This window comes from Siniperca chuatsi, linkage group LG20, assembly GCF_020085105.1.
Source record: "Siniperca chuatsi isolate FFG_IHB_CAS linkage group LG20, ASM2008510v1, whole genome shotgun sequence".
In the NCBI taxonomy this organism is placed as follows: Eukaryota; Metazoa; Chordata; class Actinopteri; order Centrarchiformes; family Sinipercidae; genus Siniperca; species Siniperca chuatsi.
The window spans coordinates 11,009,977-11,069,887 of NC_058061.1; the positions used below are offsets into that span (position 1 = coordinate 11,009,977).

The window sequence follows — 59,911 nt, forward strand, 5'->3', positions numbered from 1 at the left end:
CAATTACAGCAAGGACGATGAAATAACATCGTAAATTTGAGAGCAGTAAATTTCCAGCCTCATAAAGTGTGTTTTCCATATTCTATCAAAAATACAAATGGTACAAAGGCTGCCTTGAAAAGTATTATAACAGAGGTCTGCAGGAGTGATAATATACTATAGGACCTTGACTGACGCTGATGAATTGATGTTATTACTGATCTCATCAAACACTGCAAGTCACATTAGTTTTGGTGTTGATGGTCAAGGTCAAGATTCCTTTCTGATTCTTTCTAATAATTTAACATAATTATAATTGCATGTGAGCATTTCCCCTATGTCACTAGCAATTCACATTGAGATGATGTGGAAACACAGAATCAATATTAAATCTTGCTGACCCGCAATTATCATTGATCATAGGGTCGATCAGTCAATCAACACACCAGGTATTAAAATGAAGACCATTTTGGTTCTGCAAAGTAGCTGTGGAGCTGCAGATGGTGACCAGAAAAGGGTTTAAAAACCCAAACTCATTCTTTTCTGTCTGTAAAAGCAACCTCTTTCAACCCCAACCTGACCCACACCAGCATCACCCAACCCAGAGACGTGCAGCTTCAGCCATGGCCTCTCTCCTCTCAGCCGTCTCTAGAAGACGGTTGAGATCCAGCTTCTCCTCTAAAAGTCCATCTAAAAAGAGGAGCAGACCTGGCGATGCTCTGGTGTCCTCTCTCCACACATCTCCCCTGTTCAAGAAAGCCTCAGTGCTTCTGCCGGGCTGATTGGCCGGCTCAGTGCAAGGACCAGATAGCATCTTTCTATTTGCCCAGCGGCAGGGCTGCCTCTCTATCAGCACTACCTCTGGAGGGGGTTTATCTGGCCTGCTGATAACAATGTTTTCCCCTGCCTCCCTCCCCTCCCTCACGGTTTGTTACACTAGTAAATGGGAGTCAAGGCTGGGGGCTGAGCAGCCGCTGCAGTCAGCTGGTCCTACGCTACTCCTTGTAAACAAGATTGGCTCCGTTTGCTTTTACGACTCCTCAGTGGTGTGTGTGAGTGAGAGACTGACAGAACAGCTGGGAAGAGAAACTGGAAAATGAGCAAAAAATGTAACCTTTTCACAATCAACACTTCTTCTATCACCAAACAAATTAGTCAGGATATACACGTTTATGAGCACACTTCTAATGCATTTTAAATGATTTTTTACACTCCTGTGCAGTGTAGTCTAAGTCCTGTTTTTACTGCACTGCTGCCAGTACATCTGTCGTTGGAGAGTCGCCAACCTGACAAATCTGTGCCGAAACAATATGCACTGGAGTCCATGGAAGCAGCACTAAATAGCATCTTTGTCAGATGAAACCTTGGCCAGTGCAGGAGGTAGTACTTAGCAAAGTGCACCCAAGTATAAGTTGTAGATCACTCTCCGAGCTTGGCTGGGGCAAAACCTTCAACATGCTTTTTCATTCATGCCGTGGTGGGAAAAGCCTTGTGTTCTCTGCATGGCTGAAACATCTGTAAGCTGTTGCAGAGACAGAGCCCAGAGGAAAACATTTACCTAACAGAATACTAATTCTTTCAGGCCCTAGTGTCAGCACTTCGTAAATAAGCTTGCACATATGGTATTGTTTTCTTAAGGTGGGTCTGGGAGAACCATTCTGGCTGTGGTAATCTGCCACATCCACTCATGAGGTTTTGTTGAATGTCCCTAGGTTCTTGCTTTTCTCGCTTTCCTTCTCCATTTCTACATGTATACGTACAGTATGTCTGTTCTTCATGGATTTATCTTGCTAAGACATGTATAGGTATTGACCTTTGATTTAAAGCAAATAGTAAAGCTGTAAACAAACTGAAAACATCGCCTCTATGAATCCATGAAATCTTTCTATCCTGCTGCGCCGATCTAGTGATAAAAGTCTCTGAATCAGCACGTCCAGAATAAATATGTTGGGCTCTTATAAAAAAGCTTTTAGTATAAAAATCGGTGCAAATTTTTCAAACAGTTGGGGTGCTTCACAGACTACTGTATAAGAATGGCAACCAACTAATGGCCTACCATCTCCATCACCCTTGTTGCACAGTTAAAACTCTGCTTTTATGTCCCTGCAATGAGTATGTGCAGTCCTCTTTGGGATGACTGTCCTAGATTTAAAGACTTGTCAGACACCACTAGCCCTTTATTTTTCCATAAGCTTGTGGTTTTTTTTTTTTTATCTTTTGCATTTTTCACTGGGGAATTCCTGCTGCAGGAATGGTGTTGCAATGGATTATACGAAAAATGTCCACAACAGGGAGTTGAAATGGAAGGCTCCTTCATCTTTGCCTTGCAGCATTTTTTGTTGATGCCTGTGTGTTGCAGCACTGGAGTGAAAAAGTAGTAGTATTAAAATACACAAGAATTATAGAATTGCAGATTTAATTTTAGGTACTGTAATGTGAGCAATCTCTTTATTACAGGCACAAGCAAGAATTTGATGGCAGTTAATGACCTCTCTGTTAATGTCATTATAATTGGAATTAGTTGAACATCTGTAGGCATCTGCAGCTAATCAGTGCTCCTTGGTAGCCAACAAGGTCACGGTTTGTCTGAGATAGGAAATGGAGATATTCAACGCTGACAAGTCATTCTGTGATTGTGTCAGCCGCTAAGATACATAATTCAGTGCTTTTAAACTGGACCCGTCTGTTGAAGCGAGCGGTGCTTGTGTTGTTTCTTTAGTACATCTGTCTCCTCGTCACTCCTGGAGGCTGATATCTCTCTCAGCACTGTGGCACGATGGAGGAAAGAGCACTTCTGTGGCACAGGTAAACCCGCCAAGAGATAGAAGGCCTCCTCATGAATAAATGATTGTGACACGCAGCAATAATTTGCATCCGTGTAAAAGTGACGCATCAGCGCTTTTGTCTGCCGAGAAGTCTAGAGGTGTGTTTTGATTTTATTATTGAATGGAAAATGGCTTTCATTAACAGTGGCAAACCAAAAGGTGTTGACAGCGATGCACCAACTTGTCAAGCCGATCACAGCCTGCTTTTCAAGCCGATCACAGCCTCTGCCTTTTTTTTGTCTAATTAGGCATATGCTGCAAGCATCATAACAAACGCTGAAACAGGTTTGTCCTTGCCTAATCCGGGGAACTAATTTTAAGGTTATTATGCAAATCGATACTGTTTACAAACATGAAAGCTGGCGCCCTATTTTTGATCTGCCACATCGGTTTTCGATAGCTTAAAGCCCGGCTCGGCAGGTGTCATGTCAATAACAACCAGCAATCGATTGGTGCCAGTCTGAGGGGGATTGGGACTGCTGGGCCTTGCTGTGTTGAGGGGATTTTCATCAGCTAAAGACTGAGGCACAGCTACAGTCACAGCACTCCCTTAAATCTTTTGTACCTGGACACAGCCATAGATGACACTGTGGCTAATGTCATGCTAAAACAGGACAGATGTTTGTGGATTTTTCTTCGCATTTCAATATGATGGCTGAGGTCTAAACAGTAAGATACATTTTTTTAAAGATCACACATCTCTGACTCCGTAATCAATACAATCTGAAAACCTGTCCGTATTGCTCATGTATACATTAAGATAATCAAGTTTTAAAGATTTAAAGATCATTTGAGCTGGTACAGTGTCTGTGCACAAAATAAAAATACACATGCTCCTATCTTCAGTTTCACAAACTGTGCCATTGGAGTTAATCACAGATGTATATATGACAGACTTACTGAAGCACTCCATCCTGAACACATGATAATGGCCCTATTGTGTAACTTTTTGAAAATAATGCTACATTTCTAAGTGATATCACTTTGAACTGCATACTTCTCTTAAAGCTATGTGCAGGTAGCTACTTGTCCTATATGTGTGCTGGTACATGCTGCTATATTTTGACAAGCTACTGCTGCACATTGGCTCACCTACAGTAGCGTTTGAGAAAAATACAGTACAAAGCCAGGATCAGGTTTCTCATGACTGCCTCTATGGTGGCATCTACTGGCTCCACCAAGATCAGCTAAGGTTTGCTTATATTTTCTCTGCTGCTACCTTTTTGAATAGCCAAGCAAGAAATGTTTTAAAAAAACCCCCAGTCAAATAAGATTATTTGGGCTGTTACAAACACACTGAATTTCAATGGATTTAATAGTAGATATAGCAATCTATATAAAAATCCTATTTGTTTTAACAATTAAATAATGTTTCTGTGGGTTTTGCATGATTTTCATTATTTTTTAGATCTTAATTTAACACAGAGGAAGAGAAGCAGGCAGACTGTGATCTCTGTTTTACACTGGACATGCCCCAACAAATAGACAAAAGACAGCTGTAAATGATCCAAATAGAATACTGCACTTATAAAATTACTGTCCATATGGTAATTGACCCTGCTTTTTGCCGCTGGCAGTTCGCCACTACTGTTTGCTCCTTTCAAAAACATTAGGCTTGGACTTTCATATTATAGCAGCCACATCCAACACTATAATGTAGGTTAGGCCAGAGATGTGACTTGAGTTGGCAACTTACACTCAAGCACTCAATTTACATAAATTTAGTGCAACTTGAACTGCATTTACAACTCATCTTTTATGGAATCCAGGTTTGACTTTGATTCATTGTCAGTGGCTTATGAACAATAAGCATCATACGCGACTGCTGTGGCATTTTGAAAATTTCCACAGGAGCAAAGTTCTTTTGATTTTTTATAAAAGATTTTTGCCTTTATTTGATAGGAACAGTTGAAGAGAGACAGGGAATGTGGGAGAAAGAGAGAGAGAATGACATGCAGCAAAGGGCCACAGGCTGGATTCGAACCCATGCTGCCAGTCACAGTTGTGGGACACGAATGAATCAACAACAACCATGATCGACACACGCAGCAAGATGTGTTGGCTGAACCACTAGATCTGTATCATACGTAGCAGCCTTTGGATTCAGGGACTTCAAAGCCCTAAAGGCTCAAGAAAACTGTGTTGTGTACACTTACTGACTCTAATATGTTTGCTGCCTTGAAGTTGGCCTCCAGTTAATGAACATCCCAAGGCATTCGCCCGCCAGATGAGATATATCATCTCTCCAGCGTATTCTGGGTCTACCCAGGGGTCTCCTACCAGTCGGATGTGCCCAGAAAACCTCCACAGGATGGCGCCCAGGAGGCATCATGATCAGATGCCCAAAGCACCTCAACTGGCTCCTTTAGACACGAAGGAGCAGCGCCTCTACTCCGAGCTGCCTCCGGATGTCTCAGCTCCTTACCCTATCTCTAATGGTGTGGTAAGGAGTTGTTGTGACTTATGGGTCATAAATGTTAGCCTTGGCCTTATATTCTGCTACAGTTTTGCTTCTCTACCAAGGCAATTGATATTCAGTTGATCAAACTGAAACTAGAGAACAATATTAGGATTTTTGCCTTTTCTGCATAACTATACATTCGGCTTCAGTCTTCAGTCAATCAACCAAAACTCCGCTGTTCTAAATTGTAAGCTTCCAAACTGAGAAAAGAGCACAGTTTCAGATCAGCTTTTTTGCCTCCATTTTCTCTACAACTACTCGATAAAGTTCAAATCTTTGGTTTTCTCTAGTGATTTCAGTCCAGCCGTTCATTTATCAAGTAATTTATTCATACATTTATTTGAAGCATCGCTCAATAGCATCTGACCCCGGTGCCCCATCATCCGACTCTCCCTTCTGAGACAGAGCACAAGCGGTCCCTCAAGAGTGAGGAAATGCGGGTCAGAGGCAGAGTTTACTTGGGGAAGGAGGGAGGGGCATTTTTTTACAACACGATAGTGTTAAGCGGGTAATCATAATGCTAGCTGCTGGGGTCATGTATGCTTATGAATGTTGAGGAGGATTGTTTTAAAGGCCTTCACCCCTGATTTCAAACACTGACCTTTTGTAGAGACTGCAACATGCACTATGATTAGAATTACTATATGTGCAGCTTTTGTCAAATTTCACACCAGGAACATGCCAACACCCTAAAACTATCCTTACATACAGTATATGTTCTGATTAAATAAAGTGTATATAGTATATACAGTATAATAGTATATACTGTCTATATATATATATATATATATATATATATATATATATATATATATTGTATATATGGGATTTGAAACAAAACAACAGGATGAGCCAAATTAAATTGACTACTTGTGGCAATAATCTGAAATATTTGCCCTATAACCATTAGACCCAGATATTCCCTTTCAACATGGGTGTTTAGAAGAAGTCACTAAATCATCCTTCATTTGACATGGAGAATCAATGCTGCAGTGAGGTTACCAATTAAGCTCCATGTGTCTTTTAAGTCTGCTCCACAGATCAAAATCTTATGTTCCTATGTTGCACTTTAAATTAAAATACAAAAAGGTTTATAGATCTATTTATAATGTTCAGCATCAGCTAGCTTTCTTTTTTCCTGCACAATAACCCAACCCTCAAATGCTATGAAACTGGGGCTTGGAAGTTAGAATACACAAGACTTTGTCACCAATGAAAACTTTCAGTTAACTCGACGAAGCACACATCCAAGGAGTTCAGCTTTTATCAGAAAGCAGGATAATTGTTGAAACAGGTGTAACTGTCGAAGTGTCAGCGTGCCTCTCTCTGTGTTCTGGTCCCCGAACCAACCTCCGCCTATGACTCCATCTCATTGTCTTTCAGACAACCTTGGTGTGATTTCTTGACAAAAGCACACTCGCTCTCAAGGTGCACTCGAGCGCGATATAAAAAGGGACAAAGACAGAGGCTGAGAGAAGATAGGAGAAGAAATGGATTTCTTCTCTAATTATGCAAGAAAAAGAGACTTTGTGAAGATAAAGTTGGGTGACACAAGGGCATATTGAGGGACACACTCACTTTAGGAAGATTTTTCAAAGTGGGAGGCACAAATGGATGTTTGTGCTATGAGCTATGGCTGCTAATTGGCGCAAACTTAATGAATGCAGGGTGCTGTGTGGAGACAGATGCTTTGTGCAATGTGGCAGATTTCAGTGGCTGCGCGTCTCTCTCCATCGCTGGAACATCAAGAAGAGGAGAACATTTGGCAGGTCACAAAATTATGCGAGGAAAGGGGGAAGCCCAAGAAAAAAAATTGTAAACAGTTGTTTGTTTATTTTTTCGTTAATTTATGGGTGACTGTGTGTATGTGTACGTTTGTGTGTGTGTTGACTGTGAGAGTTAGCAGTTCTCAAGCGCTTGTCTATTTGTTTGAGCCATCGCTTTTGTTTTGGCTTTCTTGCCTCGCCAGCTCTGTGGCTCTCAATTAGCGTGCAAGCCTCAGGGACCTAATTAACCAGTTCAATTAATAAATAATTTTCTTAAAAATCCCATACAAGCCATTCTGACATTTGTCAGCCACTCAGGAGCTGTTTTGTGTGTGTCTGCGTGTGTGTGAGAAAAAGAGAGAGAAAAAGGGAGAGAATGATTAGCTTGTTTGCAAGCTCTGCTTATCCCCCAGGTGGCTGATGCAGGGGACAGTGCTGTGTGTGTGTTTGCATGTGTGTGTGTGGCTGGATGGAGAGGGGCTTACTCACAGCGCTGGACCCCACAGCAGAGGAGGGCCCCCGTGACCTTTTATCGAGTGTCCAATCAATAATGTGCGAGCGTCCATCTCTTTGAGTTGCAGCCCGAGCCCGGGCTTCTGAAGGCCTCTGGCCAGCAGCAAAGCAGGATGGGAACAGGCTCCACAGTGGGGCAAAAGAGTCCTTGGGGGGCCAGGAGTGGAACAGAACCAACCGCCTCATGTTATTTACTCATAATGATGTCTTCCTTTAGTTGAAAAGGGAGGGGTGCAGGGGATGGAGAGGGGAGCTGTGTCCCCCTCCTTCACTAGCCACAGCAGATTCAGCCTCTCTCTTCCTTTGTCTGACGGTGAAAGCATCCTCTTTGGTCTGTCACCAGGCTCTATGATTAAGGAGTAGAAACAGACCCTGGCTTTTTTCACATTAGAATCTCATTTAGTGTTTCTTATCATAGCTATCTATCTGGTCACATGTTGGGATGGAGTTGTATTTCATTGTTTCGTGAACTGTAATGTATATTCCCTTGTGGGCACAATGGGACAGATGTGCTTGTTTAATTTGTAGCATTATCTCCAAACATTGACATTACAGGATCTGGTTGTCACCGCCAAAGAGCCAGCGCTGATGGATCTGACTGTGTACCAGTGTTCATTAAACACACTCCAAACAGCCTTCAAACCGACTCTATTAGTGGCTGCCTCTAGAACAAGAGGAGCCTGAATGCAATTTTTGACCATGAAATGCTCTTCAAGCAGATGAACGAGACTTGAAAGATGAACAGGACTTGAAGTTTTCTTTTTTTTCTTGAAAATGCCAGTGAGGAGTCAATCACTGGATATCAAAGCAGCAGGGACACACAAGAAAATCCAATGATAATACATGGGCTGCCCACACTCACTGAAGACTGTTAAGATGGCCACTGCAGGTATCAGCACAGACACAAAGAGCAGACACCGGCCTTTCAGCGAGCAGCTAGCTGTCGCTCTGTATTAGCTGCAGGCATACGACGACACTTGGCATTGAATTGAGATCCTGTTTGCTGTGTAGCTGTGCAGAGTGAGTCCAGGAACTTTGCTGACCCACACTGCCTACAGCAGTCAACATATGGCTCCCTGGTCTGGCTTCATTGTATACGTATGCTGCAATTTATGTCTGCAGTTTTCTACTGAGAATAACCACACAAAATGAAGCTGGTTGACAAAGGAAGAAATATATTCTGGCAGCAAGATAAGAAAAAAAGCAAGTTAAATATACCAGCAGACAAATAACTATTTAAGTCTGCATGTTCATATTAGGCATCATCTGTGGTAGTCATTCCTCATCACAACTGGGCTAGAGAGATTTCAGCCCATCGATCGGTAAAGTAAGTGTGTGAAAGAGAGTATGAGTCAAAAGGGGATCTGAAGGTGGGCTGACAGATGGAAGACACATGGAGGACCTAAAGATGGAGAGATCACTTTTGTTCCCTGTCAGGTTTGACCAAGGACTTCTCTGCTCAGAGGTGACTGTTGCACTCTCTGGTGCCCTCTAACACCCCCCTGAGATCACTCCACTCAACTCCACTGCCTCTGCTTTGATGCAAAAGGGGGGTTATTGTGTAAATATTTTGCTTGCGCATTTGAGCATCTTAATCTTCCATAAGGTGATCTTTGGAGTGGAGCAACACGGGGTGCTGATGTTCAGAGGAGCTCCCGGTTGTAGAAAGAAAGAGGAAGCGAAAGAGACAGAGAAGGGAGGGAGAGGAAAAAGAAGAAGGTCTGTGTACTTGCTAGAGTGCTGGGAGCTAGAGTTCACTACGGGGGCGTAAGTGTGTCAAGAAGAGCGCTTTTCCCCCATCCGCAAGCCCCGGGCCCTCTCCACAACATTAAAAAGCATAAACAGTCAATACTGAATGTAACTCAGAGAAAGAGCAAGAGAGAGAGCGTGGAAAAAAAAAAAGAAACAAGTACGAGAACGCAAGGGTTTTTCAAGCGTTACACAACATAGTGAGATCAGAGAAATGGAGGCTGGGCTGTAGTGTATAGTTGCAAAGCTTTCTGATGGAAGAAGGGAGCCTCTCCAAGTGAATCATTCATTGCGGGCGGCAGGGGTGTAAATATGAAGGGAAGGGTTGAACGAGAGCGGGATCAAGGAAATGCACACCTGGTGCAAGACAGGGGTCAGATTGGCCCTACACAAAAGGAAACGAAAGGGAAAAAGAGAATGAGTTGTTTGGCATACCTCCGTTTAGACAGCAGCAGTGCTTCTATTGGCGCCCTAGTGCAAAGCAGGACAGAATGGAGTAGGTAGAAGGTGCATATGGTGGTAGGCTGTCTGTGCCGATACACATGCTGAAAACACATGCTTTCCATGCCGATGAGAGGAAGGCTCGTCTATTTTGAAAAAAAGAAAAGAAAAAGAGTTTCAAACGTTCAACATTTTTGACTTCCAGTTTGAGATGTGAGGGCTTGTTTATCTGTGGCACATTGTTCTTGCTCATAATCGCTCAAGAGTCTCAATCAGTCATTCCCTCTCTCCGTCTCTTACAAGTTTTTCAAACGATATCTCCCAAACACTCGACACCTGGCTGGCTGACTTCAGAGCTGAAATCAGTGGTGAAGTCTGTGTGTCTCAGTCTTTTTTAATCATCCATTCAGTCACTCCTCACATGTTCAAGATATGCATTCGGGGAGATCTTCCTCTATAGACAGATCATAAAGAAGCAGAGCTTACTGGAGAGCAGGTGTGGGACGGCTGGTACAGTATGGTATTGGTTTTGAGGACATGTATCACAAGACCTCTGTAAAATGATGTACTATAAGATTATTTGTTTGGAATGTCTACAGGATCCTTGAAATGACAACAAAGAGAAATGTACAGAAAACATAATTGCAAAGAAAAATATAAACAAGCATATGGCGCTACCTTTATTTTCAAGGTTCTCCAATGTATTCATAAGTCATGAACCAGAGTTTTCCTCAATAAACAATTCCATCTTAAACCAAAGACATAAAGACCACATACTGTTTTTCTCCTTGAGAGAATGTTTTCCTGGTTTATGGCCAAACAAAAGTTACTTCAGTGCAAAGTACTGTTTGAGCCACTTCCCTGCCAGAGCAAGACTCCATATTTTAAACATTTGGAGGAGGGAACAATATCTATGAAAAGTGTGAAATTTGATTTCTGCCCCACGGAATAAGCCGTTTCCTTCTGTTGTCAAACAGAATGACTAAACATGCTCATTCACATGCTCCCATGGTAGGACGTTATTAATTTATCACTTTATCATTGCTCTTGCACACACACACACACACACATACACACCCGCACACACGTTTACTTCTCGATGATTGACAATGTGATAAATTTTATTTGAATATGGCTGACATGAATTATGTAACCAGAGAGACTGGTGGCTTTGTTGCTTCCCTCTAGCTCTTCGCTTTTCCTCCAAGATAACATACAGTTGATAATTTACAGTAGAACACATTCTGAATCTATAAAGAAAGATATAGCGACAATGCCCCAAAGGGAAAAAACAGAGTGCAGCCAGCTGAGCTGAATCTGAGAACTGCAGAGAAGTGGAGAGGAGAAGGTTCACATTGTGGCAACGCTGCAGTAAGGTTAGGTGGTTGACACTTTTGCCACTGGAAAGTGATTTTTCTTGAGTTCAGCTCTGATGGTAGCGATGAGGTCTCAGCAGACTGGGTTAGTCCAAAAAAAGAGAAAAATAAACACAAATGAAAGCAGAAAAAATGAGCACAGCACTCGTGGTATCTGATGTTGATAGCTGTGGCGAAAGACTGCCTTTGAAAGGCTTGAGGAAAGTGACAATACTGTGTTTTTTCCTTGTTGCTGCTCCTCCAGACGGCCAACATAAAAAAAACAACTTGTCTGATTGGTCTGAAAAGACTGTCAAATGTCAAGCAGTTATCAAAAAGCAGACATGTTTTCTTTTAAAAAGATACCGGCAGAAGGAAAAGCCTAACCTTTCAGGGAGTGAGTTAAAGTCACTCATCCCATCATGTGCGGTACTCCACACAAGCAAAACCCTTGCTCTTTACAAGACTTACACTTTCCCCTCTGATTCAAATCTATAGTTGTTGACACAAGTTGTTTGCGGCTGAAATAGATGGATCTGTAAAAATACCTAATTCCAGGGAATGATTTATTTGGCGGGTAGCAACACAGAGAGGACAAAGTCTAACATTCACACATTACCTAAAAAAAAAAGACGTTTTCCTGTATATGTACAGCAAACTGCAGGAACTCAAAATTAAGTAATTTCATTGTAAGAAACCATCGCAGAACCACGCATAAACAAGCCTTTCCCTCAATTTGTGGTCACTTTTAGATCTAAAATTGCTTCACTCAAATCTCAATGTGGCTCGTGCAGATTTCATGACATAATCATCGGCCCGGACTGACAGGAACAGCGTGCTCAACACTGGGTGTACAGTTGTATTTTGCTGTTCCAGTTCCTGTGGCTGATGTTGTTCAACTCCCTTCACACCAAATGGTACTTGTACAAAAAGGGAGATGGGACGACAATGTCCTTGATTTTCAAAGCGGTGAGACTTGTTAATGCCCTCATTCTCATGTACACCACTGAATCAATCATTACTGCTCTATTGCACTGTTCAAACAAACTTCTGCACAACTTTCACATGAACCTACATTTCTATTCTCATTATTTTTGTCTCTTTGTGCTTTGTGCTCGCTGCGCAGGGAGGTCAGAGATCAGGCGGGAGCTGGCAAGGATTCAGTGTCTTGCTCAAAGACACTGTAGCAGACTGGGTGCTTGCTACTGTGGGCCTCGAGCCCAGCTATGCTGCCCTGCAACCCCAACACTGACAACTGATATGAATCTCAAAGACACTGAATATTTTTATCTTGCACTTTTGTTCTTGGATTGTCTAAAGAGGCAGAGAGTAATCAATGACTTTTATCTCCAAATAGGAAATTACAACATTTCTGGCAATGCTTAATGTGACCTGTAACTGAGGGAATATAATAGCTACATAAAGTATTCACAATAGAGTGAATAAGCTAATTACTAAAGATGTCAAATAGAAGCATCAAGTGAAATATCTAGGAAATATATCACAATAAACAATAATACTGCTTTGTTTCTTGTTGTGTGTTTTTTGGCTTCAGAACAAAATGTGTTGCTGGCGATGGAGATAGAGGAGAGGTAGAGGATAGAGTTTTGTGTTGTCACACACTCCGCCATCTATGAATCACACCAGGGGGGCTGGAAAGACAGTTTTGACAGCCAGATATCTCTGAACCTGGCACTGTTGAGTCTTCAGGATGGATCGAAAACACGTTATCAATTTCTCACGGATGCATTATTTTAATTTTCAGGCACAAAATTCCTTCCAAATCCACCTTCAATGCTAAAAATTTGAGTCATCTTTATGAGGTAGATGGATTTTTCTATCCTGCGGCCAGATTCAAAGTGGTCACCAGTTTTTATTTAAAACACAGCAGCTGACAAGGCCACAAACATCACATCTCCATTTTCAAACGAAGGTGAGGCCAGGACAAACTTTCTCTGCATTGAAGGGAGGTGATAATGAACATTAATATGTACAGCTGGCTCTTTATACAACTCTTGCTGTGCTGCCTTTGGTGTCCTGTTGCGAGGGTGTCTAAGCTGTGCACCATCAATGGCAGGGAACAAAGCCAGAGAAAATATCAAGTCTTTTTCCACAACTGCCTGCCTGCCTTGCTCTGCCTTAAGATTAATCTAATTTGGTCTTTATTGAGAAATAGGAAAGAGCAGTTTTGTTTTATTTATGTATGTTTTTTTCTCCTCTGCTCCTTTCCTTTGTTGCTTCTCCTCGGCTGCCTCTGACAAAAGACAGCCAGCCTGCCAAGCCCGGTGTTGCTCTGGGACGGACCTGTCAATCACTCCTGACGGCACCCTGACAACATGTACGTTAAAATTTCAAACGGGACTCAAAGGCGGCGCATGACAGCAGCGCCTTTGAAAGTGGCTGTAGCGCTCGGCGACAGCCAGAGGAGTACGGGTGGAAAACAAACTAGAAAACAACAGTGCGGAGGGAAAAGAGAAAGAGAGAGTCAGAGACAAAGAGGGGAAGAAAAAAACAACAACAAAAAAAACAAAAGTTAAAAGCAAAACAGTGAAGAATGTGGGTCTTGATGATGGGAATTGGCATTAGATTCTCCCTTGGTGTATTATTGTTTTTTAATTTGGTTGAAACCCCCTTGAGTGGAGCTTTCGGGCTTCTAGGGACTCTGCTGAGGGGCCGTTCTTGCCGCAGTCCAGGGACAGCAGCGCCTTTCTCCTGCTCCTCTGAGGCCTCACTCAGATCAAGTCAAGCTTTTTATGCATCTCATCCTTCAACACAAAACAACTGTGCACGAATGTTAATACCATTCTTGATTATATCTTGCATACCTTCGCTTCATGGTTGTGCAATTAATTCCTAGTAGAAATGGAAACCAGTGCTTGCCACCGAATTTTTCTGTAGAATTCATAAATCTAAGATCTGTAGCTGCCAATACAGACAAGAAAATGGACAACTCAATTTCTGCTGTCCTGCAAGCGTCAGGACGAAATCTTTTTAAAACACTGCGTATCCGTAAACCTTTGCCTACAAGCAAATGCATGGCATATGGCGTACAATGTGCACACACAGGCTTGAGGATGTACTTTCAAATGATCACCCAGCACAACACACAGACACAGACCACCACCTCTTCAACATGGCTAAATGAACAGTGTAAATGGGGTACAACAAAAAGGCCTGGGCTGTGCCAGACCCTATGGGAGAACTGCCATCTCTGCAGTCCTGCAGTTTGTGGACTGATCCTTCAGTCAGCATCCACATCTGCAGTTCAAAAACACACACTGGCTTGAAACTGCTACAAAGCTAACTGTTCATTGTCTGTCGGAGACTTTGTTTGACCATGCTGTGTGTGTGTGTGTGTACATGAATGTGTGTCTAGTCTAAGTTTGTTTGAAACTAGCTGTCTAAAATCAACTCTAAGGCTGTAGTGTGTGTGTGTGTGCGCGCTCAGCGAATGTGTGTGTCGCTTCTACAAACAAGTGGACAAGCAGCATGTGTGCTGGGACACAGGTCATGTCAGCCTGTTAGTGACTGTTTTTTGTTGTTGTGTTTTTTCACTTCTCCCTCGATAAAACTATGTCTGAGCACTGATAGGCTTCAGTACAGACAAGAGCCATGGCACTGACACACACACACAGAGCTGCACCACATGAATTCGTGCCATTGTCTAACTCATGTGTACATACATGTGTGTTCAAGCTTACTTACAAATGTATACATACAAGCAAACAAACACAAATACCAGCTAGACCAACAGCCAGAGATATGGCTGTGGTTTAAAGAACTTAAAACAGCCATCCTGCAGTCAGCCAATGCTTTGGCTTCTAGTGCCCTCTAGTGCTTGGAACTACCTGGCAAATTAACTGGGATATCTAGTGTAACTGGTCAACTGTGAAGACAAACTGAGTGCTATTGAAATGCAATAGAACTATTAAAAAGAACAACAATATATTTTATATTTATATAAAATAAAACTGTTTTTGACAAAAGTTAAAAAATAACTTTTGTCAAAAACAGTTTTATTTAAACATAAAGGTGGTGCTTTCCTTACAAATCCTGAAGTGACATTGGATAACGATAAGGCAAAGAATAAAAAGGCATGCACTCATTTGAGAAAACAATAAATAAATCTCATAAAACATTTGAGGCACTTTAAAAAATTAAAAACATAAAATAGCCATGTCTACTCTATAATTGCAAATTCTGCTATGTGCAGTTCTGCAGTTCAAAAGAGCCAAAAGTCTAATTCCACTGATCTTAATTTTAATACATAACATAATTGTGTTATTTTTCATGGCTTAACTATATATATTTAAATATATTTTATCCAACATATTTTGAATTTGTATAAAAACTAAATTTGTCAACATCAAGGATATTACTAAAAGAATGATCCCATATGTAAAAATTCGACAGTGAACTTACTTTAAAATGTAAAAAGTTACTGTTTTAAACAAGATGTTCTTTTCACAAAGCTGGCTGCACAAGGAAAATCATATTTCAAATATTACAAGCCTGTCTTATCTGTTGAGTCCCATCAAATTGCTTTTAATGAGATCAATCAAACTAATTTACATAAACACATAGCTTTTATTTTATATTCAGCCCCTTTAAAAGGGCTTCTGTTGCAGGACTAAGTCTAGATTATCGCAACATTTTCTAAATCATGTTTCTTTATTCTTAAGAACTTAACAGCTGCATCACAAAAACACAATTAAAATACATCTTCACTTAATTTGTATGGTTTAGTTAGGCTGACAGTAATCTCTCTTTATCTGATAAAAACTGAATCTCTTGTGGATTTGAATAACTTAAATGTTTCTGGTAGCCAAGTTGTAAAAGGTGATATAAAAATACATGGAAAATAAAACTGGTTAATAATTACAATAGTTTATTTTAACTGGGTCCTATGGGAAAGTGATATAAGACTTCATATAATTTTATATGTGTGCTCATAACCAAACGAGTGCGCCTGGACAAAAAAAAAGCATCCTGTTATTATGCTCTCTGTTTTGTATTATTTATGTGGTGCACAGGAAAGGCCTTTGAAAAACTATGCACTACAGATATTTTTCACATAAAATGTGACTTGTTCTTTTAACATAACTGGGTAACGTCACATGTTTTGTCTTCCATGTGTTGATCCCCTCAAATGATTAATTCCTTCATCAATCATATTTATTGCACATAATTCTTTACAGAAAACATTTTTATTTCATGCCACATCATCGAACATTTCCCCCTGTGAGAATACTGTAAACTGTTAGATAAAACAATAGTTTAGATTGTTAGATAAAAATGCTTAAACTTTTTGTTTAATATCTGAGGACATTTATTTTTATTAGAAATGCATTACAAAATATAACATAAAAATCAAATAGCAATCCAATCTGAAGTAAAAAAAAAAAACAATCCAATATATCTTGACATATTTAGCCAAATCCAGTGTAACCTAACATATGTAGGGCAGCTAAGGTCTCACTGCCTTTGAGCAACGGGATATTCCATGTGAGGACATTTATGTAGTCTTATCTACTGCTTAATTTAATATAATAAGGAAGGATTTTTGTAAATCATATGCGTGTATTTTTTGCGCATGCATGATAGAGCCAGCAGAAGTGGGATTTGAGAGGCACCTCAAAGCTATGATTATCCTGAGTGTCTCTGCCCAATAATGTTACCTGCTGGGACAGCAGCACTGCTCCTCTAAATAAATTGCAAGTGGCCTTGGGCAATAAGAGGAACCCTCCTTTGATCTGCCTGACTGCCAATGAGGAAAATGTGCAGGCAGTCAATCAAGCTCTTAAGGCTTTGCAACAATGGAGCCGACCCCAGTTTATTATTTATTTTTTTAAATTGATGTATTTCATTATCACAAGGTGTCTACTTGCTGGGGTGCTGGGGTACTGGGTGTGGGGGGGGGGCAACATGATCAATAATTGATATGCGGTGTGAAAAAGCTGATTTGCTGCCTCTCCTCTGGTGCACTTGTCACTAGCTGTTGTCAGAACACATTTGCTTTGATGACAAATTTGAAGAAGTGAACAACAGCATCACATCTGATTACAAATTTAGTGAGTGGTGAAAGGCAGGGGCCCCTTCTCGCTGAGGTTCTGTTTGTTCAGGGCGCTCTGGAGGAATGACTACCAGGCTCTGAGGTGAGTTACAGTCTTGTAAGCAGAGAGATGAGAAGGGGTTGAACTTTTTTGTCATGTGTCAGTAAACAGCGTGACTTGTTTGAAAGGCACCTGGATTACAGGGTGAAAAGTTGCTCTTTAAACCTTTAAAGCTTTGGGGCATGGGAGACACGCCACGTCAAAACAGAGTGTGGAGATGAGGAGTGAGAGCAACTAAAAGCCATAACTCCCCCTGGTGTGTCTGCTGAGAGACAAAGGAGTTGTCCTGCTTTTCACAGAGTTTGGGTCATGCTGTATGGTGAAGCATCTCAAATCGATTTAGTCAAATAAAGAATTTGCTTGAATTATTTGAACAGTCCAGGTTTTCTCAAAGACAGCTTGTACTGACGTGAAGAAAATCCATCATAAACAAGAAACTGGTTGTTGTGAAATACTTCAAAGATCAACTTTAATTGTGAACACAAGTCAAAAAGGAAGAATTGTTATTTAAATTTTTGATATTTTAAAGAAACACAATTTGGTATAACTACATTGCAAAGTGTGGCACTGGTATGGTAGTCCTAAGAGGGATCTTCTAATGATATGAACATGTTTTCTGTAGCAGCACTGTTAAAGCTCACTAAAGTGTATAAACTGCATTCACTGTAAACAGAGAGTTATAAGAAAGGTATAATCTCAGATATACAGTAGTTGCGTATAGATGTTTGTGAATTGTGAAGGATGATTTTTCTTTCAGTGTTGCACCTAAAGGATCACCTGCAGGTCGTCAGAATCAAACTAAAAGAAAATCTTTATGGTGATTTCATTGGTAAGAGTAGTTCTTAATTAGCCTAAATGTTTTTTTATTACATGTACAAAGTGGAGATTTACCACAAACTTTAAAACTAAACCCTGATGGGGAAACAGTTCAACACGAAATCTCAAAGACCGGAAAACAAACAACATATCAACAACTCAACATAATTGACAGCTGCATCCATTTGCTCGGTCCAAGCCCCCTCCTCCTGCTTTTCCACTCTGTTCTTCCAACACCATTTCCTCTTTTAATTATCCCCCAGCAAAAAAGATGGAGCACATCAGACGCATCGCGGTAAATCCTGGCCCTGGCACAGGCTCATAGTGGCTCCTGCGTCTGGCAATCCCGATAGAGCCTGTGTGCTGGCAGTGACAAGAGAGGGAGGATGCCTGGAGATTTTCTGACAGAAAGAATGGAGAGGATGATCTCTCAGCAAAAGAGAGGTCCTCATTCTACTCCCGGCGTGGGATGCTTTTTGGCGAGCGCTTTCCGATCATACCACATTTTCAGCACCAGATTAGCCAGTTCTCCGGAGCAAAACTCACATAGACCCCTTGTTTACACCTCAGTATGACAGTGTTTTTGTAATGACTGTTCAGTAAAAGAGCACATTGGAGGCACTGCAAGCACGGCTGCTCTCCTATCTCTCCCTACAACATTTTAGGGGTGAGACTTATTGTATATAGCAGGGTCAGAGACACCATGGTTTGGATAAAGGGAATATGATTTGTTTTGAATTGAAAGAAGTCTCCTATGACCTGAAATGTGTTTTACTGAGTGAATTGCACATTCACATTCTAATTAGGTATCAGCTACACGAATGGGTTTTTCTTTTGGAAGCCAGATAGATGAAAAAGGTTGCAAGTTAACTAGTGCTGGGGTTGCTATCTGTCAAAGTTTCTCCTATCTCTGTGGGGTGCACATCAATCACAGAGGACCCCAACTGACAGTCATTCTGCGGGCTAACAGTGTCGTCATCTCCCACGCGATTACACAGATTGCACAATGAGATCCTCGGACACAATGGAGCTGCAAATCTAGCCCCCCACTCTGTTCCCTTCTCCTTTCCTTTTCTTCCATCATTCTGAGATGAAGAGTGGAATGCTCCACAGCCGGTAGCTTTCTTCTCCTCCAGGGGGAACCGAGAAAGCAGGCAAGGGCCTCTGTGATGTTACTATCCCTTCAGGGTGGGGAAGAGATGTCTTGTAGCACAGCTAAAGATGATCATTTGAGAGCCTGTGAAACAAGGTTCCCCTCTGGAAGCCACAGAGATATGGGGAGAGCCAAGGTCCCGACTAATGAATTAGGGTTAGCTGATGTTCCTCAGTGATGAAAACGAGAACATGGCAATGATGGTAGTTTTTTTCTTGGTTTAGACATTGTATTGCACCCCAGTTACTGTACGCACTTCTCTCAATACAAAGGTCAGAGGTCAGGCTGAACAGCAGCCTTGGAGCTGGTCGAGTCCCGCTCAAAGGCAACTCGGAAAAGTGAGTGCTTGCTACTGTGTCACGCGAAGCTTGAACAAGCGCTTTCCAGCCAGAGAATGAATTCCCTGTCATTCTGCTGCCTTCTTGCATCAAGACTTAGTACAAGGATTTTACATTTAATAGGAATGATGAAAGAATTCATTAATCTATGAATGAACATATGAGGAAACTCTAAACATTTGTTTCTTATATGTTCTGATAAAACCTTTCCTCCCAGAGTAAATATATGCTCAAGAAACTCACAAAACAAAACAACATCCCATCTGATAATCTGCAACAATTACTCTGCACACTGTGATGAAAGGATATCAATGATCTACTTATGTCATAGAAAAAGAGTGCAACTTCAAACATGAAAGCTATTGAAGCCTATGAGAGTTTCAAGTCAATGAATGATCAAAGGAGCAAAAGCTTATCAACGCTGTTCCTTAACACTAAAACAGTGTCGTATGGCTCTGGATGTACTACCACAGTAGCAGTGTTTTTGCCCAGGAACATAATGGCTATTGTGCTTTCTGAAAACATTTGCCTTTTTACACAGTTGAAGCTGCAAAAAGCACACAAAGTGGAGAGGGGGCACAAGCCCTTTATCTTGATGAAAGGCTAAAGGATGAGACTGACCTTTCTGGCATCAGCTGGGCTTTGGGAACACAATACATGGTGGCAACTCTTTCTGGCCTTTTCCCCTTCAGCTCTGGGCTATGCTTACAAGCCAAAGACTCAAGTCCAAACATCTATCATTTTATACAAAGACTCAACCACACAGATGCCCCAAACCCCGCCTTTTATATCACACAAACACACAAACACACACACACACACACACACACACACACACTACGCAGTTCTGTCTGTACATCTGCAAACAGACCAGTCCCGTCTGGCATCATAGTACAACTGCAGGCTATGGAAGCAAAAAGAGACAACAGATCACTGTAGATTACATCCAACACAAAAGCTTGACTCAGTCCACAGTATCAGCACCACGTTCTTTTAACAGAAATTGAATAACAATTACATTGTGACCTGTACCACTTAGAGAACGCACCAATCCAAACTCACTTAAACTGGGACTGAATGAAAAGTAACTATGTTACAATTTTCAATGCAAGCAAGACATGAAATGGATATCATGACATGGTTAAGTACTTTTTTGGAGAGTGCCTCCCAAAAATGACCTAACTCACCATACACTTTAAAGGCTTTGTTGTTGGGGGGCCACATACCTAAAGAGCCTTTGTGTGACATTTCAAAAGGCTGCATCACAAGGTCATGACGGAACAAGGGTCATACAAACACAGAATAGCACTTGTGTGGTGTTTGTTTTTTGGGAGGGGGGAGGTGTCAATTCTATAGGTAAACTCTAGCAGACAGGAGATAAGTTACCCGTGGGCTGTCAGACAAAGGGAACAGTAGTTGGCATCTGAAAAGGTCAAGAGTAGTAGTCCCTGACGTGTCAGAGGCCTCATCGTCAGTGGGAGAGTATAAAAGGACCTGTAAGTGCGGGCTATGGTGCGCAAAACATTCACAGTCCTGCAACCATGGGAAAGGTGAGCTCACATGCAATATAGCAAAAGCTTTGACAAAAAGGTGAAGAAGGAAAATGGCATGGGTTGGGAACTTGTGGCAAATATTGCAGCAGAGGAGAAGAGAGGAAGCAAAAGTACTAGCAGCATGAGTAAAAATAGTAGCTTCAAAAACAGAATGGACTGCTAACTCTTGTGGACTTATTTTTGAGGGGGAAAATGGATATAGGTGCTTAAAAAGGAAGCGTCTGTGGAGATCAACAATTACGTGGTATCCAAAGATGACAGATTCATTGTATTTGTATGACAGCAACAATAAACTGGCTCCTTAAATTTGAAAAGTTGACAGTGTTCAGATTGGGCGAGCATACAATTTATTCTTTAAATAAATGTCAGCTGAAACACTAGTTCAAATTGCCTTGATTTTCACCTGGGAAGCACAGAAAATAATATACAAGTGTACAGCAGACTGGAGAGGCTTGTACACTCAAAGAACTCATGAATATGTAATTGAGTTTGTTCAAGGGAGAGCAGTGTCCCCTACAGTCCATTCATGAGTATTGCAACTAGTAAATATATAAACATTAACTTTAGTGAAACATCCTCTCTCTTTTTCAAGATTATCTTCTACGAAGGCCGCAACTTCCAGGGTCGCCACTGGGAGTGCGGCAGTGACTGCATGGACACCTACAGGCACTTCAACTGCTGCAACTCCATCCGTGTCAGCGGTGGTCACTGGGTGGCCTATGAGAAGCCTCACTACATGGGTTACCAGTACATCCTTGGCCCTGGCGAGTATGCTGACTACCACACCTGGATGGGCTTCAACAATTGCATCCGCTCCTGCCAGATGTTCTCCCCTGTAAGTCAATCAAACAGACAGATAGGATTGGTAGTCCCCCCTTAACCCCCCACTGCTCACCTTGTACATCAAATGCCGTTTTAGAAATGGATGTCAATCACTATCCTTTTGATGTAATTTACAGATACTCAGGCAGGTCATAGCATAAAAGTCTCTGTTGGAAGGCCCACAAGGAGACCCGGTCAGCCTTTAAAAGGAAGATGATACACCCCCCCATAAGACTTGGTGCCTTCATTCTAATTCAGTTAGTCACATTGAGTGTTTCTGGCAGTTTAGGGAGGGAAAAAAATCTAATTTTGTCATGCTCTGGAAGAGTTGTTGCTCATTCTCATCTGTAGTTACTTACTTAAAGAAACCAAGTAGTACAAGTACTCACTTGAATTCAAAGTTAAAGAAAACAGCTCAGGGCAGAAAGCTCTACCAAAGTGCTCTCTACCAAAATAGCATAATAATCATGTTCTGATTTCTGTCACATACAGTATAGAGGATCCTACAAGATGAGGATCTACAACAGGCCTGACATGATGGGACACATGATGGAGTTCATGGATGACTGCCCCAACGTGTACGAGCGCTTCCACTACCGTGACATTTACTCCTGCAACATCATGGAGGGTTACTGGATCTTCTACGAGCACCCTAACTACAGGGGACGCCAGTATTTCCTGCGCCCTGGAGAGTACAGGGCCTGTGGTGATTGGGGCTGCCACAACCCCATGGTGGGCTCATTCAGGAGGATGAGGACTCTCATGTAAACTATGCGCAACTCAAATGAACATTAAACGCTTGATTTTCAAATAACATTGTCCTTTGTGAGCTTATTTGAACAAATCCACACAACATCATGGAACATCTTCGACCAATAAAAGCCTGCTGCTGCTTAATGATCTGTCACAGTCAAATACCTATTGAAACAAACCAAACCTTTTCTCTTTGCTGCCCTGCCTATCCTCATAGTCTGCATGTAGGTTTGTGGCATTCATGCCAGTAAAGGCAGATGTTGCAACTCTTATTGTAGCCCTTTGAGAAAGTGCAGTTGTACAGTATTTTCCATAGACAAACAGAGCTTTGACAGAGACAAAGAGGCTGCTGCAGCTCACCCATCCTACAGTATAGTGTTCTCCAGTCTATAGAGTGAACTGTGCTGACACGACAAAGCTTTGTTTCACATTTGCAAAGCCCTGATCCCAGCAGGGTCTATAAAGAGGTCTGGTACAACCCGGCATCTGATCTGGTCTGAACTTAACACAGTTACAATGGGCAAGGTAAGCATGCAATTTAAAATCTATACAGTAAAAGCAACTCATATTTTTGATGTGTGGTATATTGATCATTTGCATCTGAGGGGTAAATACCTTGAGTTAAATGCTGCAAAGACACTCAATATTAATATTTCTTTTTGTCACATAAAATGCTAAAGATCTTCACTAAGTGATAACCTTTTGTGGGTAGAAGTGTAATGGTCAGCAGTTCTAAAGGATTGTTTACCATATTTTGATAACGCAGGGATGTAATAAAGAATCAAGGTACAACATTTTAATGAATGAAATTAAACACCATACAAAATAAAAGTTGCAAAATAAGACTTTGTTAAATTATGCCTTTTTCATCTGTTGAGGATAGTAAAAAATTGCAGTTATTCAACTGAGCCTGGAGTCTTAATTCCTATAAAAATAGGCCAAGACTTTTTTTCTCTTCATTAAAATATACTATATTTTATTCAACTTTGCTTCTGGTACATCATTTGGGACATTTTTTCATACTCCCTTAAGCTTATCTATTACAAAATTCTTCACTTACAATTATTCAATAACAAGAACTTTGTTGGATAAAGCTAACTTGCAAACCTGGCTCAGAATACCAAATGGGTTATGAAAACCATGCAGACTAAAAGTTATTATTGTTCAAGAGTCTGAACAGCGGGAGGACAGAGAACTAGTCATACATATAAGGTGTATATTAGTTTGTCTTTGGCATAGTCCTGTGGTGATAATGTCTACTCATCCATCATGTGCAGATTATCTTCTACGAAGACAGGAACTTCCAGGGTCGTCACTATGAGTGCAGTAGTGACTATCCTGAGATGCAAAACCACTTAAGCCGCTGTAACTCGATAAGAGTGGAGAGCGGTTGTTGGGTGGCTTACGAGAAGCCCAATTATGGCGGCTACCAGTACATGCTGCACAAGGGCGAATACCCGGACTACCAACGCTGGGCAGGCTTCAATGACTGTATCCGCTCCTGCCGTATGGTGCCACCTGTGAGTTTGAACTGATGCCCTTCCCTGTTTGCAGCAATGTTCTCACTAAAGGTTTTGTGAAGAAGTGCCATTTTAGGATCATTTAGTTCTCAAGCTTAGTCCTACTGTTTTCACCACTCAGTGCCAGTACATGTGGCTAAATTAAAACATCTCTTTTTGGCTTGACCTATAACTGCAGTAAAAATAGACTGGGTCACAGGATCAGGACAAGTTTAGTCCAGGAAAAAGTTTGTCCATCAACTCATATCAAATTTCTTATTGTTGTTCTTCTTGACTGTAGTAATATAAAGCTGAACAAATGCTATCTTAAATGGCAGTATCATCTTAGTCTCTCATCATTTCTTCCCTAGTATAATGGGAACTACAGGATGAAGATCTTTGAGCGGTCTGACTTTGGGGGCCAGAATCTGGAGCTAATGGAAGACTGCCCAGATCTAAATGAGCGTTTCCACACCCGTGACATCTCCTCTGTCAATGTCATAGAGGGCTACTGGATGTTGCATGAACACCCCAATTACAGGGGACGCCAGTACTTCTTGCGTCCTGGAGAGTACAGAAGGCACAGCGAGTGGGGAAGCATCAGCCCCACTATCGGCTCTCTGAGACGTGTCACTGAGATCAACTGACTCCCAGCTTTTTTACCCTTATTGAGCCCCACTGTTAAGCTTTCCACCCTCTTGTTCCCCTAATGCCAGCACTGTTTCAGTGTGGTCTCAACACTGTGGTGTCCAAACCTGAAATCATACATTTTAATGATGGGGTATTTGGTGCGTCTGTCGTTGGGTTCTGGTTTTGTTGGGTTGCTTTGCATCGTTGGGTAAAGTTCCTCCCCAACTCAGTGCTCAAGCAATGCTCACAATAAATAGTGATGATCTTTTTTGCTTTGGTCGTCCAATAGCAAAATGGTTTGCCTCGCCGGTCCCCAACCTCCTGTCCTACTGGAATCACAATAAACGAAAACTTGATGAAAGTCAACTAAAGAGCCTTTGTTAATTTTCTATTGACTACTACAGCTGTCACTATAAAAAGATCAGGGGGATATGGCTTTTCATAAATCTGAGGAATATTTTTCTCTTTAGTATGATGATTGAACTTTAGTTTCATCAGGCCACAGAGTTAGATGTAGAAGTGTAACCACTGAGGGCCTAGTAAGACCAAGAGTTTCTACAGTTTGCCGGGATATCGTCATTCCACATACACAAAGAAAAATTATCAAGGAAACAGAAGCTTATTCTTTGAAGTTTTATATTAAAGACCAAAAAAGGGTTATCTGAGGATGAGCATGTAGGAGTCTTTATGAGATCACATGGTACAGAGTAAGCGCGTTGGGTCCATGAAAGATGCCCATATTAGATCCACATCACAGGGCCAGTGCCAACTCAAAGAGTTGGAGTCAAAGTGGCCTGGTATTAGCCCCGAGCATCAAGCTCTCTCAGAACAAAAAACAAAACCCAGTCCACATCCCTGCTCATACATTTTTCATCAGCCCAAGATACTGAACCCTTTCAGAAATAAATATCAATTATTGAAATTGTTAATTAGACGCTGCGTAATTGGCAAAGATACACATGAATAAATAACTTTGACCATTAATTATTGATTCAAAAAATTTTAAGCCCAGCAGGGAGTGCATTTGAGAGTCTCTTAAGATCAAGCACAACAAGAAATATGAGTTTTGGCCTTGAGTAATGTCCAATTAAGGGACTGTCAGCTTTGCTGTACAAGACCAGTGATTTGCCCTCATCATCCTTTTTATATCTGTGGACAACAATACCCAGCAGACAACACAACATCAACAGGGTGCAACATGGGATCTGATCAGCTTGGGTCTGGGGGTAATGTCAGATAAAAGATGAGAGGAAATTTACAGGCTGGAAGGCCTCAGCCATAACTGGAAGTTAATTTAAGGTCATAAAGGGTCAAAAGCTTCAAATATTAACCAAATTCAGGAAGCAAGCACTTTAGACTTAGATAGAAATACAGAAAAGTCTATGGTCATTTGTGTTTAAAGTTCATGGTAATAACCTTGCAAACTTCACATAAAAAGAACAGTAAAGGCTAATTACCTGAAAATTCTGCAGACAGCCTTGCTTAAATATTCAGTACAGTAAGGTTGCAAAATCTACTGAGTTCTACTGCATTTTCTACTTACATCATCATTGAAATCTGCCCTGAGTTCAGTAGAAACCATAAAGTTGGTACATCAGTTGAGGACAGAACTGGGGTGATCAAAAACAGAATGGCAATATAAAATAGAGGAATATACTTTCTATTGATATGGTTGGTCTTCCTTACTGGGATCATCAGTCTAACATTTTTAGTTGTTTGTCTAGAACTTCAAGAGAAATTTATGGACCTAGCACGAGACACTTAGATTTAGCAGGGCACTTTGGAAATCTGATATACAGGGTGGCAGTTTACTGCCAAGATATGATTATTTCAATGCAAAATCTGCTTCTCTGCTTTAAAATAAAACAGATGACTTACAGTCAGTAATCTGGCATTGGAAGACTTCCATTTCACAACAAAACACTCCTCAGTGTCCTGTTATTACTTAAGTAGAAAATTGGTGTCAATAAAGCAACTGGGTATGCACACCTGAATAGCTACTGTTACTGTAGCAAACAACTGTGATGCATGTGATATTGTAAAATACAATTCTATGCATCCAACAGGCAATACTCAATGTCCCTGGATTGTTCCTCCTCACCTCAAGTCATTTAGATGATATTTTCAATCGCTTCACACATAAAAAGGACAGAAGAATGAGATCCGAGTTTTGTCTCCCTCTTCATCTCTGAACCCTTTGGACTTGGTGATGGGAAGCTGATTGAAGGGTAAGTAGCGCATTTTGGAGAATGAATTCTTTAGATGCTAGAAAAGAGAAAGAAAACGAAAGAAACAGAAACGACGAACATAAGCCTGTGATTCCATTATTAGTCTCAGTTCTCCTTCTCCCTCTTTTCATTTCTGATGGCTGGATAATTAAACCTCTATAGTATTGTCTTCCATCTTCCTTGCCCCACTTCCAGCAATGCGAATTCCCCTATGGGCAACTTTAAAAAGGCCCTTTTTAGACATCTGTTTTTCAGATCAGTACGACTTTTTTTCCCCCATTAATTTGTGTTCTTTGTGAAAGTAGAAACACTAGTGCCAGGAAAGAACACGTGTGTAAATCCTTAACATTTTAACTGCAAAAATCAAAGAAAGTAAGAAAAATATCCCAAAAATATTCTTTTTCAACATTTTTTTATTTTACAATACTGCTGTTAAACAACCCAAACCAATCCTTAAGTGTGCATTGCAAGACATCAGATAGGAGCTCAGAGGCTGGAATGTTACAGAGCTTAATTTAAAAGCAGTTGCGTTCTCCCCTCCAGCTTGAAGGAGGCAGCTTGTCAATTACTGTTCCTGCTCTGACAGAGGCTTTGGGCACCCCAAGGAACAAGCAGGAAAGCAGCAAAGCATGGAAAGATGAGCATAACTTGTAACAATGATCAGATAAATAAAAAAAAAAAAAGTAAATAAAATGGATGCATACAAGCTGGAGCATATTTTAAACTCACGTCGCTATAAAACAAAACTGGTAAATTTCTGATACTTTTGTATATGTTTGTCATACCAAACATTTTAATCATGTAAGCTCTAATACAGGAAATCTGTAACATACCAGGATTTGGTTAAACTAAGAGAAAAAAAAATTTCTACTATCAAATGCCAAAGTGTGGCATTAGTCCATGTCTGAAATTACCTACAAATCATCTAATCAAAATACCTGTACATTCAGAAACATACAGAAAATTCAACCTGGAATTGTGTATTTACTTTGTCCTCAAGTAATCTTAATTAACTCAGTTTCCCCAATTAATGTATTATTGTGGACGTATTATGTGTTGTAATCGCCACATCATATCTCCTGCAGGAGCCTATGAGGGTGACTTACCTAACTCAATTAAAAGTATAATAAGCTGAGGTAGAATTTAACACATTTGTAAACTCTTAGTCCGTGAACAACAGTACAGTCTGAACAGGGACAACTTTCTGGTTGTGCTGACAGAATGGACCATTGGTGTGTTAAACGTCTCTCTCCATGTTGTGTACTTCAGAGGTCTAAAACAGTGACATCAGCCATTATCCACAACAAGACCCCAGGGGAGCTGCTGATGGGTAATGCAAACCATTTTGACCAATGTCAAGGCTTAGTGAGTATTTTAAAAGTCTGTGGTCTAGTTGCTGTCCCTCTGCCCAGCAAGAGGCTGCCCGACAGGTAGGTTTTCATGGAGGTACTTCATGGTACCATTCTCAGAGAAGTCAGCTGCTGTGTGCCCATCACCTCTCAGGACCCATTTGGTGGTGAGCAGCCCCTCCAGGCCCACAGGGCCACGGGCGTGGATACGAGCCGTGCTAATACCTACCTCTGCTCCTAGAGACAAAGCCAAAGAAAGACAGCAAGTGAGCATGGTAAACATCATATCACATGTGTTGAAAGAGTGTGCAGTTGTCTGAGACAGAATAACAAATAAGTAAGAATATGTATGGTACTGAAAAAGATTTCACAGGAAAAGAGGCAACAAAAGACAGATGATATGGTGATAAGACCACCACATACCCAGTCCAAAGCGGTAGCCATCAGCGAAACGTGAGCTTGCATTCCAAAAAACACAAGCGCTGTCCAGCTGCTGCAGAAACTGCTCCGCTGTGTCCTCTGTAAGAGAAAGACAGCTTATTGATGCTCCTAGTTCACAGCCTTGAATCTCCGATTGAACAGCCTTTCAGGGATTAACATGAAGTATGTGATGACAACTATTTATTATAGTTATGCCAGAGAAATTTAGTTGAAATGAAGCATTAATGCACCGAATAAGAGAAAATCTGCAGTTCTGAGGATTTCATAGCATAATTACAGGTTGCTGCTACTGCAATCACAAATACCATTACTGATGTTATTTTAGTACACAACCAGTGTTATAAGCTCTTCAGTCATGTGAACTGTGAACTTCCACCCAAAAACACAATCCACATATCATTTTTATCATCTTGGACAGAATAATGTGGACAAGTCTATAGGTCCAAATGTCATCAGGAGAAATCATTGAGTTGCTATATGGCTTTAAAATTAAATCCAGCTCATTTAGATGTAAAAAATGAACAAATATTGTATTAATGAATAAAATCAGGCTGAAATGTTTGGACAAGGAGCCAAGGCAGGTTTTTCTCCTGATGACTTCACAGATTATCTACCAATCCACTAATCTGTCTGTCTGTCTGTACATGTATATACTGTACTTATATATATACCCATCTATCTATCTATCTATCTATCTATCTATCTATCTATCTATCTTCATCTGTCCATCCATATTTTATCCAGTGTGTCTCTATTATCTATCTCTCTATCTGTCCATATTGTATCCAGTGTATCTACTTTCCATCTATTGTATCTATCATTCGAATAAATCTCTCTCTCTACTTTGACATTAGCCAACATCGACACAAACAACTAAATTTAAATTAATTGAGGTACCTTCTGTGGTCACCAGATGGCAGCAGCACATCCTCCACTGCAGGTGAGATTAATCCTCAATGTAGAAATGTGAACAGCACACTTTTTCTTGCATTTTTCAAATGTTGCTCACTGTTTTATTCTGATCACCTAAATAAATGTGTGAAGCATTCTGCATATTTGTATTTTAACCTTTTATGAGGAATTTGTACCTCAGTCTTTCCATGCATTTTTATTATGTACAGGATTTCTTTCTTAGAAGGGTTCCTATTGTTGCAGTCTATCCATGTTACGAGCACCGCTATTTAGGTGAGCAAAACCTTTAATTCCCATCAAGATTTCATGATATTCCTAAAAGTTGCCAGACAGATGAACGTCTCATAAAAATGGCAATGTGTCACCATGCAATATGGCCACAGCCATTAAGTCAGGAAATACTCTGGACACTGAACAGAATGGTTTCAATCAATATGAGTTAAAGATGCAGAATGAAGACTCACTTGAAAGACAGAAATGTGTTTAAATGTGACCCAAAATTATGACGGGGACAAGTCTTTTAAATTGTGTTTTAGCATCTGCTCTACATTTTAAATGGGCTCTGTCCCCTATTTTGGAGTCAAAGGGGGAGGCTGTGCACTCATCCTGACAACAAAGTGTCACTGCTCATTAGTGACTGTGGCAGAAAGTGATATAGACGGGGAAAAGGAATCAAGAGAGTGAGAACTTGATGTATATCAGACACCTACATGAAGAGGCATGGAGCAGGACAAAATTGACCAAGTACTCTTCAGACCATGGTGAGGTTAGATATAACCAAAATAATAGGCGAGTGCATCTTTTGAGTCATTAATTTTTGCTTTTTTTTGGTAGAATAGGTTTTTTAACAAAAAAAAAAAAAAAAAAAAAAGAAACAACAAAAATACTAACACACTGGGCCACTTACCATTTTCTGTGATGATAACATCTGTGTGGGAGCTTCCATACTTGTGAATATGGTCCACAGCCTCCTGCATGCTGTCCACCACCTCCATGCAGCACTCCAGGTCACCGTACTCTGTCCGCATGGACTTTGCCTCTGATGGGCTGAATGTCAGGTAGGAGGCGAATTGAGGGCCTGCATGAATCTTCACCTAATGACACCACACAGATACAATAAAAAAAAAATAAATAAAAGATAAGCTAACAAGCCCTCCTGTTTTTTTAAGGATGAGTTACAATATATAAAAATTTAGTACATTTAAAATTGGATGACTAGTAAAGTATCTAAATTTTACTACCATAATATTTTCTGCAGAAAAGTCAACTATAATCAAATTTCATTATAAGTTACTGTACTAATGTGAATGCGGACTAATGTGTATGTATTTGGTGCTTTACCCGTTCAGTGCGCAGCATGTCAATGATCTGGTCAAACAATGGGGTCCTGAGGATGTCCCTGTGAATCAGCAGACTTTCCATGGCATTACATGCAGCTGGGTAGTCACACTTGGAGTCTCTGACTGGAAGGGGAAAATATCAGTCAATTACTGACATATTCATAATTGTAATCTAACATACATGTCTGGCAGAACTGGCCTACCAGCACCACAGCCACGATTTACTAACATTTGGTAAATTAGTCAACTAAAAACAGTAGAAATGTACACATGAACTTCTACAGTATTAGTCAGCAAGTAGATTTATATATGCTGACCAATTTTTAAGACTTTGTCAACGCAGGCGTCTGCATCGACGTAGACGTGGCAGATTCCCTCGCTGTGACCCAGCACCGGGATGCCCTTGGCCGCCCGCTGGATGTCCCTCACCAGCTGGGATGAACCTCGAGGGATAATCAAGTCGATCATCTTGTCCAATCGGCATAGATCCTCCACTTCTTCACGAGTGCTCACCTTGTAACAAATACAGGTTTGTTAACCACAGTAGCTAGAAGTACATGCTGTACAGGCTTGCTTGAGCTGATTTCTAATTGACTGACTGAGGTGATGCATTTTTAGACTTCGGAGTTCTATCTGTCTATGAAATGTGCTAAATAAGGTTTGTATTGCCTTGTAATAAATGTGTAGGAAACAAATTTTACCATTTGCACAGCTTCTCTGACTCCGTGCATGGAAAGGGCTTCCTGGGTGAGCTGGAGGAGGATACGGTTGGTGTTGGCTGCCTCCTTGCCTCCCTTCAGCAGGAGTGCATTGCCGCTGGCTATGGCCAATGCTGACACCTGGAGAAAAACACAGGGTTTGTGATGAATGAATGAGAATCAAGAGAAATTTGTTAGAATGTATATACATTTCCAAACAAAAGTGTTTGATGTGACGTCGCAATATGTTCGCATTTACCAATACTCTATTTAACTAAAAAAAACTTAAAAAAATTAATACAATCTTTAAATTGCCAGATCTGTGTGTGTTGTGGTAGCTCTGCCTGAATACCTGTGGCAGGCAGTCAGGTCGGGCCTCAAAGATGACCAGAAGAACTCCAACAGGCACAGTGATCTGCTCCAGCTCCAGGTTGTGAGCAACCCTGGTCCTGCGCAGCACACGACCCACACTGTCCTGGGCAGCCACAGCTATCTGGCGCAGACCTATGGCCAAGCTGTTAAGTTTGGCTGGTGACAAGCTTAAGCGCTTTAGCATGGCTGGTGGCAAATGGCCTATAGAAAGGAGGGAGAGCAAGGTTACACTTTGCTATCAGGTGATATGGGATCCAACTCTTATTAACTGAGGCAATCCATAGAGAGGGAAAGTGATAGAGTGCCCTCTGGTGGAGAGATATGAATTGAACTGTCCATTTGGAAGTTTTTACAAAATTCTCTCTTAGGTTTATGTTGCAATATTAAGAAAGCAATGACAATTAGATTTGATTCTTTTCTGTCAGAAGAATCTGTTGATAAAAATCTTTTTATGGATACAAGAGCTTATATTTCTCTGGAAGGACCTGAAACACCAGAGAGTACATGTTCACACTTCCCTCTGCAAAAGAATTGTTAATTAATAATAATTTAAAAAAACAAAAATCTATGAAGTAAATATTATGGACTCTAAAAATGAAAAACACTGCTGCAAACTTTGCCAGGTTGTACACTGCTACATCCTATCTAAACCTGACAAACTGACTGAATGTCACACTCGGTTACCTGCATTTACAGCGAGGTTCATGTCCATCTTGTTGGCAGCCAGAATCTCTTCCTTCTTTTCAGTCAACAGCTCTGCTAGATGGCAGATGATCTCACTCCTCTAATAACACAGTCAACCAAATACAGGCAGGATGAGCATATAGTACCTCTATCCACAATGGGTCAGTGTTTCTCTATATCTCATAAAGGTAAGCTTAGATTAACCAGTGTTTATAACCTATTTTAAACCTATTTTTAATATTCTGAAATCATCAAAAACAATTATGATGTTAACTAAAACAAGAATAGACATGTTTGTTCTTATTTAAAACAATATGCCACCTGGTCTGGGTGCAGAGATGCCAGAGTTCTTCCAGAGTTGCGTGCCATTTCTGTCTGATGCTCCACAGTTGGGCCTGGTGAAGGGACAGGACAAACTTCACTTAACGTACATTCAGTTGCCAGTTTATTAGGTACACCTAGCTAAAACTAATGTAGTCTAATACAAGGGTCCTACAAAAAATCCTACCTTCATGAAGGTTATAATGTTAAGTTTAAAAAAATAAAATAAATAAAAACAGAGATGCTGATTCAACTTTATGATCATTTTGGAGGCGGTAGTTTGTGGTGCTGTTGAACTGTCTTGGGTTATAATGAGGTGTTTCTATATTTAGTCTACCCTCATTGATATATACACGGTGGACAAAATATTAGAAAGACTTACTTACACTATAATGCAAAACTTGACAGCACTACAAACTACAGCTTCCAAAATTACCATAATATTAAAGACTGGGTTCATTTTAGCTACATGTACCTAATAAATTGGCAAATGAGTGTATAAAACAGCAGAAGCTGCAGCTTTAGTGTGGCTGCATTAGTAAGAAGAGGTTAAGAGAGAGAGCATGCAGCCCAGGTGAACTCACCAGCAGGTTTGATCTCAGAGAAGAAGGTTCCCACCTTCTTGCCCTCCACAATGTCAGTGATGACATGACCTGTCACTTTGGGGTGGGTGCCATTTGCAATGACCACTGAGGTGCCACCTTGCAGAGCCCAGAGGGCAGCTTTGACCTGCATAAAAACACGAAGAAACACACAATTTTAAAATAGTCTCATTAAAGTCTCTACTTGACATCTTTACTTTTTAAAAGGATGTGTTACAATCTCAACATAAGTGTCAAAACCATGTTACCTTACACACATGTACATTACATAAAGAAGGAGGATAATATTTCATATATTTTCACTTTGAACACAGGCAACTGGCACAAAAGGGTCACATGAACACTTGGCTAAAATACAGCTGACTTAACATAGTTCCAGTATGAAATTTTAGGCACTTATAGATGAAGTACTCAGATCCTTTACTTAAGTTAAAGTACCAGTACAACAATGGAAAAATACTCAATTACAAGTAAAAGTCCTGCATTCAAAATCTACTTAAATAAAAATACAGACATATCATCAAAATGTACTTAGTAAAAGTAAAAGTATTCGTTCTGCAAACAAATAGCCCCTTTGACTGATATTATCATGACATTAATAGATTGTTAATATTGATGCATCAGTGTGTAAGCAGCATTTTACTGTTGTAGCTGGTTTAGGTGCAGCTGGTTTAATCTACTTTATACACAGTTGGCCAGTGGTTCCCAATATAGGGGCCAGGCCCTTCCAAAGGGTCACAAGAAAAATTTGAGGGGTCGTGAGAGCATTAATGGAGAGGAGTTCTGATACACCAATCTGTTTAGATTTTTTGGAAATTGGACTGAAACGGCTTTTTTGTGAAATATTGGATAATTTGAGCAGTTATTTAAATGAAACTATGTGAGAAGTTTAGAAGGGAAATGTCTCTTTGGTGGAAAAGCCAGAAACTCATACACATCTGAAATGTGACAAGAAGCCCCAACTACACACTGATTTTTTGCAAAATGTAGTGGAATTAAAAGTAGAATATTTCTCTCTGAAATGTAGTGGAAAAGAAGTATAAAGTATCATTTAATGGAAATACTCAAGTAAAGTACAAGTACTTAATTACAATACTTGAGTAAATGTACTTTGTTACTTTCCACAGCTGCTTGTGGGTCAGTCTACTGTTGCACTCACTCTGGAAAAGAGTATCAGGTTATATTTAAAAAAAAAAAATCTAAAATATATATAAATAAATAAATCTATGTTAAAATCTCTCATTAACAGGCTTGGGAATAAAATGTTCTCCTCTAAACATGAGTAGAAAATTGAAGTAGAAAAATCCATAGTACAAGAAGCTTTGCACTTAATCACATCTGATGAATGCCTACTAAGACATGGTAAGTAAATAAACAGCTTTAAAAAAAAAAAAAAACATGTATATATTTTTTTTTTTTAAAACAGAGTGATTGAGGATTTTTAACATACCTTGGCCTCCATGCCCCCAATCCCAACTCTTGACTTAGTACCATAGGTGATGGACTGCTGGTCTCCAGGGTAGAAGATGTCAATGAGCTTGGCGTCATCTGTTCCAGGGGGGCTGTTGTACAGTCCTAAGAAATCAACAATTCTTACACAACTTCATGATCATACATGGGTCTAAAATACACCATGCAGCATTACACACAAACCTAAAACTTTTGTCACACATACTAGCACCTGGGTCACTAAATTGATTATAAATAAATTTTATATGACATTGATTCTCAGTCAGCCTTCTAAATCTACTCAATTGATACTGAATGGACCCTCTGACACATTCATGTGCGCACACCTTGTGGCAACCCCATCAGCATCAATTTCAAACAGGAAGGCAGAAGATCTGTTTTTGTCTCCCCCATATGACTCTCAGTTGACCCTGAGAGGGGTGGGTTTTTTATCCCAGTGAAGAGCGCAGACAGATGGTGTTGTTACCTAACAGTTGACCCAGACTGTTGTTGTGGTAACACACATACCTTCCACGTCAGACAGCGCAATGAGCAGGTCAGCCTTCATCTCTACAGCTAGCCGCGCCGCCAGACTGTCGTTGTCCTTAATGCTGATCACCTACAGAAACAGAAAATTGCTGATGTAAGCTACCAAAGACAGAAACACAGTGGCAGAAAGTCAGCCATCTGCCATTTACCCATCTGACCCTTTTCTTAAGGGCTAGAGGCAAGCTGATAAATAGAAACAAATGCCTAAATACTTATGTACTTTAAAACTGTACAAAATGTTCTTCTATTACCAAACTGTCACTCCGCAGGAACAACAGGGCAAATTTTAGGGGACCAGTGAAAAAGTGAAATTATCAACGACGCAGGGGTCCATCTTTTCATGCCAGTGCAAATTTCTCTGGATGATAAACTCAATACCTCAGACAAAAACAGTCACATTAAGTCCATTTAAGTTTTCAAAATAATGATGTATTATGTATGCATTAGTCAAGCACAAGTTGAGTTGACCCAAAATGATTTGCAAACCCTTTAGATTTTCATTGTTGTTTTTTGCCAACAAGTGATGTCATACCAAATACAGTAATTTATTTTAGCTTTTATTAAAGCTTTTTATTAATCAAACAGTTGTTCTACTTTTCTCAAATTTCAAAAAAAAAAAAAAAACTGACAGAGAGAGTGAGGTAGAGTTATCTCCATGAAAAAGATGTGTTAGAAAATTCTGCAGGAGAACAGGTAAAGGAGGCATCTACCTACAGAAGTTAGTCCATGCCCCTTCTGACAGTACCTCCTTCCTTGTAACTGCATGCACTGCCATCCATCCCCTCCCTGCATGCACATGCCTTAATGGTTGAGGGCAGAACTGATGAGGTGAGGCAGGGTGGCAGAGGCGTTTCAGTGTGTGTGTGGATGATAGAAAATACTGTAGCTAATGAAAACTGACTGTCTACAATATATAAAAGCTGTCTCTACCAACCTCAGCACCCCTACTGCCACATCACCATCACCACTACCAGCACAGCCCCCCAATGTATGTACCCACATTTACCCCCTGCAGGTCGCTGTTGGGTTCCGGCGGGGGCACCACAGCGTCATTGGTGTTGATGATGGGCACGATGTTCATGCGCAGCAGCTCCTGCAGTGTGCTGTTCAGGTTCTGCCTCTTTTCGTCATCATGGAAATCCAGATTTGTCACCAGGACCTGACAGCACAGGAGGCGGGACAGAGCAGAGGATTAAAAACAGAGTAACTCTGCATAATACATAGGCTTCTTGGGAATTTCAAAAGTGAGTATTTTTTGCTATGAAGTATATTAAAGTACCTGTGCAGTGCAAGTGCTGTATTGGGTGAACATGGCCTCATAAAGGGCCATCAGGCCACTCTGTCCAGCCGCAGCACAGGCCCGGGCCTCCAGCACTGGCAAAGACTGCAAGAGAAATGCAGTAGACATCTGGTTACATTGATTTTCTGAGTAAAAAGATCTCTTCAGCTTTTTGGCTGCTCAGACACACGCTTCAATCAAACCATACTACGCCAGGACAGGTGTGTTAACGGTCTGACAAAAATAACAGAACACCTTATATTGCAGGACAATCAATACACTGGCACCATAGCATAAACTACTTACCACAGAGGATCAACATCTATTTGACACAGTCTCAAGAAACACTGAACATCAAGCTTCACAAAGGTAGTATTTATTACAGGCTATATTGTATTGCATTATATTGGACAGAACTGTGTCCATCCACTGTATATTTAAGAAAAAAAGTATTTGGTGCTGGTTTTTATGACAGTGATTTACTATGGCAACAAAATACCAAAGAATTGAGGTCACCTCTACTTACATGATTGAAAGTTTCAACCCACAAAGAGCAGCAGCTGCAGTTTCTTCTTGATTTTACTCTAAATCAATCTCTCTGTACTTTAACACTACCAACACCTTTATCCACCTTTTCTTACCATGTCTTTGAGCTGATTGTGTCCTGTGTGCAGCGCCTGTCGGACACTCTGGGACAGCAGGATCTCATGTCTTAATCTTTGCTTGCCAAAGGCCACTGCTCCACTGGTGACAATCATCATCTCCCTGCCTTGATTCTGCAGCATGGCCACCTGTAAGACAATACACCCAATTAGGACTACACCACAGCTGTGTCCATGGATTTTTTTTTTTGTTCAGACTCACTGAGGATTCAGCTTTAAAAGTTCAGTTCACTACAATTTCAAAAAAACGATATTTTCTTACTTACCCGTAGTGGTAACTAGCCATGATGTTATTTTTTGTTTTAATTGTGGATGTTTTGAGATACTGTATCTGTCGCTGAGATTTCTGCTTCCACCCCAAGACAATGGGGTGAATGGAGTTACACTTGTGGTGCTCTAGGCAAAAAAAGTTATATTTAAAAATTTAGTGCAATGTGTCTTTTATTGGAGCTACTGTCCAACAACCAAAAAAAACAATCCTTATGAAAATTGTTCACAGCATGTTTGGTGGATTATCCAGCGTAACAAGGACATTGGTTCCAGAGAAAGATGTTGCTGTTGAGTATTTCATTATTAAATGGCAACAAAAGTCCATTTACCTGATGTATTGTTATGGAAAGATTTCTCAAAACCTGGGAAAATAAAACTAAAACTATTTGCAGGACCACACACCACTGGAGGTAGGTGAGAAAATGTTTTTTTCGTCTGAATTTTCTTTTCATATAAACTTTATTTAATCAGGTAGTCTGAGGTAGAGTTTGAGATCTCTTTTTCAAGGGTTTCTGCTGCTCTTTCTAATAATAAAAAGGTTACACCGCACCAATACATCTTCATAGATGGGTAGTAAAATGAAGCAGAAGAGGAAAATTAAATATGTAACAACAAAAAAATAATTAACAAAAAATTAAATAAGTTAAAATCAGAAAAAGTACACTGAAAAATGCAGATATATATGTACGTTTGTGAGCTGGTCTACAGATCAACATAAACTGTAGTGGATGGGAAAAATCACAAACACCGACTGATGGATTTACATACAGAACTTGAAACAAATGGCGTCAAAACATTTATTTCTTGCTGATTTTCTTCCCTACCAAGAATTTTCTACAGGACCTGAAAGTTATTTTATACTTCATGAAAGTACAGTTTGTGCTGGTATTTGACCGCTCACCTGCTCCACAATGGAGGCCAGCCTCCCCAGAGCCAGGCCACATTCATCACCACGGGTGACCACAGCACTGCCGAGCTTTACTACGATCTTCTTGGCCTTACGAAGTTCACTGCGATGTGCAAAGGAGCTGCCATGGGCCCTCCCCTGGGGAACTGTATAGCGGGAGAATGTTATTTTTACATTACTGGTGAAAAAAGAAAAGTGTTTTATCACTTATTCAATGTTACTCATCTGCAAAACACAAGGAGAAATAACTTTCAGCAATGGAAGGATGCCTAAACAGAAAAAGATAGATCAGTCATTGAGGAGAAATCCAATATATTTTGTTGTAATTAATGCAGATTTTGAAGGGCAGACCTGCTAAAGGTTCTCTCAAACCTTTCATACCATAACTTTCATCTAATTCACATGAGGTACTTAGTTAGGAGATCTATTTTTAATAAACAATCTACTGAAAATTAAATCAGAAAGGAAAATAAGAAAAAACAAACAAACAAGCATGTTTTGTGTTTTGTTTCATTGATTACGTGAGACAAACAGAATAAAGCCCTCCCCTACATCCATCTGTAACCTGGGAAACTAGATAATCACAGCCTTCAAACTGCCACATCAGCAAAGCAAGCAGAAAAGCCTGTGCTGACATTACACATCTCTCCGGAGCAATGAGGCGCATGGGAGAGATGGGCAGAGCTAGACAGAGAGAAAGGGGGAGAGAGAGGCCCATGACATCTTGTGCAGAATAGAGTAGGTAAAAAAAAAAGTCTGCACAGTTTGTTATAACAGCAGTTTATCAGGTGTATTTCTGTCTGCAGTTACTGAATTGACTATGTTGATAAAATCATGAACACATTCATGTACTTTTAGTAGAAAATGATAGATGATAGATGCTCTTGAATTTGTAAGAAAGAGCTTTTTAAGGCTGAAACTAATTATTTACATTATCAATTCATCTTTATTTTTATAATTAATCAATAAATCATGCAGACTATATAATGTCTGAAAACCTGTGGCTGGTGTGACCCCTTCAAATTGCTTGTTTTGTCAGAGCAACAGTCAAAAATAAAAAAATTAAATTGAATCTGGCATTTCTGCTTGATAAATGGCTAATGAATGATCAGAACTGTTAATTTTAGGGTTGCAACTAACATTTTATTATTGATTCATCTGTATTATTTTTCAATAAATCAATTAATTGTTGGATCTATAAAATGTCAGAAAATAGGAAAATTACAGGTCGCTAAAGCCCAAAGTGATGTCCTAAAATTGCTTGTTTTGTCAAACAACACTCCAAAACCCAAAGAAATTCAGTTTACCATCACATAACATAGAAAAATGCAGAAAATCTTTTAAACTGAGAAGCTAGGACTAGACAATGTGACTTAAATGATTAATCACATATGGAAATAGTTTAATATTCTGTCAGCTGACTAATCAAGAAACAGAGCCTTTACTGTATATTACAACATAATCCTCTCTTTTTATCTAAAGATCTGGTGTAAGAAGTTTGTTTTTCTTTTCTGTGATCAAGGCTGCTGATTGACTGTGATGGCTGTGAACGGACTGGGACATACTGTATCACAATGTGGCACAGCAGCATTGCTTGCCTTGTGTCAGTGGTCTGATGAGCAACCGGCATACGTGTCTCTGGAAATCCAGTGGGATCCTTGAACACAGGGTCAGCCTTCGCAGCATCATTGTCACTTTAATGCCTTTACTATCACAAAGAGACATATAGAGAGTGAGCAACACACACAATATCAGCATCAAAGACATTCAATTGTAGTATTTACCTGAACAATTAGAAATGAGTAATATATTTAGCTAAATGCCAACATGATCCCTTGTATCCCAATGTAACTTAGTGAAAATATAATTATCCTACTGCTTCCCTAGATTGTAACGTTAATGATGAGCGTTTGTTCTTACTTAACCTCCTGAATTCCCAGCCCAAGTCCTGTGTAACTTCTTCTATTGAGTTTTGTTCATCTTCTTTAACTCGTTATTCTTCCATTTATCACACAAAAACTTAAACAGAGGTGGGCTCTGCATGTGCACGACTCCTCCCCTAACTGAAAGAGCTGCTGATGAAACTGTCACTACAGTTTGCAACAAGTGTAACGTTAGCTAACGTTAAACCGGCCGTCACGCTAACGTTACCATAACGTCTGTAAATTAATTCCCGCTAAAGGACTAACGATTCATTTCTCATGCTTAGTCGCGTTGACATTCATGTAAAATGTTGCTTTTCAATCGTGGGCTGTATAAAATAGTTTTCAGTAGAAAAATCCTTGTAAATTGGCGGTGAAGTGTCAGGATCCTGCGTCAGTTCAGCCGGCGAAATGCGGAAAAAGAACGGAAGTGTCGTTTAAAGTGTCACGTTTCAAAACAAAACTGTAATGAAAAGCTAAATGCCTTGGTTGCATCAGGTTTTTTAACCAACGAAAAATAATGCCGTTAATAATAAAAAATAATTATTGTAATACGATATTATAGTTAGAGAATTATAAATATAGATATGTATAGATATAAACATATATATACAGTATAGATAGGTATCCACACTTTATGAAAATAACACACAACACATTGTCTGCTTGTTCTTACATTGTGTTATATTCAAATCCAACACACCATTTTTTAAAAATAAAAATAACAATAACTGCATTTTCTGTACATTTCCCATAAACTCAGTCTGACATATTTGGTATCATTGGAAACAATATAATAGGAGCACACAACTCATGTGCATAATATAATGCATAAAAGTTGTGACTCATCAATGATTATTTATAGCAATAACAAACACATTGCTTTTCACACAATTAACTCCATATTTTACAATATGTTGCAACATATAGGGCCACCACAGTTTAAAACCAAATGTTTTCCATGAAGGTCTTCATTCTTAAATTATTATTATTCTCAGTTTATTAATCTGATAGGAACTAATAGGAAGACAAGAGTGTATAGGATCCAACTGTCCTAATGCGTTCTTTTATTAACCAGTGCAACTTTCATTTGCACCATGTGGTTGAAAAATCACGGGGAGATGAAAGTTTTCTGTACCTGCACTGTTTTGCTGTGACTAAAGGCAAAGTAACCCAGAGCAGAGTTGACTGACACTGTCGGACTCCCACTGCCCCTAGGACCATAGATAACAGAATTGGCTCCTGTAGCCCAGGCTAAATGTGTATTATTCTATTATATATGTCCTGTTCTTTTCTCTGTTGTCTGCTTTTGCCCTTTATCTGTTCTGCTGTGTTCCCCCTTCTCTTCGCTCTTTTATCTGTCCATCGGACTCAAGGGAAGGAACTGACCCTTACCTTACTTCTGGCTACACTAATCCACTAACTATATGTGTTTGTGTACGAGTCTGTGTGTCGATGTGTGTGTGTGTACTGTATCGGCACAACCTTTTAACTTGCAGGTCTGTTCGTTTCAATCCCTTCGAATTAGTAGAAGTATTGATTTTTCCAACTGAAACAAAAATGTAATTGCCAAAACTGAACCCCATATTATTTTGCAACAGAAAAATTCCCGTAACTGCTGGTCATGAAAAAAAAAAAAACATCCACAGAAGACAGTTGGAAGGAACAATTCACAACCCAACAAACAGTAACACCTAATACTGCACCTAATATCACCATAACCTTGTAACAGATTGGAACAAATCACAATGTCATATTAAAAGTAGCACCTCTGTAAAACCTTAAAAACCAGGCAATAAAGCATTGGCATGGCCGCAGACTCTTAGTCTCATTGTCATATATGTTTCTAAATTAGAAAAATAGAACTTGAGGGTTCTTTGAAGAACTTTGTACGCTAATACAGTAATTGGGTTGTGTTGTGTTGGAGTGTGTATGTGTGCATCATTCATTATGTCTCAGTTCGTGGCAGCATGTGGATTGTTTCTGATATCAGCATGTCTAGGTGGTAGCAGAGCCGCTCTAAAATAGCTGCAGATACACAACTATGTAACCCCCCTAATACTCAACCCACATAGTCAAGCTCACCAGTTATCAGCTGAAGAAGAGCAGAGAAGATCAGAGGAGCTGTACTGTCTCCATTGAAGATCAAAATTTATCTGTGGAACAGTTCTGACAAAGACAAACTTCAAAGGGAAAGAGTGCCAGAAGTAAATAGAAAAGTAGCAACATAAAGAGTGAGTGGAAAGAAGATTTGTTAGAAGAAATAATCAGCAGAAAAAGTAAGTTGCATTCTGTTTTTATTATCTGTTATTATTATTACTTTATTTTTTTTAAAGAAATGTATCCTTTTTAATGTTTTTTTTTTTTTTACCATATCCTTTTTTTCATCACAAATTGCGCTTTAAATAATTTGGAAAACATTATAACGTAAATCAATGACACTGTCAGCAAGATGATTTGTGGCCTCCAGACTAGCTTTCATATGATCTGCAAATTGTATTGACCATGCACTCATTTACTCATGAACATGATCTCAATATTAAAAATTAAAAACATATATCCCCCTTCAGCTCAACAGTCCATATTTTTATGTTCTCAGTTATTTTTGATTAAGCTTGTTAGTCACAAAAATAATGTGTCCAAGATGTTAATTAAGTATGGATGTCTGGCAAAGGCGTGATAAGAACTTCAAATGTTGCTATGTCGTCAATTATATAAACAATACACAGTGTAGGAGCGCCTATCTGTACATTTAATGGGAGAATTTTCTGACTTCTCCTATCCAGACTGAGACAGTCCAGACAGGATTGGTGGTTGGTTGGTGGAGTCAGCAGGGATGTGCAGTGTTGGTGGGGCAGGTAGAGCTGAGCTGGACTGTAGCGTCCTGGAGGAGGACTGGCAGAGAGGACAGAGCTACATGGCTCACTGGCACAGCCTCACCCTCATACCCCAGCATCACCACAGGTTAGTAACAATGTCATCCACATGAACAGACTCACACTGAATAATATTTAAAAATGAAGCAAGGGTGTTATTATTATTATTATCATTACCTTTATTTAAACTTGAAAACTCATTGAGGGAGGTCCCTCATTTACAATGATGTTGAGTGATGTAGTGATAGAGGCAAGCATATTTGTGATGACACTTAACCAACACACTAAGAAGGAAACACGAAATGTAGAAAATGAAGTACACATACTTTATGTCGAGATACTGTTACAGTCAAAGGCATTTTTCAATGAATACAGTACAGATTTTCATTTATGTGTGTGTATGGCTTCTGACCCTCTTACAGGCCAACAGTGATGGAGGCAGAGCGCTCAGCAAAACACTGGGAGGCCAGGAGGCTCCTCCAGCGTTTCCTCTCAGGGGCCATCAGCAAGAATTACCCACATCCCAAAACACAGTCAACCAGACGACCCCTTCAGCCTATCTCCGACCCCTCTGCCATGGAGCCGAAGGTGCAACGAGGCCCAGTTCATATCCAGGAGGAAGTATGCTGTGTGACCATGAGGCCGAAGAGCACTGTGTTAGAGACAAGTGAGATGAAGACTGTGGTGAAGATAACAATGTTGCCAAGGTTCCTGGGCTGAAACTTTCATTCTTGGTAAACATACTAAATATTTCAACAAAAGAAAATTATTAGTCGAAGCACAACTGTATTTTTGTTTGCAGCTTAATTCTTTTTGATTGTTCTTGTTTGTAATAAAACTAGATATTAAAATATAAAAATACATGCTCATATTTCTAAATGTAAGCTGTTTTATTTCTTCCTAGGGTTGTATTTGCAAATGGGAAAATGTTCCAGCTTTTATGATCACATTTCTGTCCAAAAACCACAGACACTGAATGTTTGCAGACTCAGAAGTAATGCCAAAGGGAATTTAGTAACATTCTCCTGGAAAAGAAAACTCTCGACCCCTTTTAGTCAGTCTGACTCACATTGTAATCTCCAAATATCCTAATTTTAACTAAATCATCTGGCAGAATTCCACATCCCAAATATTCCTTGGACACTGTAATATTTTGGATGTCTGAAGAAGGTCAGTATGTGTGTGTGTATTCGGGATTCTGGTTCAGCTGCCAGGGATGAGCGAGGTGTTAAGAGACTCCTGGGGAGAATACGTTTGATTACTACATGGCTATGTTCCACATTGGTTCAGCTGCTGCTTTTGGATACGTTGGAAATAGATGGAAAATTAATTCAATCTGGGGATGAAGCTCACTGTTTTGTCAGCTGGCCACTGTAGCTAGGCGTTTCAAAATATAGCAACCCATTTTACTGGAGCAATAAATAAGATTTGTCCCATTCCATGGCACAAAATAACCACAATACTGTACATCTACAGTGATGTGAGAAGATAAGTTTGTTGATTTAGATATTGTTAGCCTGCGCAAACTGAAAATACATGTCATGTGAGACACTAAATTCCTGTAGTAAAGCAGATGTAAAACTGTCAAGTTTGGCATGCATCTTAAATGTAAACCACCAGTGTACAAACAGCAGATGTCTTTATTATTTTCACAAGATTTTGTGATTGAAGTCAATAATACGCCATTTAAAATTGGTTTATTTCATCACAAGAAAGGTTATTGTGATACTGGAAAACTGATCGAGTTGGATATAGCCCTTCCCCATTCTGTGGTGTTCAAGGTTGGAAAAGAAGGACAACATTTTAAGTTGTGATCAGTCATCCATTCCCCTGGAATATTAGTATCAATGACTATCAGTTATATTGTGGGGTTAACCTTCTTTGCTTGCACAGGTAAAAGCCTATTTAAATTCTTAAATCTTTTGAAGATGTGGATTTAAATATTCTGGAAACCAGAACTTTAATTTGCATTTCCAATACTTTCTTATACTTGCATCTCCAAAATGCACACGGCATTTGCAGTTTCACCAAAAAATAATTACTCTATAAAAATAAAAATGTTTTTTTTTAAGCTTTCACATGAGCTTCTTAGCAAAATATGTCATTGCTCTTTCTTCCTCTTGGCTGTCAACTTGCTTTTTGATGGACATAGTGAAACCATTTATATTTATAAATGTATTGCTAAAAATAATAATATACATCTTCTTTCTGCATCTTATGACAACCTCTGATTTTGCAATGATCTAATATCGCCTGTCAACATGGGAGACTTTTCTTTTCCCTTGCTACTACTCACCATTCCCCATCTCTCTGCCACTTGATACAAACATCACCAAAGTAAAATGGCAGACAGAGACAAAGCTGTTTGTCTTTGAGATAAGCCTGTTAGTGCCTTACAAACATGGTTGCTTGAGACAAACCTTGTGTACTGTTTGTGTGTAAAAGGCCCTGTAGAATGATTGTGGAGATATGGAGGGCCAATGAAAGGTGGGTGGAAGACCTGAAAGCCATGTGAGGAGTCCATTAGTGGGTGTAGTGTTGGAGGAAGCCCCCTGATCTGATGGTATCAGTGCCTCAGGGCAGGGAAGGTGAACAGAACAAATGCTATCAGGCAGCAACACGAACCCAAAAAAGGATTGCTATCTCTGCTCATGAAACTCAGAGTAGCCCAAAGCATAGACACACACATAATGACACAGACACACCCGCACACCCAGGTATATAAGGCGGTTGATGGGGTAGCAGTGCACCTAAAGGCTGACAACTAAACAGAGGGGTTAGGTAGATCCACAAACAAAAGGATGGAAGAAAAGGGAAAAGAGAATGGAGTAGCGGCCATGGCAGCCTTCTACCAGAGATTTGATCCTGCAGCGTATCTACAGTATAACTACACTCCACCACGGGCTGATTTTGAAAGAAAGGACAGCATTGTGCCGTGGAAACTGGCATGTCTGCATAGAGCTTTCAATGAAGGTAAGTTAAGGAGATGGGGTGATGGATCATGGAAACTTCATTCCAAAACACTCCATGCTCAATAAAATGCTATAAAAATGGAGTTAAACATGTGACCTGATATACAACTAATATGATAATCTCTTATGTTAAATGGACTGTAATTGAGCAGCACCTTTCTAGCCTTTCCGACTATTCAAAGCACTTGACACAACATATCACAATCACCCCATTCACAGACTGATGGCAGGTGCTAACTGCTTATCAGTTCAAAGAAGTAACTAACCATTTGCACACACCGAAGGCACAGCCCTCGGGAGCAATTTGGGGTTCAGTGTCTTGCCCAAGGACAGTTCGACATGTGGGCTGGTAGAAGTCGGGATCGAACCACTGACCTTCCGATTGGTGAATGACCCGCTCTACCACTAAGACACTTACTTCAAAAGTTTACGAACTTTTTTTTGTAAACAGTGTCACAGCTCTTGTCAATCAGATTTATTTGTCTTTCTAATGTCGTACGTTAGTACATTGATTTCAATAATCATTCAATAATAATATGTGTTTAGTTTAATTTCACATCAATAATTTGACTTCTGTAAGAGGCAAACGCATTGCTTCTCCTCTGATATTTTCTCTCTCACTCTTTCACTGAAATCTAATACAACACACTTGCCTCTTCGACTCCCTATTTCCCTTTCTCCTAATTCAGTCAGTTAAAATAAATCACTATTTTATTCCCAAAAAAATGTAAAGTGGATCCAAAACACTGTTCAAACCCAAAGAATTTTTATGTCTTATCTAGAACTCAAGGTACTCAACTGTATAAAATATCAAATGAATCTATATATTTTGCATTTGGTGTCACCAAATATTTGTCATTTCTCATGGATAAGTTTAATTTAATTGATATTCTGAATCTATTATTGTGTCTAATGTTGAGATAATTTAATAGGAGCTGCATATTAATGAAGGTATTTTGATCTCTCTCCATTATTATTATTTCATTATACATCCTTGTGTTGGAAAATGATAAATAAATTACCTTGTACCTTAGCCCTTTTCAGTCTCACTTCTTCTCTCTCTCTCTTTCCTCTACCTTTCCAGGTGATGTGAGTGGTGAGTTGCTGGTGGACATAGGTTCAGGTCCCACCCTGTACCAGGTGCTGAGTGGCTGTGAGGTTTTCAGCAAGGTGCTCCTCACAGACTTCCTGGAGGTCAACAGAGAGGAGCTGAGGCACTGGCTGCAGGATGAGGGAGGCTGCAGCCTGGACTGGACACCCTACCTGCAGCACGTCTGCAAACTGGAGGGACGACGGTACGACCAGATCCCTTTAAACTTTTTGAAGACTTGAGATATCTTGAAATATCAGAGTCAATATGAATGAATGAAGTAAGATCGTTGTTAGAATAGTATCATCATCAGGAAATTATTTATATTTGTAATGTACAGTATGTCCTAGAGAAAAAAGAATTCTCTTTCCTTGTGGTAACACAATTTTTCCCTCATATTGGTTTCATAATCCTAAGAATGAATCAGTCATCTTCTTTAAAGGGTCATAAGTTCTCATGTTTTATTCTGGCCCTCTCATTGAGCAATGAGTCATTCTTGTACTGTCACTCTTGTACCACCTAATGTGACAATAATAAAAGTGCCTTGATTTGGAGAGCCATACCTTTTAGCCTCGGGTGTAGACTGGAGCTGGGGTGCAGCAATGATTGGCTTGGGACTGTGCCCTAGTGGAGGCACAAAGAAGGGCAGCTCGGGCATTTTTCCAAGTTCGACGGCAGCGGCGCAGATGGTCACGGAAAGAGTGAACCGCAACCTCGACCTCCTGGGCTGGGAACAAAGGGGTTGGTAACCAAGGACACACACAAAAGGTGACATACCTGTATCGGTGAGGGTATTGTGGGCATATTCTAGCCAGGGTAGTTGGGCACTTGATGAGGAAGGATTAGAAGATGTCACACAGCCCAGAGCAGTCTCCATCTCCTGGTTGGCCCGCTTGGTCTGGCTGATGGTCTGTGGGTGAGGAAAGACTGACATTGATATCAAGTGCTGAATTGGGGTCCTCTGTCGGAAACAATGTCTGAGGGAATGCCATGCAAACGGAACACGTGATTCACCAGCAGTTCTGACGTTTCCTTGGAAAATGGGCGTTTGGGAAGTGGAATGAAGTGAGCTGCTTTAGAACAGTGAGGGTGAGGATGATTGTATTACTGTTGGATGGGAGAAGACGGGATGAAGTCCTGAGCTATGTGTGACCAGGGATGGCTGGGTGTGGGCAGAGGACGGACCAGAAGAGGGTTTAGTGGATGTTTTGTTTCGGGCACAGACCGAGCAGGCTGAGATAAACTCACGTATGTCTTTTTCCATGGTGGACCACCAGAAGTGCTGGCAGAGGAAGGCGAGGGTCTGGTTCATGCCAGGATGGCAGGTCAGTTTGGCAATCTGGCCAGAGTGTTAGGAGGACCATTACCAGGGTCAGGCTCATTCTGCTGATTCTGTCGTATATGGCCCAGTAGAATGATTGTGGATTTGGACCAAAGTGGTGGACCGACTGACCAACAGACCGCCATTGCCATCCCTAGAGCTATGCCCTTAGAATATATAATTAACACCTAAATCACTATCATGCATTGCAGTGTGCTTCTGTGTCAACTCACAGTATGAACTGTATTAAAAATGCTACAGACAGTGCAGATTAATGCTGTATTGTGCATTTACAGTAGTTGTTTTAATGTAATTTGGTGATTCATTGATATTGTCTCTACCAGGCCCTCAGCATGGACAGAGAAAGCTGCAAAGCTACGTCAGGTCATCACAGACATCCTCCCCATTGACGTGCACCGCCCTCAGCCTCTGGCCCATGATGCCCTTCCTTCAGCAGGGGCCGACTGTCTCGTGTCCTGCTTCTGTCTGGAGAGCGTCAGCCCTGACCTGGCTGCCTTCACCAGGGCTTTGGGCCACATTGGGAGGCTTCTGCGGCCTGGTGGCCACCTCCTGCTCATTGGAGCCCTGGGAGAGAGTTACTATTTTGGGGGGCCAGGGGTAAAGATCCCTGTGGTCCCACTGAGTGAGGCCCAGGTCTGTGATAGTTTGAAGAAGAGTGGCTACACCCTGATCAGGCTGGAGGTTTACACACTGCCTCAGGACATGAGGGTGGGGGTCGATGATGTGACTGGGGTGTTTTTTGTAAAGGCAAGAAAGGATTAAAAGGTAAAGTGGGAGAATTGGTAAAGAGGATAGATAAAGGTTATTAAAGTTGAAAGTGAAGAAGTAACTATCCAGATGAAAATATTATAGATTAAGCCAAGATAAATGCATGGTTTAGCACAGCAAAAAATTCAAATAAAAATGGGATTATCAGTGATACATTTTACAAATATTCCAATGGACTCTCAAGGGAAAAAATGTAAAGACACAAACATTTGAATTAAATATTTCACTTCATTCCATTGTATTGGTTCTGTAAATGTCTTTTCTGAGGGTGAATAAGTACATGACTTCCCCTTTTGTTGCCAGAGGAGCTTTCAGTGTTAGAAATGTAATTACACATTGCCTCCTGCAGTTCAAACACAGCAACTACAGCATCAAGAATGTAATGCTTCAATTTTTGTTTTCAGCATATCATATAATATCATAACATAGCAACTTTCAAGCAGTTTATAAACAGTATATTTTGATATGCTATAAGCTTCTTTTCAATTAACTGTTATTCAGTTAAGAGGTTGATGAGTTGCCTATTGTGTTTTGTAATTTGTGATAATGTGAATAAATAAGCAATGCTAAGACAAAGCTTATTTCATGATGTTTTCTTATCTCAGACTGACATTAATATGTTGATATAAATGTATTGTAGATATTGAAATAGATGGATGCAGAGATGGGTGGAAGCAGTGTACATTTGATAATACAATTATGTGTAAAAAATGCTTTAAAAATCATCCATCATCGCATATTGTTGCAATTCTATGGGTTAATCTTAATATTTGCTATGGTATCCATTTTTATGCTATTTTAGATCAGTGTAGATATGAATCTAAGAATATGGTTGGAAGTATTGAACACTGGGCATCAGTACTTGGCCATTTTGAGTTGCTCCTCAAATATCAAGCATGGTACCCAAAACAAATCTACATTATTGCCCAGACTTTGTTGATAGATTGAATTTAGTTTACAACTGCAACAGTTAATTCTGTAGGTAAACAGAGGTGTTAGGATAAAGTGGATAAACTATAACTGTGGTAGAGAACACAAATATTCGGCGTACATCCAAGGCTGTTCACAAATGCATAAGAACAAAGATCGTAAAAGTGCAAAAACTTGCTCAGGGTCCTCATTTAATAAAACTCACTGTCATTTGCTGTATTCAAACACTTTGTTACATATCCAAAATTACATGATGACTCCATGTGGTAACTGAAATGCCAAATAGAGTGTTTTGGATTTCTTTTTTTCAGAAAAGAAATATGATTAGAGCATTGTACATTAATACAGGTTAATTCTACAGACATACAATCACACCAACACCAACAGCCCATTATAATTGTTTTATTAGCAACCAACACAAAACATAATTTATATACAAGGTCAAGAATGAATCTTCACACTCATCATATATATGTTGTTTTTGAAAAAATAGGTCATCTCTCAGTTCCTACCTTTCATCTCTGCCATCCCAAACAGATCATGCTTGCCATAATCGCCATGTTACAAAAAGCCTGTGTATAGTATCAAACCAGAAAAACTGTGCTGCATTATCATGATTAGCTGAATCAGTCTGATATGACTTAATCTGGTCTGCTGTGGCTGTGCTCAAATCATCTGTAATCCATCCTCCTCTGATTTCCTTGACCTTGCATGGAAATGTCTACAAGGTTGAAGAAAGCAAACTGAAAGAGTTGTTTTATAACTTTAGAAGCAACTCTACAGTTTCTGGGTTAAATTCCAATAGGGATTGGCTCTGCCGCCTATTCCTCTTTACTGTATATTTATCATACTGTAGTATATCGTGTATCTCTGGACAAACTGTATGAGATCAGGGCCCTCAAACATTTTTTCACTTTGACCATGACACTACAGATACAATTGGATCTTACATGTTTGTAAAATATGCATAAGATGGTCTTTATGTTATCTGCAAATGTATGTTTGTTGCCACCTGCAACAACTGGAAGTTATCTTGAGCTGTGTGTCAAGAACTGGAGTAAGTAACTATAGTCTATACTGGTATAATGCCATGTAAGTAAACATAGCGTTGTAAATCGAAAAACTGAATAGCTGATTCATACAAGAGAACTATACATACTTAAGCAGGAATACTGTAAGACTCAGAGTTAATCCATAAGCTGTTCCATGATGATCAATACATTTGTGACTAACATGTCATGTAGTCGTCTTGTCGGCTCAGTGATATTCGCGTAGGTCGTACTGGAACATGCGTGTATGATCTATTCATGGTCATACCATACCACTGAAGTACAACCATTCATCAGTGAACTGTCTTACCATGACCTAGATACCAGTACTTACCTGAACTCTGGTTCTAGTATCAGTAGATCACTCCAATCGTTGCTATGATACTTACATTCTTAGGATACGACTATCATCTCACGCTCCCGTTTCAACTTGAACTGGGAACTGTCCATCAGAGTACGTCACTTGACTACCTCCACTCACATACTCAATGCACTCCATAAGTAAGTATCACAGATCGCTAACATGCAGTCATGTGCATACCATTCTGCTGTACCAGTTGCGCCAGTCTGCAGTATCACGACACTGATTTCAGTCAGTGATTCATGAACTCATAGTCCTCGTGCTATGGCAGTCGATTCACTTCAGACACTGAGTGTAATCTTTAACTCATGACATATTAAGCAGCATCAGTCTTCTTCTACATCATCTGCATACAAGCATGTCATAACATGAAGAGTCTCATGAAGTCACTTAGTTCTATGAACTCATGATTCAAACACTCATATTCATGTACTTGACACTATTATCATATGCATAGAAAATATTTAATCGAATCATGTAACATATGACAGTCATTTGAAAAATCTATCAAGGTATACTACATCCAAGTCTATCATATTCATTCATATCACTGTTAACTAAATTAAACTTGATCATCAATATAACGTTCAGTACTTCATTGACACATCGATAATCTCAAGCAGTATTCAACAGGTATATACCATAAATAATCAATTCATAAGTGCTTACAATGGTCAGAATAGTAAAAAGTACAATCAATGGACTCATAATGACAAACAATCAATGAAACTGAAATTGTTACAGAGATCCATACTCTAACACTGCTAGTAGTATTAATACTGAAATAAGCACTAGCAAATGAAAGACATAACTTAGTGATGCCATAAGCAACATTGAATAAGACAAAATTAATACATACATGTATAGATAATCCTAATAAATATATAGATTAATATAATCAAGTATAAATTGATGATTATATAATTAGGTAATTTAGCATATTGTGACCAGTACATGCTATCAAATATTCATGAAGGACATACATAATGTATAGGTATATGACTATGATCCAATTGATCATCTGTCACCATTAAGCTAATCTGACTTAAATATGTGAACCATGAATTAGATTATCCAGATTTCACATTTTTGGATACTATAAGGCGTTGAGATGCTAGGCATTAGCTGCAAGGACTGTACAGCCAAGTATTGTGACCAATAAATGTATTGAAGATTTAAGGCAAAGTATGACGTATGCGATGCCATGGTAGCTCTCTACAGGTACCTAGCAAACGAGTATCACACTTCAACTGTCACAGGACTGATAGGTTGAGAGGCAGCAGTGACCAGGGACGTGGACAGTAGCGCTGACAGAAGGATAAGACGAGGGACAGTGAGATCAGGACTAGGCTATCAAGATGCATGCAAAGCTAGTCAAGTAGTTGAGAATGACATGATTGACTGGATACTGATCCAGGAAACTGCATGAGCTTTGACAGAGTAGAGCTTAAGCAGGAGTTATCGATTGATGCATCTATGATCACTACATCATTAATGCTAGTTATAATAAGATGAAAATAAGTTGATCTATACGGATGACTCTATTCTCATGATATGTCATGAGTCAGATTTCGCTATGTGATGTAGCTAGTGATGTTCGGGTCTCCATCATCTCAGTAAATGCAGTTGGTACGATGATTTAGCAATACTCATGTAGGTCTCATAAGATTGTGATGCTCATTGGCATGAGGTAGCTGCCCTACTCATTGCATCTTGACACTGCATGCAGTTGAAACTGGTGAGCGTGCAGCTGAATACGTACGTTGAGCATCATGCGATCTTGATATGCGTACTCGATGCTAGTAGTGTAATGTGGAATGTGGCATTCAGTGATGACATTGAGGATCTCTATTGATGATAGTCCATGCAAGATCTTACTTGAGGCTTACAATATGAGCAGATGTACATAGACTTAAGTTTGTACTATAGCATATCATTCAAGCTCAGAATCAGCATCTCTTGTGCATGTGCAGACAGTCCTAACTTGCAGATTGTGTCTGCTAATGCTCAACAGAGACATGTGCTCTTGACAAAGCTTATGACTATTTCTTGTCAGTAGGCCTAGTACAAATTTGGACAAATTGTAGAAAGTAGCAAGTAGAAGTTAGCATGGTATCAAATTGTTATGAGTCCTGAAAGAATGACTGTGAAGGCTAGCAGGTCAAAGACTACATGTAGGAGGAAGAGTAAGTTGATTTGCACTAGTGAGATGAGTGCAGTTGAGAAGGTAGAGCTGAGTTGAGAACAGGACTAGGGCAAGATAGAGACGAGTGAGAATCGTGACAGATGAGTGAGAGTGACAGGTGACCAGACAGAAGGGACTGAACAGGTCAGTGAAGCAAGGTAGATAGAAGATCAAAAGAGTGATAATGGTTGATGAATTGTACAAATGTCAGCCTAGGTCAGAAGTGTTAGACATGATGAGAAGCAATGTAAGTCATGTGCATCAAGAAGTTATGAACATGTACATTGAATGTATCACATAGTTGCTATGCATGTGTCTTAGCAAAATGCTAGATGTCAATTTGGAGCTTACATGAGCATTCACATGAGTGTTTGATGGTTCACATGACATGTAACTTGCACGTCTCTCACATGCAGCATGTCATGCATATCAGCTAGCATTACGTAGTCTCAATTGAGGATGAAGCTTGCCATTGCATGCAGTTCATCTCGCATAGCGATCTAGTCTGAGTCATACTAGGCCTATGCCTATCCGATGGTTTGGTCACTATGTGAGCTTCTTGGGCTGTCAGCTGCTGATGAAGTCCTGTGGATAGTACTGAGATTGAGAAGGTAAGAGATCTAGCACGTGTCACTAGCATGTCTGTGATCATTAAGAGATGATGCTCTGTAGCTAGGTTCACATGCTAGCTGCAGGGTGGTGGCAGATGATGAGTTTAAAGCAGATGGATTAAGTTAATGAATTGGAAAAGAGTCATTATGGTAAGTAATATAGTGATAACAAGTGAACATGATGATAATTACGAATTATTGTAAATCATGGTAAGATTAAATCATATGGACAATTTATTATCAGGAATTTAATAGATAAAAGTTAATGAAATGCTCAAGAATTATGATAAAGATACAACTTGAGATTACATTCATTATGGTATAAGCTTATCATGTGATTAGTTCGCATCCTATTGAGTAGCAATGAATATACATTAACAATTATTTTCAGATTGCATTAATACTAAGAATTACATTGATTCAAAGTAAGCATTAATGATAAAAGTTCGATATAATGATAATGTTGCAAGAGTATCATAATTAAGCTATACATGACAATGTCAAGCTTTCAAATTCATAAATAAAATGAATTGCAATTTGTTGCAATAGTCTAATGATTTGAAGATTAACATTGTGTTAAATTGATCTGTAATTTAGAATTACATATGCATAATTTGCATATACATTATGAGTAATGTAATTATTGTAATTAATGATATATTATGATATTTTCAATAGTAATTAATAGGCAATTTGTTAATTTAACTATAGCATAATTGCATGATACAATTCAGTTACATCATTATAAATTGTTGGACAATATTGACCATAGTATGTCTAACATTATGATAGTCAATGATAAATCTTCAATATCCAACATTGTTCAGATTCTATGTTATCAATGATTTAGATTACATAGTATGAACAATTAGATACGGTAAACAGATAAGCTTACAGAGAACAAAATGCATTGTAATAAGCTCAAATGCTAGAACATCAGTGTAATAAAACTGACTCTAGTCCATATAAACTACTTGCTGTAATCAAAATTGTTCATACATTATCAATACTCATGTCGTTGATATGTGATATGAAAAAAATGATGATAGAATTTTATAGATTTCTTAACAAGTATCAAACATCAATCTTACAATGTAATTGATTACCAGTAATCAATTACAATACATACTACATTTTTTATTAGCAACAACAAATATATGTTAATCAAGTGAATTTGATCAATCACAATATTTGTTTGAATTCATTTCAAATCCATTCGATCGTCTCATAATCAGTCATGTCTGCAAATCATGTACAAAAGCCTGATACTTTCACATTTATTATCAATACTGATATCATGTTATGTAAATGCGTGGTCTTACTTGTTCTCATCATTGTACCTGCCTCTCTATATTGCTACCTTAGCATGGAAATGTCAAACAGTTGAAAATGTGTATAACTGCTACAACTCTAGTTTATCTGGATCTGATAGATTTCATATAGATGATTCCTATTTATACTGGAATTGTCTGAATCCTCAAATTGATATCTCTGGAACTGTTTACTCTGGCAAATTTCATTGAATACTATAAATGTTTTACTTGAGCTATACTTCTATGAAATATGTGTCATCTACATGTTATCTTAATTTCAATGTTCCCTTTATCTAGAATGTTATTAGCCGTACATGATATTGCTTGCTCACATCTATGTTAAGTTTTTCTGCAATAATCATTCTAATGACTCATGCACTCATTATTGAAGTTTGCTAAATAGTCACACGTTCTTAGTTTACTCGCATATTGATGACATGTGTATTGCACAGTTCATATCTATGTATGCACTAGTTCACTAGGCTGACAATTAGTGCTTCCTGACTGTAATTTCCTGCATCCAAGCAATTCGATTAAGCACTCGTATTCATTTCTTGAATCCCATGTCCTTCCTTCTCTTTCTTTCTTCCTACTCTTGTTAGCTGCTCCTCGTCTGACCCAATAACACTCTCAGTACACATGTACCCAACTGCTCACTATTTGCTACTCCAGCACGTCTTTCGCCTTATCGTGCTCTTATGCAATCTTTCCATTGATCCTCTCACATTCTTTGCTCTTCCTTTTCCTTGCTGGCCTAATCTCGTCTGATAAGGCGTCCTTCAGTCAACACTGTAGCTGGTCTCTGTCTCCTTAGTGTTCTCTCTTCCTCTCTAGTCTGACAGAAGTCTCTTGTAGTCAAGCATGCTAGAGATGGTGCAGTCTTAACATATAAAAGGGTTGTCTACACCTGCATCAGTGATATTTGCGGCACTCCGTCCTATGTCCTCCTGTCCCAGTAAGGATACTGCTCGCATGTCCATCAACTCAAGAGGACAGTGGCCTTGGCCATCCTCTGGAAGTGAGAATCTGCAAACTGGAGGGACGACGGTACACGACCAGATCCCTTTAAACTTTTTGAAGATTTGAGATATCTTGAAATATCACAGTCACTATGAATGAATGACTTATGATAATTAAGATCATTGTTAGAATAGTATCATCAACAGGAAATTATATATATTTGTAATGTACAGTCCTAGAGAAAAAAGAATTCTCTTTCCTTGTGGTAACAAAATAACATAATTGGTTTCACAATCCTAAGAATCAGTCATCTTCTTTCATAAGGGTCATAAGATCTCATGTTTTATTCTCCTCTCATTGAGCAATGAGTCATCCTTGTACTTTGCCTAATGTGACAATAATAAAGTGCTTTGATTTGCAAAATTTGTTATGTCCTTGTATGCCTTTTAAAAAGGCATACAGGGACATAATCAGAAACCACACCTAATGTGTAGAAATGTGTAGCGAGTAGAATGTTTACCATGTTCACCATCTGTTACGTGGGGCTGCAGAAAAGGTGAACCCAGGTGCAGACACAGATGAGGAGACAGGAGTAAGGTAAAAAGATATTTATTGCAAAGCACGGGGGGAGATGAGCTGCAGGTTAGGGGAAGGTAGAGCTGGTAGCTGAGAGCCAGGAACTGAGGCTGGGGCAAGGGTAGTTAGGGACAGACAAAGCAGGTCCAGAGTGAGATCCGAGGAGATGGAGTAATGCAGGGTTCCAGGACAGAGCAGCAGGGCTTGACCAGACGAGGCACAGGAAACAGGGGCCTGAGTCAGAACAGGCAGGACTACAAAGGAAACGGAAAACAGGATGAATTCTGGAGAACAGGCATCAAGAAATGAATGGGATGAATGTGTTTACCAAATGTGATGGCAATCTATCCAATAGTTGTTGAGACATTTCACTCAAAACTGCATGCTAACGTCATGTTGGCACCAAAGTCAGTAGGATACATGAGTTTTGAACTGCTGTTGGCACTGGAGGAAAAGTCATTGCAGTGTGCTCCTGTGTCAAGTCAAAACTGCATAACTAGTGAAGATTAATGCTGTATTGTGCATTTACAGTAGTTGTTTTAATGTAATTTGGAGATTCATTGATATTGTCTCTACCAGGCCCTCAGCATGGACAGAGAAAGCTGCAAAGCTACGTCAGGTCATCACAGACATCCTCCCCATTGACGTGCACCGCCCTCAGCCTCTGGCCCATGATGCCCTTCCTTCAGCAGGGGCCGACTGTCTCGTGTCCTGCTTCTGTCTGGAGAGCGTCAGCCCTGACCTGGCTGCCTTCACCAGGGCTTTGGGCCACATTGGGAGGCTTCTGCGGCCTGGTGGCCACCTCCTGCTCATTGGAGCCCTGGGAGAGAGTTACTATTTTGGGGGGCCAGGGGTAAGATCCCTGTGGTCCCACTGAGTGAGGCCCAGGTCTGTGATAGTTTGAAGAAGAGTGGCTACACCCTGATCAGGCTGGAGGTTTACACACTGCCTCAGGACATGAGGGTGGGGGTCGATGATGTGACTGGGGTGTTTTTTGTAAAGGCAAGAAAGGATTAAAAGGTAAAGTGGGAGAATTGGCAAAGAGGATAGATAAAGGTTATTAAAGTTGAAAGTGAAGAAGTAACTATCCAGATGAAAATATTATAGATTAAGCCAAGATAAATGCATGGTTTAGCACAGCAAAAAATTCAAATAAAAATGGGATTATTAATGATACATTTTACAAATATTCCAATGGACTCTCAAGGGAAAAAATGTAAAGACACAAACATTTGAATTAAATATTTCACTTCATTCCATTGTATTGGTTCTGTAAATGTCTTTTCTGAGGGTGAATAAGTACATGACTTCCCCTTTTGTTGCCAGAGGAGCTTTCAGTGTTAGAAATGTAATTACACATTGCCTCCTGCAGTTCAAATACAGCAACTACAGCATCAAGAATGTAATGCTTCAATTTTTGTTTTCAGCATATCATATAATATCATAACATAGCAACTTTCAAGCAGTTTATAAACAGTAAATGTTAATATGCTATAAGCTTCTTTTCAATTAAGAGGTTGATGAGTTGCCTATTGTGTTTTGTAATTTGTGATAATGTCAATAAAGAAGCAATGCTAAACACATTTCATTTTTTCTTATCTCAGACATTAATATGTTGATATAAATGTATTGTAGATATTGAAATAGATGGATGCAGAGATGGGTGGAAGCAGTGTACATTTGATAATACAATTATGTGTAAAAAATGCTTTAAAAATCATCCATCATCGCATATTGTTGCAATTCTATGGGTTAATCTTAATATTTGCTATGGTATCCATTTTTATGCTATTTTAGATCAGTGTAGATATGAATCTAAGAATATGGTTGGAAGTATTGAACACTGGGCATCAGTACTTGGCCATTTTGAGTTGCTCCTCAAATATCAAGCATGGTACCCAAAACAAATCTACATTATTGCCCAGACTTTGTTGATAGATTGAATTTAGTTTACAACTGCAACAGTTAATTCTGTAGGTAAACAGAGGTGTTAGGATAAAGTGGATAAAGTGGATAAACTATAACTGTGGTAGAGAACACAAATATTCGGCGTACATCCAAGGCTGTTCACAAATGCATAAGAACAAAGATCGTAAAAGTGCAAAAACTTGCTCAGGGTCCTCATTT

The 59,911-nt window shown here is 39.7% G+C and overlaps 4 protein-coding genes and 1 pseudogene across 6 annotated transcripts; 4 read left to right on the forward strand and 1 right to left on the reverse strand.

Annotated features, from left to right (window-relative positions):
* Positions 1 to 20,907: 20,907 nt before the first annotated feature.
* crygmxl2 (crystallin, gamma MX, like 2) lies at positions 20,908 to 22,698 on the forward strand. The gene is made up of 3 exons (XM_044179453.1): positions 20,908 to 21,059; positions 21,655 to 21,897; positions 22,377 to 22,698. Exons 1-3 carry the CDS (start codon positions 21,051 to 21,053, stop codon positions 22,650 to 22,652), a joined length of 528 nt encoding a protein of 175 aa, XP_044035388.1. The 5' UTR covers positions 20,908 to 21,050; the 3' UTR covers positions 22,653 to 22,698.
* A 170-nt stretch (positions 22,699 to 22,868) lies between these two features.
* Positions 22,869 to 25,132, forward strand: crygmx (crystallin, gamma MX). Its single transcript, XM_044179454.1, has 3 exons — positions 22,869 to 23,162; positions 23,915 to 24,157; positions 24,508 to 25,132. Exons 1-3 carry the CDS (start codon positions 23,154 to 23,156, stop codon positions 24,781 to 24,783), a joined length of 528 nt encoding a protein of 175 aa, XP_044035389.1. The 5' UTR covers positions 22,869 to 23,153; the 3' UTR covers positions 24,784 to 25,132.
* A 2,257-nt stretch (positions 25,133 to 27,389) lies between these two features.
* aldh18a1 (aldehyde dehydrogenase 18 family, member A1) lies at positions 27,390 to 41,177 on the reverse strand. Of its 3 annotated transcripts, none has more exons than XM_044179022.1 (18): positions 40,755 to 41,177; positions 40,428 to 40,537; positions 38,824 to 38,975; positions 37,632 to 37,781; positions 36,991 to 37,095; positions 36,712 to 36,870; positions 35,691 to 35,781; positions 35,164 to 35,288; positions 33,696 to 33,840; positions 33,112 to 33,185; positions 32,791 to 32,890; positions 32,087 to 32,307; positions 31,738 to 31,875; positions 31,354 to 31,549; positions 31,038 to 31,159; positions 30,604 to 30,790; positions 28,767 to 28,862; positions 27,390 to 28,580 (listed from the first exon to the last, which is right to left on the reverse strand). In XM_044179022.1, the coding sequence occupies exons 2-18, from the start codon at positions 40,516 to 40,518 to the stop codon at positions 28,384 to 28,386; spliced, it is 2,349 nt and encodes a 782-aa protein (XP_044034957.1). In that variant the 5' UTR covers positions 40,519 to 40,537; positions 40,755 to 41,177; the 3' UTR covers positions 27,390 to 28,383. The 3 variants fall into 3 exon arrangements, with proteins under 3 accessions (XP_044034957.1, XP_044034958.1, XP_044034956.1); XM_044179023.1 differs by having other exon boundaries at positions 36,718 to 36,870; positions 40,750 to 41,177; XM_044179021.1 differs by having other exon boundaries at positions 40,750 to 41,177.
* Positions 41,178 to 46,379: 5,202 nt separating this feature from the next.
* On the forward strand, positions 46,380 to 50,236 carry LOC122867746 (phenylethanolamine N-methyltransferase-like). Its single transcript, XM_044178913.1, has 3 exons — positions 46,380 to 46,600; positions 47,684 to 47,894; positions 49,355 to 50,236. The coding sequence occupies exons 1-3, from the start codon at positions 46,429 to 46,431 to the stop codon at positions 49,791 to 49,793; spliced, it is 822 nt and encodes a 273-aa protein (XP_044034848.1). The 5' UTR covers positions 46,380 to 46,428; the 3' UTR covers positions 49,794 to 50,236.
* Positions 50,237 to 53,343: 3,107 nt separating this feature from the next.
* On the forward strand, positions 53,344 to 59,194 carry LOC122867981 (annotated as a pseudogene).
* Positions 59,195 to 59,911: the final 717 nt, after the last annotated feature.

Coding starts and splice junctions, on each gene's coding strand:
- LOC122867746 (XM_044178913.1), top strand. CDS start 46,429: ATGGAAGAAAAGGGAAAAGAGAATGGAGTAGCGGCCATGGCAGCCTTC. Junction 46,601..47,683: donor GCATAGAGCTTTCAATGAAG/GTAAGTTAAGGA, acceptor CTACCTTTCCAG/GTGATGTGAGTGGTGAGTTG. Junction 47,895..49,354: donor TGCAAACTGGAGGGACGACG/GTACGACCAGAT, acceptor TGTCTCTACCAG/GCCCTCAGCATGGACAGAGA.
- crygmx (XM_044179454.1), top strand. Junction 24,158..24,507: donor CCTGCCGTATGGTGCCACCT/GTGAGTTTGAAC, acceptor TTTCTTCCCTAG/TATAATGGGAACTACAGGAT.
- crygmxl2 (XM_044179453.1), top strand. Junction 21,898..22,376: donor CCTGCCAGATGTTCTCCCCT/GTAAGTCAATCA, acceptor TGTCACATACAG/TATAGAGGATCCTACAAGAT.
- aldh18a1 (XM_044179022.1), bottom strand. CDS start 40,518: ATGATGCTGCGAAGGCTGACCCTGTGTTCAAGGATCCCACTGGATTTC. Junction 31,550..31,737: donor TCAGAGAAGCTGTGCAAATG/GTAAAATTTGTT, acceptor ATTTGTTACAAG/GTGAGCACTCGTGAAGAAGT. Junction 30,791..31,037: donor ACATGCTGCGCACTGAACGG/GTAAAGCACCAA, acceptor TGGTGTCATTAG/GTGAAGATTCATGCAGGCCC.